At 44.7% G+C, this 72,089-nt stretch overlaps 1 protein-coding gene across 2 annotated transcripts; it reads right to left on the bottom strand.

Annotated features, from left to right (window-relative positions):
* Positions 1–18,719: 18,719 nt before the first annotated feature.
* On the bottom strand, positions 18,720–52,465 carry LOC122940583 (oocyte zinc finger protein XlCOF8.4-like). 2 transcript variants are annotated; one of them, XM_044297219.1, is made up of 8 exons: positions 52,362–52,465; positions 46,411–46,523; positions 38,582–38,731; positions 35,328–35,507; positions 35,117–35,240; positions 34,919–35,016; positions 30,828–30,936; positions 18,720–19,952 (listed from the first exon to the last, which is right to left on the bottom strand). In XM_044297219.1, the coding sequence occupies exons 3-8, from the start codon at positions 38,645–38,647 to the stop codon at positions 19,561–19,563; spliced, it is 969 nt and encodes a 322-aa protein (XP_044153154.1). In that variant the 5' UTR covers positions 38,648–38,731; positions 46,411–46,523; positions 52,362–52,465; the 3' UTR covers positions 18,720–19,560. The 2 variants fall into 2 exon arrangements, with proteins under 2 accessions (XP_044153154.1, XP_044153155.1); XM_044297220.1 differs by lacking the exon at positions 52,362–52,465 and having other exon boundaries at positions 46,411–46,553.
* Between the last annotated feature and the right edge of the window lie 19,624 nt (positions 52,466–72,089).

Below are 72,089 nucleotides of genomic sequence, written 5' to 3'. Positions count from 1 at the left end.
TTCTTTGTTTTATAACAACACTTAGTGCCCCAATCAGTAATATGTAGTCAGATCTGCTAAAATGTGAAGTTGCATGTATTGTGCAAAAATACGTGCATCATTAATTGCAGATTTATATATTGGAGCACTCTATCTGCATATACAGCTATTGTGATGTTCTTCCGTGGCAACCATTTTCTCCAGTCTCGGGAAACGTCTAGCAGCTTGAAAAATGTAGCAACAGTGACCCACGCTTGTATTGCGCGCGCAATACGTGCATATTACATTGCTGATTTTCTCAATCAAGAAAATAGTCGCAAATTCGCAAATATATGACGAATATTCGCAAAATATGGCAAATTCGAATATTGCCCCTGTCGCTCATCACTAGTCTGTAACTGGGGTGAAATTTACAGTATAGTATCAAGTAAAAATAATAATGATAATAAGTTCCCCCCAATGGTCTTTTCGGACCTTTCTGGCCTATTGTATAACATTAAAAAAAATGTGTAAAAAAAAAAAAAGTATTAAAAGATAACCGCCCCCTTCCCCCCCAAAAAAAGAAACAAAAAAACAAAACAAAAACCTTTCTCTTTGCTAATAGCTGTCTTAACGCTATCAAAAACTCAATTACCTGAAATTGGGTATCAAAATTTACACTAAAAATCTGTTTTGGGGCAATACTATATTATTACCAGAAAGAAATACCAAAAATGTGAAAAAGCATATTTTTTTTCCTTTTTTAACTAAATCCAGGGGCTGGGTGATTTATCAAATTATTTTGGTAAATTTGCAATTTAAATTAGGCATGGATTGGCCATGACTGGAGATAATTCTGATCCTGGCCTTTAAACTCCCTAGAAGCCGTGGTCCATAGCAACTATGGTATCTAGGTGTTGCCATGGCAATTGGGAACCTGACAAAGGCCCTCAGGCCTGCCATGACTGTATATGCGTATTAAGCTGTGTCCCAAACCTGTCAATCTAAGGGGCTGTTCACATCACGTTCTTCCCTATGTTTAACATATACGTTAGGGGGAAAAAAGATACAAAAGTGTAGTATACAATGCTTCTCTATGCTGCCGAGTCCAGCATAAAAAATATACGTTAATCTATGTTTGTTTGGTTTTCTATAGTGACTGATTCCACTGTATGGCATCCGACAGGGGCATCCTTTTAAAGTAAAACAAAAACGTGATGTGAACCCCAGTTGTATCTTGTGGATAGTGGACCCCTTCAAGTCAATGGGTCAGCATCTCAGAACTCAGTTCACATGGCCAGTGGCCGTGTTTTGTGGACTGCTATTTGCAGTCTACAACACGGGCACAGAGGCCATACGTTCATCTGAATGAGCTCTTACAGAAAGGTTACATGCACACGACCGTATGTGTTTTGCAGTCCTCAAATTGCGGATCTGCAAAAAAAAGGATGACGTTCCGTATGGCATCCGTTTTTTTTTGAGGATCCATTGTAATAATGCCTTGTCCGCAAACTAGAAAAATTTAGGACATGCACAATTTTTTTTGCGGAGCAACGGAACGGACATACTGATGCGGACAGCACACGGTGTGCTGTCCGCGTTTTTGGCGGACCCATTGAAATGAATGGGTCCGCATCCTATCCGCAAAAAAAACCAGTACGGACACGGAAACAAAATACGGTCATGTGTATGAGGCATAATGCGTAGGCTGTAATGCATTAGTATGCAAGGAATTCCAGTGCATTACAGAAGTGAGCAGACAACACTATAAAACTATGCATGTTTGGTAATGACCCATAGAATAAAAAGTATGCTAGTTATGCATGCATCATATTTGTAGAAAATGAACAAAAGCTCTAAATCTGTTTAGGCTTTAGAAGCACTCCAATATCAATTAGGCAAAAAGGGCCCCAGAGGGGGGAGTGTCAGTGTATGAAAACATAACTTTTAATGTTATCTTACAAATAAAAAAAATCTATTCCTGGGCTGGTGGGAGGAGACCCTGGTTTTTGGGGACAGGGACCCGGACGAACTGTCTAGAATTTGGCTGTGGGTGCGATATATCGATGATATATTCATCATATGGAATGGTAACCCTGCTCAGTTTGAGTCCTTTGTATCACATCTGAACCAAAATGAGATATGGATGAGGTTCACCTGTGAGACAAATTCCAACTTGTCTGCCATTCTTGGATATCAAGATTACCAAGAATGAGAGAGGCAAACTAGACACTTCCATCCATAGAAAACAGAATGCCACGAACTTCCTTCTGAGATGGGAGAGCAGCCACCCTCTCCCACTCAGAAGAGGGATACCTAAGGGTCAATATCTCCGCCTTAGGAGAAACTGTTCTAATAAAAAAGATTTTGTGGCCCAAGCAACCGACCTGAGGGCACAATTTTTACAAAGGGGTTACCCCAATCATGTCCTTAGATCCGCTTACAAGACAAGCTCTGACTCGACAAAGATCTACTTTACTTACCCCTAACCAGCCCAGTAATACTGCTGCAAAGGCGCTACGTAGCATCACTACATTTGACAGAGGATGTAAACAAGTCAAAATTATTCTGCAACGCCATTGGGGGATCCTGAAAATGGACCCCGACCTAGAGGATGTATTGGGGGAGTATCCACAGATTACATACAGACGTGGTCGCAACCTACGTGATAAGTTGGTCCACAGCCATTTTTCCTCCACTGTGACACACTCAACATGGCTGTGGTCTAACTTAGTAGGTAGTCATAAATGCGGCAACTGTGTAGCATGTAAGCACATCATGACCACAAACTCTTTCACCAGTTCAGTCACGGGCAGGATGTACCCCATCCCACATTTCATTAACTGTAAATCCAGGGGAGTTATATATCGCATCCTCCGTGAATGTGGGTTAGAGTACATTGGCAAAACCATACGTGAATTCCAGAGGAGAATCGGTGAGCATCTGGGGGACATTGTACACAAAAGAGAAACCCCGGTAGCCAAACATGTGCACACTGAGCACAATGGCAGAGCCGATTTAAACCCTTGACGACCCAGGACGAGAATGCTCATCCTCAAATGCCGGCACTTAGCGCTCGAGGACGAGCGCTCTCGTTCCTATCCCCGCGTGTGGTCCCTGCTGCATCCACCAGCATCGGCGATAACGCAGATGCCGGTGGATTAACCCCTCATATGCTGCGGTCAGCGCTAACCGCGTCATATGGGAGATTTGCGCTCCCTCACCTCATGCATAGAGTCCCCGCGGTCCTGTGGCGGGGACTTGATGGTTGCCATGGCAGCCCCAAGCCATCCCAGGTTGGGTCTCCTAGGCAACTGTTAGCGTCTTACAGCGTAAGACACTAACAGTTGAATACAGCACAATACAGATGTATTGTGCTGTATTGAAACAAGGCTCAGACCCTTTCCCATAGTGGGACAAAAAAAGAAAGTTTTACCCCAAAAATTTTATGTTTCAAGTAAAAAAAAATTAAAAAAGCGTCCTTTTCCAAAAATAAAGTAAAAAAATTTGTAAAAGAAATAGGGAAAATACATATAGACATATTAGGTATCGTCGCATCCGTATTGACCAGCTCTATAAACATATCACATGACCTAACACCCAAAAAGAAAATGTGCTAAATAAACATTTTTTTGGTCACCTTACATAACAAAAAGTACAACAGAAAGCGATCAAAAAGGCGTACGCCCACCAAAATAGTACCAATCTAACCGTCACCTCATCCCGCAAAAAAATGAGCCTCTACCTGAGACAATCGCCCAAAAAAATAAATAAAAATATGGCTCAGAATATGGAGACACTAAAACATCATTTTTTTTGTTTTAAAAAAGCTGTTATTGTGTAAAACTTACATAAATAAAAATTATACATTAGGTAGGGTTAACGTTTGTAAAATCAGTTTTGAATACCGTATTTTTTGCCCTATAAGACGCATCGGCCCATAAGACGCACCTAGGTTTTTGGGGAGGAAAATGAGAAAAAAAATATTTTTAACCAAAAGGTGTGCTGTGTGTTTGGAACTAATGGTGGTCTGTGGATGGCACTATTACTGGGGATCTGTGGATGACGGACACTGTTATGGGGGATCTGTGGATGACGGACACTGTTATGGGGGGATCTGTGGATGACGGACACTGTTATGGGGGGATCTGTGGATGACGGACACTGTTATAGGGGGGATCTGTGGATGACGGACACTGTTATGGGGGGATTTGTGGATGACGGACACTGTTATGGGGGGATCTGTGGATGACTGACACTGTTATGGGGGGATCTGTGGATGACTGACACTGTTATGGGGGGGATCTGTGGCTTGCACTGTTACAGGGGGGGGGGGGTCTGTGGCTGACACTGTTACAGGGGGGATCTGTGGATGGCACTGTTACAGGGGGGATCTGTGGATGGCACTGTTATGGGCTGGGGGGGATCTGTGGGTGGCACTGTTATATATGTGCCACCCACAGACCCCCCAGCCCATAACAGGGCCATGCACAGACCCCCCCAGCCCATAACAGTGCCATTCACAGATCCCCCCCCCCTGTAACAGTGCCATCCACAGATCGCAATCCGAACACCCCCACCCACAGCCGCCGCCGCCGCCATACAAATATAAGTTGTCATATTGAATTAATAGTTATTAAACATGCCCCCCAACTCCTATTACTACCTTAAATCCTAATCGCTGCTGTAGAATTCAGGCAGGCCTGGTGTCTCACTGACGTCACTTGCCTGCGCCGCCTACTTCATTCATAAGGTAGGCGGCGTAGGCACGTGACACGAGTTACGCTGCCGCCCACCCGGCCTGCCTGAATTCTACAGCAGCGATTAGGATGTAAGGTTGTAATAGCAGTTGGGGGGCATGTTTAATAACTATTACTTGAATATGAGATCTTATATTAGTATACCGGAGCGGCGGGGCGGTGCTATACTACACTGACTGCACCGCCCCGCCGCTATTGCCGGCCCCCAGCTCCTCCCAGTCCCTCCCCGAGTCCCCGCTCTGCTCATACATCGCAGCTTGCGATGTAAAAGTGGCAGCATTCGCCCCATAAGACGCAGGGGCATTTCTCCCCCATTTTGGGGGAAGAAAAAGTGCGTCTTATGGGGCGAAAAACCCCTTGAGGGGTGTAGTTTCTTTAGATGGGGTCACTTTTATGGAGTTTCTACTCTAGGGGTGCATCAGGGGGGCTTCAAATGGGACATGGTGTCCAAAAAAAGTCTAGCAAAATCTGCCTTCCAAAAACCGTATGGCATTCCTTCCCTTCTGCGCCCTCCCGTGTGCCCGTACAGCAGTTTACGACCACATAGGGGTGTTTCTGTAAACTACAGGATCAGGGCCATAAATATTGAGTTTTTTTTGGCTGTTAACCCTTGCTTTGTAACTGGAAAAAAAATTATTAAAATGGAAAATCTGCCAAAAAAGTGAAATTTTGAAATTGTATCTCTATTTTCCATTAATTCTTGTGGAACACCTAATGGGTTAACAACGTTTGTAAAATCAGTTTTGAATACCTTGAGGGGTGTTGTTTCTAGAATGGGATCATTTTCGGGTGGTTTCTATCATGTAAGCTTCACAAAGTGACTTCAGACCTGAACTAGTCCTTAAAAAGTTGTTTTTTTTGAAAATTTCTGAGAAATTTCAAGATTTACTTTTAAACTTCTAAGCCTTGTAACGTCCCCCAAAAATAAAATGTCATTCTCAAAATGATCCTAACATGAAGAAGACATATGGGAAATGTAAAGTAATAACTAGTTTTGTAGGTATTAATATGTATTATAGAAGTAGAGAAATTGAAACTTGGAAATTTGCAAATTTTTCCAAATTTTTGGCAAATTTGGTATTTTTTTATAAATAAAAATGATATTATTTTTTTTACTCCATTTTACCAGTGTCATGAAGTACAATATGTGACAAAAAAACATTCTCAGAATGGCCTGGATAAGTCAAAGTGTTTTAAAGTTATCACCACGTAAAGTGACACTGGTCAGATTTGCAAAAAATGGCCTGGTCCTGAAGGTGAAAATGAGCCCGGTCCTTAAGGGGTTGAGGTTTATGGGCATTAACCTTGTCAAACCTCCTCCCAGAGGGGGAGATTGGGATAGGAATCTCCTCCAGTGTGAATCACGATGGATCTTTCATCTAAAAACATCAGCCCCGTATGGCATGAATGAAAGACTTAACTATACCTGTTTTATCTAATATTGCTTATTGTTCTCATTTGAGATGCATCAATACCGTCCTTTTGTCTTCTTCCCTGCACTAAATGCCATTGGCCTGTTCTGGCCATATTGTATAGGTTACTATGGACGCACATACTGTGTGTCCCACGTGACTGCATGCTTACCCGTGTAGCTAGGCAACCACCTGTACCGCCTCTCCATATCCAGCGTAGTACTGCCCCTCCCACGCGATCCCATCATTGGCCTCTGACGTCATACGCAGCGCCCGCGTCGGATCTCATGCGCGACTCCGTGCCTGGGTGACGCCCAGCACTCCTACCTGACGTCACACGCCGAGGTCCATGGTGGGTGGGGGGCGTGTTTCTGGTGAGTCGCTTCTATTTAAAGTCCACTGGTTATATGCATCACTGCGGCTGGTAGATTTTGTTGTTATTTTCCCCAATCATAGGAGATCTATTACACATAGGATTATTACATCCTCCTGACCGTACAGCATAGGACTACCCCTCCTTTGCACCCCATAATCTAGGGGAAGCAGATGCAAGCTTAAGTGCTTGATCCAGTGTTTTAGCCACAGGCTACACACCTGCGGTTTTACGCCATCTTTTTCAATTTTTGTACCTACGCCCCTGAAGAGTCGACACGGACAGAAAAGTGCCACGTCGGGAGGTCATCAGAATTTCTTTCACTGGCCATTTCATAAGACTTGGGGATCAGGTCCAAGGTAGGGACAGGTATCCGGACGGGGTCGCCCCTTTCGGGGCAGGTGCTCTGTATAGATGGGCAGTTGTAAAATAGCCCCCTCCCCAATTGGTAGGGTTATACAGGGCCCAGATCTGCATCTACCATACAGATACCAAGTAAAATTGCGACTTCCCGTGCGGTTTCTCATTCAGTGTGTTTTGGATATCCTTCCTGGCTGATCCCACTGTCTACAAGGGTCTGGTAAGACTGCTCACACCTTTCACTAGGTGGAGCAGGTTTGTTTATTCTACCAGCATTTAGGGTACCATTCCTTTTTATTTGTAAGATAACATTAAAAGTTATGTTTTAATACAATGACACTCCCCATCATATTTGTAGCCCAACAAATAAAACATTTATAGCCAGTAAACCGAGCGCGTGAAAAAACGGCTAATGCTGTGTTCACATCACGTTTTTGTCCCGTGTTTAACGTAAGATGAAAAAAGATTAAGATTCCTCGGTGGTTGATACCTTTTAATGGCTAACTGAAAAGATGATGACAAAATTGCAAGCTTTCAAAGCTACTTGGGCCTCTTCATCAGGCATCTCATAAGACAAAGTCTGAAGATTCACATATTCACACTATTATACACCAAAGTACATAGGAATAATGAGGTAGATGAGACAAGTGATGTAAAGCAGACCAATATAAGTGGAGGAGGAAACAAACAGTTGTAGCAGTAAATTAGTGGCACAGTTATACACGAGGGTTAGAGATAAGATTTGTGAAAGTTTTATTGTCTTCTAATTGATGTTCTGTCCATGAATGTTATGAACTCAAGAAGTCTGAGAGCCACATTCCTTAAGAGATGAAGACGGACATAAATTCATGAGACACATTCATTCCTGATCTGAGTGTGCCAGAAGTTTCATGAACTTGTATTTCCAGATTCTCCTGTCCCTCTGTGATTTGAAATTCCCCTTTAATATCAATACTTTCATGTCTGTGATGTTTTGGTCATTGCTGCAAACATGTTTAGGTACAGGTATAATGACCCAGAGTGGGCATTACCATCTCCTTTGTACCCCCACTATCTTGGTTGGTGCATCCTGTGTCATCTCTGATATTTGATGTAATTTCCTGCAATGTGTATATGAATTTCATTGCAAATGTGATATTAAAGTATAATGTGCCTGGTTCAGCTGCAGGTGGCAGCAACATTGGCAGTGTTAGCTTCCCTGGAGAGGAACCTCCTAGTTGCATTCCAGCCCTCTCTAGAGAGGGAGGAGTTTGTTAGTTAGTGTTCAGTCTAGCCTACCCCCTCCTGGGGAAAGGTTGTGTGTTGGCCAGCAGAGCGCTGCCTGCTCTGCTGTGCCCAGACACCCTGTTTCTGAAGTCTACATGGTTGATTGTGCTGTCCTGGGCTTGCATTGCCTAAATCCAAGTTGAAGCTAGAGCTTGAGGTACTCAAAGCCAGGACAAGAAGTTCCTAGGATTAAAGTAAGAGACAGACAACAGACAGCTAAACTAAGTTCCAGCAGAAGAGGAAGAGTTCCTATTTACTCCAGCTAGTATAGCAGGGCTGAGATTGTTGCAGAGAAGTGTTTGCCTGCCATTTAAGCCAATACCTGCTGATGACTAAGATAATGTTTGGAAACTGTTTGGATTACCGTTTATGCCAAATAAAGCTGTGTTCAACGTTACTACAAGTCTGGACTCCATTTATTCTACTTATTCATCATCCAAGTTCAACTACCCTTTTTGCACTGCTTCGGACTACATCACGTCTGGGATCCAATGATAACCAGGTAGGAGCACTGTGACACGTGTATACAAAATCTACAGAGATTGTAGGCCACTCTACACCACTCTGGCAATCCTACCCTGGGTACCAACATTACCATCTACAAAGGGGACTCCGTGTCCTTGTTACCTAACTGCAACTGGTATAACGTTTACTTGCTCTATAAGAGGGACATATTTCGTACAAACCTCCTAAGGGGCAAGGGATCTCCCAGACACTCTTCACAGTAGACCCATTGCACAGGCAAATCTTTCCTTTCTTCTTTTATTGTGTTGCAATGAGAGTTCATTCTTGTTCTGAGTTTTTGGCCAGTTTCACTGACATAGAGACCTCCAGTAGGACATGTGACAAAACCAACCTCGCCACGGTGTTTTGGAGGGGGCTGGTTGCTAGCCTCTTGCCTCAGGATTATGGCCCATACTAACTTTAAAGAAAACAGGCCGGCCGCACAGCTTAAATCTGTCTTTGGAATTGTGTTTTATGTTATTATGCGTTCGGTTAAATTGTATGTTATGTGAGGGCACCCAGATAGCTAATATTATTGTATTCGTGTATTCTGAGTGCCATTCACCTAATGATATGCACTCAGACTTGAGCTATCTGGGGATATGTTAAATGTCTTTGTTTGCTGTGGGGGTGTGCCATTGTGTGTTTGGGTGGTGATTCCTGTCCTGTTGTCTCCACGTGTGTATTGGTGTTTTCCCTTTGTCCTGAGACATAATTGGATTGCTCCTCGGGTGTCGCCAGGCAGAGAGGAGGAAACCATGATGCATTGTGGGGATGTGTTGTGTCTGTGTATCCTGAATTTCTGCATATCTGTCCTGTGTCGCAGTCTCCATTCTGGTCCCCTAAGGGCGTGGCCACCAGATGGGGACCTGCATAAATACGGGCGGGTAGCCCTCAATAAAGTGTTCCCGTTTTATCCTTCATCATGCTGAGACTGGTGTTTGGATAACTGATCAAAACTGGGGGATTGCTATACGCTGAAGATTTGCTATACTCCCCTGGCATAACTACTAGCTCTTGTAAGAGCTGTTCCTGCTCTCTGGCTGTAGGAGAGGTTCACCCACTGGAGCCTGGAGCCTTGTCGTAGGTCCAGCGTGGGTGGAGGACGGTGAGACCCCAACCAAGCTGCGGCGGTTCGTGGGGTCTGCAGGGCGTACGGTGTCAAGTGGAGTGCTTGGAGTCCTCGGAAAGCACTAGGAGCATCTATCAACGGAGGTACCCGGTCGGGGTGCTAGGAGATCCGTTACAGGACATTTGGTACACGCAATCAAATAGACCACATTTGACATGTACCTGGGATCTTGTAGTCCTGATCTGTATTGGAGACCTGCACCTTGTCAGCGGTCATTATCTATGGACAGGTCTTACATTTGGTCTGTTTGCAGGAGAATGTAAAGACTTACATTTATACACCAAAGTACATAGGACTAATGAGATTGATGAGACAAGTGATGTAAAGCAGATCAGTATGAGTGGAGGAGTAAACAAACAAAATGTTTAACGTATACACTTGACATATATATTAAAAAGTTGCCTCAGACGAATGCCATATAGCGTCATTCGTCTCCATAGGGTTTTATTTAGAATTTACAAATGGCGACAAGACCCGCCGCCACAGCTCTGCAGTTGAATACAGCACCGGAGATGATAGTTCTCTGCCCCGCCGCCGATGTTCTTCTCAGCAGCGCAGTGGAGAAGGAGTCTCTCCCTCCCCCTGTGTTGCACACCTCAGGAGTGGCATCCGCCATCTGTATTTGTATTAACAGGTCAGTTATCTTCATTGGTGGCGCAGGGTAATCGCGCGGCTCCGATTGGTTATGTGCACAAAGCCCAGGGCAGCAGGGAGAGTGCAAGGTCCTATTCACCCTGATAGAGCTCTATAAGGGTGAATAGGACAAGGGTTCCAGCCCCTAAGGGGGCTAATAGTAAGTAAAAAAAAAATACACAAACACTAAAATATTAAGTTTAAATCCCCCCTTTCCCAATTTTACATATAAAATATATAAACAATAAATAAATAAACATATTACATAGCGCTGCGTCCAAAAAGTCCAAACTAGCTGCGGACTCCAGGAAAATAATTTTAAGGTTTTGTCTAGGTGGTACAGGACTCCGGCCCTGTTACATTCCTTCCTCCCCGCATGCCCCAGCACTTGTTGGAGATGTGGTAGTGAGGAGGGCAATATGTCCCATATTTGGTGGTTCTGTAGCAGAATCACACCGTTCTGGGAAGCTATTAATGATCTTTATGATTTGGTATGTGGCAGCTCTTCTAGGTGGACACCGGAGGGTGCTTTACTCTCCATGTTCCCTGGTTCTACTCCCACCTTGAAAAAAGGTCTCTTAAGATTCTTTGTCCAAGCCGCTCGCCTGGTTATACCTAGATTTTGGAAGTCCGCATCTGCCCCTCCTTAGGGACTGGCTCATCACCTTTGAGAAAATCTACAGAATGGAGGAGCTCTGGGCGGAGGACACGGGTAACTCCACCAAATTCTTAAAAATCTGGACTCCTTGGATTTTGTTTAAGGGTTCTAGCTAATATGTCAATTGGTTGAACAGAGATGTTGCCAGTCCCTAGGGAGATAGCAGCACCCTTATTCGATTTTCATTCTCTCATGCCTGGATGTTTACCCCATTTGAACTAAGAAGTATTTATAGATCGGCTCATACAATCTGGAATTCATTATATCTGATTATTGTTCATCTACGTCTCTTGTCAAGTATTCCTTTTCCCTTCCCCCCCTCTTCTGTTTGTGTATCTGTCTTTGTCATTTGTTCCTTGGTGTGTGTATACGTCAGGGCTCTTACTCCTATGCACCTGCGAATAAGATTTGGATTTGCCGTTTAACTGATAGGAATGATCACTGGTTATGCTCCTCTTTACATTTTCTCGTCAATTTACTTATTCATTGTATTTATGACCATCTGATTGTATACATTTATTTGTACACAGCCACGACTTGTAATTGGGCTGTTTTTGCCTCTTTGATGTATTGTTCTTTTCTTGGTTCTCTTGAATAAAAGAATTTAAACAACAAAAAGTCCAAACTATTAAATTATGACAAAATATCGCCGTAACAGAAATAAAAACCATGCGATTCGCCATTTTTTTGTCACCTTGTCACCCCCAGAAATAGGATCAGACTGTTCTATTATGGGCCGAAGGTTTCGTAAAATGCGGAATGCACGCTGCTTTTTTTTTTCCACGTGGTATTGACTATCGCAATACCTTTTTATGGTGTCGAAAGCGAATCAAAATTTTGGTATCAAAACAACCCTACGCCGATCTGATCGGCGTAGCGTTGTCACAATATCAAAATTTTGATTCGGTTTCGATTTGGCAACTAAACATTTTATTTGGCTCCTAAATTTTTCAGTTCAGGAGCCAATGGCTACTATTCTTTTTTTAGTCTGGAGCACTGAACAAATATATATACACAGTACAGACCAAAAGTTTAGACACACCTTCTCATTCAAAGAGTTTTCTTTATTTTCATGACTATGAAAATTGTAGATTTACACTGAAGGCATCAAAACTATGAATTAACACATGTGGAATTATATACATAACAAAAAAGTGTGAAACAACTGAAAATATGTCATATTCTAGGTTCTTCAAAGTAGCCACCTTTTTCTTTGATTACTGCTTTGCACACTCTTGGCATTCTCTTGATGAGCTTCGGGAGGTAGTCACCTGAAATGGTCTTCCAACAGTCTTGAAGGAGTTCCCAGAGATGCTTAGCACTTGTTGGCCCTTTTGCCTTCACTCTGCGGTCCAGCTAACCCCAAACCATCTCGATTGGGTTCAGGTCCGGTGACTGTGGAGGCCAGGTCATCTGGCGCAGCACCCCATCACTCTCCTTCATGGTCAAATAGCCCTTACACAGCCTGGAGGTGTGTTTGGGGTCATTGTCCTGTTGAAAAATAAATGATGGTCCAACTAAACGCAAACCGGATGGAATAGCATGCTGCTGCAAGATGCTGTGGTAGCCAAGCTGGTTCAGTACGCCTTCAATTTTGAATAAATCCCCAACAGTGTCACCAGCAAAGCACCATCACACCTCCTCCTCCATGCTTCACGGTGGGAACCAGGCATGTAGAGTCCATCCGTTCACCTTTTCGGCGTCGCACAAAGACACGGTGGTTGGAACCAAAGATCTCAAATTTGAACTCATCAGACCAAAGCACAAATTTCCACTGGTCTAATGTCCATTCCTTGTGTTCTTTAGACCAAACAAGTCTCTTCTGCTTGTTGCCTGTCCTTAGCAGTGGTTTCCTAGCAGATATTCTACCATGAAGGCCTGATTCACACAGTCTCCTTTTAACAGTTGTTCTAGAGATGTGTCTGCTGCTAGAACTCTGTGTGGCATTGACCTGGTCTCTAATCTGAGCTGCTGTTAACCTGCGATTTCTGAGGCTGGTGACTCGGATGAACTTATCCTCCGCAGCAGTGGTGACTCTTGTTCTTCCTTTTCTGGGGTGGTCCGCATGTGAGCCAGTTTCTTTGTAGCGCTTGATGGTTTTTGTGACTGCACTTGGGGACACTTTCCTAGTTTTCCCAATTTTTCGGACTGACTGACCTTCATTTCTTAAAGTAATGATGGCCACTCGTTTTTCTTTACTTAGCTGCTTTTTTCTTGCCATAATACAAATTCTAACAGTCTATTCAGTAGGACTATCAGCTGTGTATCCACCTGACTTCTCCACAACGCAACTGATGGTCCCAATCCCATTTATAAGGCAAGAAATCCCACTTATTAAACCTGACAGGGCACACCTGTGAAGTGAAAACCATTTCAGGTGACTACCTCTTGAAGCTCATCAAGAGAATGCCAAGAGTGTGCAAAGCAGTAATCAAAGCAAAAGGTGGCTACTTTGAAGAACCTAGAATATGACATATTTTCAGTTGTTTCACACTTTTTTGTTATGTATATAATTCTACATGTGTTAATTCATAATTTTGATGCCTTCAGTGTGAATCTACAATTTTCATAGTCATGAAAATAAAGAAAACTCTTTGAATGAGAAGGTCTGTCCAAACTTTTGGTCTTTACTGTATATGTATCGCATATACTTTTTATGCTGGGCTCTGCAGTATGGAAAGGCATAGTGTACTATGCTTTTTTGTGCAACCTTTTTTCCTCCAATGTATATGTTAAATGTGTGACAAAAACATGATGTAAACAGCCCCTAAAATGTTTCTGCTTCTGAAGACCAAAATGACCCCGGTCCTAAAGCAGTAATTATTTGGTTCCCATCATTGGATCCATGTGGCAAGTGGTGAAATCACCCACATCTAATATCTGAACATCAGCCGCCATCTTTCCCCACAAGTATTTTATTTATGTACATGTCTCTAATTGTAAATTATAAAGTTCCTTATTCACAGATTTCGCCCCCAAAAATTATCATTTGTGAATATATGCGATGAGATAAATCGTCATGTATCTCTGTGTCATTCTTGAAATATCGCAATAGTTGCAGAAGTCTGCCTTCTCTCTCAGATGAGCTATAACAGACTGAGGATAACTGACTTTTTTATTTTTTAAATTCAAACCCAGCAGTCCTATTGGCTGTTTGTAATATAGTTACCATGGTGACAGGAGTACCTGCACATTTAAAGGGACATGATACTGCTCATTTGACTTTAATAGCTATATTATATACGTTAGTCTTCTCTTCGCTCACTACATTGAAGACCGATCACTGAATAGATGGTTAGAATGAAGTGAATTAGAGGAGGCAGCCAAAACACTCAACATCAATAAAAGTAAAATAAAAAATCCTTCCTTTAGTCTCTACCATACAAAGCGTTGCTGGATCGTTGCAAAATAGGTCCTTCTGCACTTAACCCTTTCACAACTGTTTTGTTTTTTACTCTCAACCTTCCCAAAGCCATAACTTTTGTAATTTTCCATTCACATAGCTGTATGAGAGCTTATTTTTTGTGGGACAAGTTTTCTTTCTAAAGGCACCATTTATAGTAGCATACAATATATTGGGAAGTGGGAAAAATGTTTTCTTTTTGTTTTTACAGAGTTTTGTATTCTGTAAAACTGACCATTACTTTGATTTTCTGGGTTAGTAAGATTACAATGATACTACATATGTATAGTTTTTTTTTGCATTTTAATACTGAAAAAAAAAAAAAAAGTTTTTCTTTGCATTGCCATATTTTGACCACCATAATTGTTTTTTGCGGGGCGATCTGTACTTTTCACTGATACCATTTTGAGGTGTGTGTATGACTTTTATCACTTTTTGAAGCTCCAAAAAACAGAAAAATGGCCATTTTGACTTTTTTTCCATTTCGCTGTATGGGATAAATATTTTATATTTTAATAGTACAGGCTTTTTCACATTGTGTCTGGAACGTGAATTCAAAACTTTTAAGAATGAATAAGCTTACACAGGCTAAGTGAATAAATATATTTACTAGGTGTTTAAATATAAGATAACACAGACAAATCGCAAAACGGAATAATAAAAAGTAAATAAACATCACTAGCCTATATATTCAATATGGGGTAGGACTCTGGTAGGCCATGCTATAACACATGGCTATCTACCACGTTATAACACATGACTGATACCCCAGGGTGTACAAGAGATGGGGCAAATCCATACTTACATTCTACCTAGGATGAACTTCCAAGTGGCGCCCCCCCTAATTGTGGGTGCAGACCACAGTTATGCCCATCAGCCCCTCCTACAGTGTGCACCATGCATGTGTCTGAGATCACTCAAGAATGTAGCCTTATCAGCACAATGTGGGATGGGTACTACATTACAAGGAATATCATTACACAGAATAATAAAAGTAATATAAAAGAGACAAAATGAAATAGAACAGAATTAAAGGGGACAGAACCAATGAGTACTTAAAAATACCCTTACAATATAGCGGTGATGCCCATGATGTTTATTTTTTATTATTTATGTATTTTTATTTTGGCGAAAGGGGGGTTATTTGAATTTTTATATATTTTTTAAATATTTTGAAAAGTGTTCTTTTTTTAATAGTTTCCCTATTATGAAGTCTAGTTTATTTAATTGCGGCAATAGTTGTTTTTTGTCACCCCCCCCTTCCCCCCCCCCTTTTTTTCTATCTCTGTCAGGACTTCTATTACAGGTATATGGAACCATATTTATGTGGGGTCATCTATAGGTCAGCTGTACAAGGAGTACGAGTCAGTTCCCTAATCTGTTAGTTCCCTAATGATTGGTTGTTTTAGTCAAAGGCAGGAATAATTATCAGCTGTGATTCGCCTTTGGGATGAACGGCGGGAAAGCTACCCCATTATAAAGCCTGGTCCAGAGGACCTTAGTGGCAGTCTGTGAACCAAGGCAGGTTTTTATTAGGGGGACGAGGTTGCTGTTTATGTTTCATAGGTGCTAAGGTGTTTAGTGTAGCCTCTATACAATCATTAAAAGCTGTTAGCTTTACTTTTGTGGATTCTATGGAGCGGAATAAATCTATATTCAGATTCTCATTAAAGCTATTGCCAAATTCCTCCAAATTAAGAATTTTCTAATTTCTTTTTTGGGTGAGAGTCTTATCTCTCACTGGAAAATGGGGAGCTTTTTTTAAAGGGGGGATAGTTTGAGTAAAAAGTATATTTTTTGATCAGTCCACACCAGATCATGTATGGATTGGACCTGTATCTCCACCCCAGATGTCAGAATCCAGTCCAGGATGTGGCCGCCCCTGTGAGTCGGGGAGGTCACCTCTTGCATGAAGCCAATGGTCTCAAGGGATGTTAATAATTGCTGGGTTTGGATGTTGGACACATCATCGGGCCAGCAATTTATGTCGCCCACAATGATGTTCTTCTGACTATCTAGGAAGGCCGATGTGGCCAATTCCAGCAGTTCATCATCAAATCCTGTTTTTAAATCTGGGGGGTGGTAGAAAATATAGATTGAGAAGGCCTCTTCTGCCATTTGGGTCCGCATCCATTCTGCAATATCAGGAACGGGGGTGGACCCATTCATTCTCAATGGGGCAGAACGGGATGTGGAGAGCACACTATGTGCTCTCCACATCTACATTTCCTGAGCGTGGCCCCGCAAAAAAATAGAACATGTCCTATTCTTGTCCGCAATTGCGGACAAGAATAGGCAGTTCTATGGGGGGTGCCGGCCGGGTGTATTGCGGTTCCGCAATACATCACGGACGTGTGAATGGACCCTAAGGTGATTATTTCTCAAATCACTACTAGGGATAACTGACTCTTGTATAGGATGGTTCCCCAGATCATCACACCAACTGTTGGGGCAGGATTGAAACGCTCAACACCAGGCCTCCATACTTGTACCTGACTGTTGTTAGATTCCATACAGAACCTGGATATGTTGCCAAAGACGATACAGTTCCAGTCCGTTGCAGTCCCAGTTTCTCGTTCACAATACCACTGCATACAAAGATGACGGTAGGAGGATGGCAATAGCATGACATGTTATGGGTGCTGTTACACCAAACTTCCTTCTACGAAGTGCCTGAAAATGTTTGAGGCAGAGAAAGACATGTGTAAGGAAAGTACCGTGTCTGGAGGTTGGACAACAAAACTATGGAAGCTACTCTGGCTTGTTGATGGATTAAACAATCATCTCTACTGGAAGTCTGTCTAGGCCATCCGGCTCCTGTTTACTTTGTGAGCATGCCCTCACGTAACCACTTCTTCAAGCATCTCCTAGAAGCTAGGTCACAACGGTGTAGATGGTGGGCAATTTGTTGAAATGACCATCCTCCTTCTCTCAGTCCAATGATTTGCTCCTTCTCAAAGTCTGTCAATTGGGTATAATGTCTTTACAGTGTGTTAGAGGCAAGTGTAGCAGTCAATCTCTTACCAAGAGGTACGCTACCAAAAAGTAGTCTCCAGAAGCTTTTTTACAGAACAGTGGGGGAAGCAATTTTACGTCCTCATGTGGCAAGACCTGGTGTCTAATCAGACCACACCCGTAATCGTTTACAGATTGAAGCAATTTGACATGTCTATCTGGGTGCATTATATAGCAATCTTCTCTTCACTTGCTCTATAATATACCGCTAACAGATTACAATGCACTTTCAGGGTTATAAGTTCCCTTTAATATTAATACACAATTTACTTTATCTTTATTCTTTGTATGTCCTTTAATATTTAATCAGTTAATACTAAAAAAAGAATAAAAATTAGAAATAAATTATATATATATATATATATATATATACATACACATACACAGTATATATATGTATACAAACACACACACAAAAACTTTACACATATGAAGAATTTTTTTCATTTTAGATTGTTACACAGCATGTTCTCTTAAGAGAAGCTATAACATATCTCTGGAGCTTGTACTGGAGATGCAGGAACACTTCTGTTCCCTAAAATCTTTTTAGGACACAGTGAGGGACATTTATTAAAGAGTTTACGATACAATTGTTGCGTAAAAACTTGCAACTGTATTGCAATGTATTGTGCAACTATCTTTTTGAACACAGCAAGTCTGCCATTTCTATTTCAGTTTTGAGTTTTCAGCATTATCTATGCAATGCTATGAGAATGTTATGTTAGGCTCCCAGCTGCCATAGCAACTATTAGCACTTCCACAATCACTTCACGGAGGAGGCAATGGGGTGACAGAGGCACCCCTTTCCTGCTGTGGTATCTAAGTGGTCAAATAACTGGGATGGAAGCTAGTTTCAATCCTGGCTATGCAGCAGGGTGTCAAAGACATAACTTGTTTGAGCTCCTTGAAAAAACAATGTGAACTACAGAAAACTTTAGGATGACGGAGCCCATTTTTACACAAAACTGTAAACTAGGTAATTGTTATTATTCTTGCGTATGTGTGAATTCTCTGGTGTCTAACTAAAACTGATTTCTGGGTAAAACTTTTTCCACATTCCAGACATGTAAATGGCTTCTCTCCAGTGTGAATTCTCTGATGTGTCTCAAGCTGAGATTTACGTGTAAAGTTTTTCCCACATGCTAAACATGAGAGCAGATTCTCCCCTGTGTGAATTCTCTGGTGCTCAACTAGAACTGATTTATGACTAAAACATTTTTCACAATTCAAGCAAGAAAATGGCTTCTCTCCTTTGTGAGTTCTCTGATGCATTTCAAGTTGACTTTTACGTGCAAAACATTTCCCACATTGTAAACATGAAAACAGATTATCTCCTGTGTGAATTTTCTGATGTTCCACAACACCAGACCTCTGAGTAAAAGATTTCCCACATTCTGAACATGAAAAAGGTTTCTCTCCTGTGTGAGTCCTCTGATGCATTTCAAGTTGACTTTTACGTGCAAAACATTTCCCACACTCTAAACATGAAAACAGATTATCCCTTGTGTGACTTTTCAGATGTTCCACAAGATCAGACCTCTGGGTAAAAGATTTCCCACATTCTGAACATGAAAACTGCTTCTCCTGTGTGTGAATTCTCTGATGCAACTCAAGGTGAATTTTCTGTGCATAACATTTTCCACATCCAGCACATAAAAAAGGTCTCTCTCCTGTGTGAATCCCTTTATTTTGAGGTTTTTCAGGATTCGCTTTATGGCCGAAACAGGTTCTAACTTTAGAGCATGTGAGCAGCTTTTTTTCTGTGTGAATTCTTTGATGCATTTCAAAGCGAGCTTTCTGTGAATAACATTTTCCACATTCTGAACATAAAAACGTCTTCTTTTTTGTGTGAATTCTCTGATGTCGAACAAGATCTGACTTTTGAATAAAATATTTTCCACATTCCTGACATGTAAACAGCTCTCCAGTGTGAATTTTCTGATGTATCTCAAGCTGACTCTTACATGAATTAAATTTCCCACATTCTGAACATGGAAATGGCTTCTCGCCTTTGTGGATTCTCTGATGTTCAATAAGAAGTGATTTATTGCAAAAACATTTCCCACATTCTGAACATGCGAATGGCTCATTCCCTAGGTGAATCCTCTGATGTTTTACGAGATATGCTTTGTGGGTAAAGCATTTTCCACATTCTGGACACATAAACGGCTTCTCTCCCACGTGAGTTCTTTGATCTTTGACCTTTGACCATTGGCTCCTTAGTAAAGTATTTTCCACATTCAGAGCTTGGCAACACTGTAATATCTGCATGATCTGTACTTTGTGTAGAAGTGTTTGAGTTATCAGGAGAAAGTTCCCCATGATTAGATAGAAATGATAAAAGGTAGGTGTTTTCAGGTCCTGAGGGTATATTTAGGATACAAGAGTTTTCTCCTGAAAAATCGTGCTTGATATTATCATTCGTTTTACAATCTGCAGATAACGGGACATGTCTGTCTGTGTTCTTGATTAGGCCATCTGTTGTAGAAAAAAAATACTACTTTTTTTTAATAGACTAAAACATATTATGTAAAGCTTTCTATACTACTATAATGCATAACAAAACAAAAAAAACACGACATGTACCTAATATTACAAATTCGCCATAATAGATAATACAGTGGTGGGCGTTTATCAGGACTAGCGTTTTACACACTGGTCTTACTCTCTTCACTGAACCAATGACAAGGGCCGAAAATAAAATTTAAAGGGGTATTGAGGGCAGCATAAATTAGTGACAGAAATGCTGATTTCAGCAGTGTGTCACTCATGAGCTATAAGTCAATGGTTGCTGAGAACCAGCATCAGGCCTTGAAAATAGTCAAATCTACCTAAGAAGAGTCATGGTTATTCTGTCATGGTCTTACCTTCTTGCTGCTCTCCTTCGTTTGACATGTGCTGGCGGCCATCTTGGTTTCTGGGTTTCTTGTAGCCTTCCACCCTGCGGCTCCTCCTTCCCACTGGGAGGAGCTGGATGCCCAGCTCATATATATAGGAGGTCTGTGGCTTCAGTTCCTTGCTTGGTCCTCCTGTGTTCACATGCTTCTAAGACTGCTGCTGCTTCTGGTTCCTGATCCTGGCTTCGTCTGACTACCCTGCTGGTTCCGGATCCAGGCTTCGTCTGACTACCCTGCTGGTTCCTGATCCAGGCTTCGTCTGACTACCCTTCTGGTTCCTGACCTCTGGCTTCGCAAGACCCTGCTTCGGTTTAGCCATCCGTTTGGACTTTTGCCTTACAGCTTGATTTTCAATAAAGCCTTCTTATTTCCACTTATCTCCTGTTGTACATCTGGTTCATGGTTCCATGACATTAGGACCAAGCCATGAATTCTGACGGTACAGGGCCATCCTCGCTACCTACGCTGGTTGCCAGACTTGATCAGCAGGATCACCTGTTGGGTCGGTTCGCTGTGGCGTTGCAAACCCTGCTTGAACGCACGGCTCATTTAGCTTCCGTTGCCGATGGGTCGGTTGTCGCTCCTGGGCCCGCTCCTACTGCCGCTCCGGTTGTTGCGCCTGAGTCTACCCCGACACCTGTTGCTGCGCCTGCGGTGTTTCGGGGTATGACCGGTTCTGCCCCCCTTCCACAGCGCTTTGGGGGAGAGCCAACTCAGTGCCGAGGTTTCCTTAACCAGGTGGGCATTTATTTCGAGTTGCTGCCACATGCCTTTCCTACTGAGAGATCAAAGGTGGGCTTCTTGATCTCGCTGCTCTCGGACAAGGCCTTGGCCTGGGCCAGCCCTTTATGGGAGAACAACAATCCGGTGGTTGCCGAGTTTTCCGGTTTTGTTGCTTCTCTTCGGAAGGTATTCGATGTGCCGGCTCGTGTTGCCTCTGCTGCGAAGCTCCTTATGTCCATCAGACAGGGTTCACGATCCGTAGCTGAATACGCCATTGAGTTTCGTACCCTGGCAGCAGAGGTGGGCTGGAATAATGAGGCTCTGGTCGCTGCTTTCTCTCATGGTCTCTCGGATGCCTTGAAGGATGAGGTTGCAGCTAAGGACCTAGCAGTGGAGCTCGAGTCTCTTATTTCTTTCCTGATTTTGATTGACACCAGACTCAGGGAGAGACCTTCCTTTAAGGAGAGCCTGCGGAGGTCTCCTAACAGATTGGCGCCTACGTTTGCTGTCCCACCCGTGCCTCCCTCTCCTCCCACGCCTCCTGGGGATGACTTGTCTGGGGGTGAACCCATGCAGCTGGGGTTTGCTCGCCTGTCCGAGGGGGAGAGGGTACTCCGGAGACGCGAGGGCCGATGCTTGTACTGTGGTCTCGCTGGGCATTTTCGGTTGGCATGCCCGAACCGTCCGGGAAACGCTCGCACCTGAGATCCTGTCGGGGGCAGATCTTGGGTGGAGTCTCCTCGTCCCCGGTTTCCCGTGTTGACAAACCACTGATTACTGTTGTCCTCTCCTGGGTCGGGGGCTCGGTGACGACCCAGGCGTTGGTGGACTCTGGTGCTGGTGGTTTGTTCATTGATAGTGTGTTCGCTGCCGCCAATTCCATTCCTCTGCAGCCTCGAGGTTCCCCACTGGCTCTTGAGGCGATAGACGGCAGACCCCTTCTGCCGCCACACGTGACTCATGAGACCCTTCCAGTGGGGATGGCCATTGGTGCCGTTCACAGAGAGTCGGTCTGTCTCCAGGTTATTTCGTCTCCACACTACTCGGTGGTCTTGGGGTACCCCTGGCTCCAGAAGCATAATCCGACTTTCGATTGGAGATCGGCCGAGATCCTCTCGTGGTCACCGCAGTGTGGGGCTAGTTGCATCCATGGGTCTGTCAAGTTGCTGTGTACTTCCTCGGACTCTCTGTTGCCTCCTGAATACGAGGAGTACCGGGATGTATTCGATAAGGTGCGTGCGGTTGCCCTACCTCCGCACCGCCCATACGATTGTGCCATAGAGTTACAATCTGGTGCCGTTCCTCCTCGTGGCAAAGTCTATCCACTGTCGGTAGCGGAGAATGAGGCCATGGAGGAGTACGTGAGGGAGGCGCTTTCACGCGGACACATTCGCAAATCCTCGTCCCCGGCAGGGGCTGGATTTTTCTTTGTGAAAAAGAAGGGCGGTGAGTTGAGGCCTTGCATCGATTACAGGGGTCTCAATCGCATCACGATCAAGAACGCTTACCCGATACCCTTGATTTCCGAGCTGTTCGATCGCCTCAAAGGGGCCACGGTCTTTACCAAACTCGACCTGAGGGCGGCATATAACCTGGTAAGGATCAAGGCAGGGCGATGAGTGGAAGACCGCGTTTAACACCAGGACCGGTCATTATGAATCCTTGGTTATGCCCTTTGGGTTGTGCAATGCGCCCGCAGTCTTCCAGGAATTCATCAACGATGTTTTCCGTGACCTGTTGCAGCAGTGTGTGGTGGTCTATTTGGATGACATCTTGGTATATTCTGAATCCATGGAGGCCCACATTCTGGATGTCAGACGAGTGTTGCAACGGTTACGAGAGAACAAGCTGTTCGGTAAGCTTGAGAAATGCGAATTTCACCGATCCCAGGTAACCTTCTTAGGTTACATCATTTCCGCTGAGGGGTTCTCCATGGATCCTGAGATGGTTTCGGCTGTCTTACAGTGGCCCCAGCCCAGTGGTCTTCGTGCCCTGCAGCGCTTTTTGGGCTTCGCCAATTATTATCGGAAGTTCATCAGGGACTTTTCCAGGCTAGCCAAGCCTCTCACGGATCTGACCAGGAAGGGCAGTAATCCCCAGGTCTGGCCGCTCGAGGCCATCCGAGCTTTTGAGGCTCTAAAGTCCGCCTTTGTGTCGGCTCCGATTCTGTCGCATCCCAACCCTGGGTTGCCTTTTGTCCTCGAGGTGGACGCGTCTGAGACGGGAGTAGGCGCCCTTCTGTCTCAGCGTAGAACACCAGAGGGTCCTCTGCTTCCTTGTGGGTTTTACTCCCGGAAACTGTCTTCCGCGGAGTGCAACTATCAGATTGGTGACAGGGAGTTATTGGCCATCGTGCAGGCCCTTAAAGAATGGAGGCACTTGCTCGAGGGCTCGGTGGTTCCGGTTCTCATCCTGACGGACCACAAGAATCTGACCTACCTCTCTGAGGCCAAGAGATTGACACCACGTCAGGCCAGATGGGCTCTGTTCTTGTCACGTTTTAATTACGTGGTCTCCTACCTACCCGGTTCCAAGAACATCAGAGCGGATGCCTTATCACGGCAGTACTCCGAGCTGTCCGGGGAGGAGTCGATTCCGACTTCGGTCATACCTCCGAATCAGATCCTGGCCGCCATTCGCACCAGCCTGACCTCTCCCCTGGGTGAGCAGATTTTGGCGGCTCAATCTGGTGCTCCCTCTGGGAGACCCAACGGCAGATGTTTTGTGCCTGAGGAGTTGCGCACTCGGTTGTTGCGAACCTACCATAACTCCAAGGCCGCGGGGCATCCTGGAAAGAATCAGCTGTCCTGGGCTGTTTCACGTCTGTTCTGGTGGCCTTCTCTACGTTCCGACATCGCCGCATATGTAGCGGCATGCTCCGTTTGTGCCCAGAGTAAGTCCCCTCGGCACCGTCCGTTGGGCCTTTTGCAACCCATAGCCACCGGGGAGCGTCCATGGTCACACCTGGGGATGGATTTCATTGTGGACCTCCCTGCATCCCGAGGCCATACGGTCATTCTCATGATTGTGGATCGGTTTTCCAAGATGTGCCACTGTGTTCCTCTCAAGAAGTTACCCTCTGCACAAGAGTTGGCCACGATTTTTGCCAGGGAGGTCTTCCGGTTGCACGGTTTGCCCAAGGAGATTGTGTCGGATCGGGGGAGTCAGTTTGTTTCCAGGTTCTGGCGCTCCTTTTGCTCCCAGTTGGGGATTCATCTCTCTTTCTCCTCGGCCTACCACCCTCAGTCCAATGGGGCCGCAGAACGATCCAATCAGGCCTTGGAGCAATTCCTTCGTTGCTATGTCTCCGATCACCAAGACAATTGGGTTGACCTCCTGCCTTGGGCTGAGTTTGCCAGGAACACGGCGGTGAACTCTTCCTCTGGGACGTCTCCCTTCATGGCCAATTATGGGTTCCAACCTGCCGTGTTACCGGAGGTATTCTCTCCCCAGGATATTCCGGCTGTGGAGGATCACCTTTCCGTCCTACGTGCTTCTTGGGTACAGATCCAGAGGTCCCTTGAGGTCTCTGCGCAGCGCCAGAGACTCCAGGCTGATCGCAGACGAGCGCCCGCTCCTTCCTACCAGGTCGGAGACCGCGTATGGTTGTCCACCCGCAACCTCAACCTTCGAGTGCCCACTCCCAAGCTGGCGCCTCGCTTTGTTGGTCCCTTCCGAGTGCTTCGCAGGGTAAACCCGGTAGCCTATGCCCTTGCGCTTCCTCCTGGCATGCGGATCTCCAACGTGTTTCATGTCTCCCTGTTGAAGCCACTGGTGTGTAATCGTTTCACTTCCTCGGTTCCTCGGCCTCGTCCGGTCCAAGTGGGCAATCGTGAGGAGTATGAGGTGAGCAATATCCTGGACTCACGCCTGGTCCGCGGTCGGGTGCAGTTTTTGGTCCATTGGCGTGGTTATGGTCCAGAGGAGCGTTCCTGGGTTCCCTCCGCAGATGTCCATGCTCCTGCCTTGCTCCGAGCCTTCCACGCACGCTTCCCTCAGAAACCGTTCTTTACTCCGCGGAGGAGGGGCCCTTGAGGGGGAGGTACTGTCATGGTCTTACCTTCTTGCTGCTCTCCTTCGTTTGACATGTGCTGGCGGCCATCTTGGTTTCTGGGTTTCTTGTAGCCTTCCACCCTGCGGCTCATCCTTCCCACTGGGAGGAGCTGGATGCCCAGCTCATATATATAGGAGGTCTGTGGCTTCAGTTCCTTGCTTGGTCCTCCTGTGTTCACATGCTTCTAAGACTGCTGCTGCTTCTGGTTCCTGATCCTGGCTTCGTCTGACTACCCTGCTGGTTCCGGATCTAGGCTTCGTCTGACTACCCTGCTGGTTCCTGATCCAGGCTTCTTCTGACTACCCTTCTGGTTCCTGACCTCTGGCTTCGCAAGACCCTGCTTCGGTTTAGCCATCCGTTTGGACTTTTGCCTTACAGCTTGATTTTCAATAAAGCCTTCTTATTTCCACTTATCTCTTGTTGTACGTCTGGTTCATGGTTCCATGACATATTCTTAATCTCCTCCTCTCCCAGTCCATTTGCCGATGATTGGCAGTTCTCGCCTAGAGAAAAAAGGGAGAAAACTTGGTAGAAGCCTGTCAATCAACAGCAGGCGGGCAGGGAGTGCAGGAATTTATGAATAACTATGACTCTTCTCAGGTGGTCGTGAATCTTTTCCAGGCCCAGTCTGCAATGATTGTGATGTTGGTTCTCGACAACCACTTATTTTTAACTTATAAATGACAGACCACTGAAATCAACTCACCAGTCTCTACTTTATTTTGCTGTTAGTATGGGCTGCATAAAGTTGATGACAGGTTCCCTTTAACAATTGAAATATTGTACTTATTGCATATTGTACATAGCGTATATACCATTAATGTCTACTTACAGTTCCTGGACTCCCATTTAATGGGAGAATACATGAAAAATAAATTTGAGCAGCCACAAGACATAGATATACATGTCTGTTACCAGATGGTTGGGGCCGCACAAAATGGTATCAAGGGCCGCATGTGGCCCCTGGGCCGCAGGTTGTGCGCCCCTGGATTAGAGCATGTATAATCTTATAAATGTACAATATATCACTACTGTATTTGAACTAGTTTTTTGTAAAATTTATTCTTGAAAATAATTAAATTAATTAAAAATGGCGGTGGCAACCACTTCCTCTGGCTGCTCCTGGGGAGCTTCAATTCTGCACAGGAGCTCAACAGCAGAATCCTCTGTATCATACACTGGCGATTTTGCAAGTTTTCCCACCTACAAAGAATGGAGAGGTCTGTAATTTTTATCGTAGGTACACTTAAACTGTCAGAGACAGAATCTAAAAAAAAATCCTGAAAATCACATTTGATGATTTTTAAATAATTAATTTGCATTTTATTGCATGCAATAAGTATTTGATACAATAGAAAAACAGAACGTAATATTTGGTACGGAAACCTTTTTTTTGCAATTACAGCGTTTCCTGTAGTTCTTGACCAAGTTTGCACACACTGCACCAGGGATTTTGGCCCACTCCTCCTTACAGATCTTCTCCAGATCTTTCAGGTTTCGGGGCTGTCGCTGGGCTACATTGAGTTTCAGTTCCCTCCAAGGATTTTCGATTGGGTTCAGGTCTGGAGACTGTCTAGGCCACTCCAGGACCTTGAAATGCTTCTTACGAAGCCACTCCTTAGTTGCCCTAGCTGTGTTTTTCAAATCATTGTCATGTTGGAAGACCCAGCCATGACCCATCTTCAATGCTCTTACTGAGGGAAGGAGGTTGTTGGCCAAAATCTCGCTATACATGGCCCCATCCATCCTCCCTTAAATACGGTGCAGCTGTCCTGTCCCCTTTACAGAAAAGCACCCCAAAGTATGCTTTTTCTATCCCCGTGCTTTGCGGTTGGGACAGAGTTCTTGAGGTTGTACTCATCCTTCTTCTTCCTCCAAATATAGCGAGTGGAGTTGATGCCAACAAGTTCTATTTGGTCTCGTCTGACCACATGACCTTCTCCCATGTCTCCTCTGGGTCATCCAGATGGCCATTGGCGAACTTCAAACAGGCCTGGACATGTGCTGGTGTGGGCAGGGGGACCCTGCGTGGCCTTCAGGATTTTATGACGCCGTAGTGTGTTACCAACGGTAATCTTTGAGACTGTGGTCCAAACTCTCTTCAGGTCTTTGACCATGTTCTCCCATGTAGTTCTGGGCCGATTCCTGTCTGTTCTCAGAATCATCCTTACCCCACGAGACAACATCTTGCATAGAGCCCCAGACCGAGGAAAATTGACAGTCATCTTGTGTTTCTTCCATTTTCTAATAATTGCGCCAGAAGTTTTTAACGCCTGCTAACCAAGCTGCCTGTCTATCGCACTGTAGCCCATCCCAGCCTTGTGCAGTTCTACAATTCTGTCCCTGGTGTCCTTAGACAGCTCTTTGGTCTTGGCCATGGTGGAGAGGTTGGAGTGTCATTGAGTGTGTGGACAGGTGTCTTTTATAAAGGTAACACAGGAGTGCAGAGTTGGTGGGCTTCTTAAAGGAAAACTAACAGGTCTGTGAGAGACAGAATTCTTGCTGGTTGGTAGGTGATTTAATTATAAAAAAATCATACAATGTGATTTTCTGGATTTCATTTTTAGATTCTGTCTCACAGTTGAAGTGTACCTACGATAAAAATTACAGACCTCTCCGATCTTTGTAGGTGAGAAAACTTGCAAAATCGCCAGTGTATCAAATACTTATTTTCCCCTACTGTATGCATGCGGTCAATGTGTCCATTCACCATTCAGCACCTCTGCAGTATAGAAGCTACCCAGGAGCAGCCGAAGTCGCCACCATCTTGCAGCCCATGGACTTAGAGTATGACAGTTGAGTAAATTTACTTTGCTGACAACAGGGCAGTCTCCATAGGATAGTTTAACATACAGATTTAGTTCAAACTGCAATTTGAAGCTTTCGGCTCTAAAAGATGTGCTATGTATTTCTGGAGTTGATCGAATTTGTTGATTTTAATAAATTTATGTTTAAAAATAAAAACTGGAAACTGGAGTCTAGAAATGACTCATCCAGTCACATTTAGCAAATGTTTTAAGACAATATTGTGGTGTAAAAAAAATAAATCGAAAATTATAGCCCATGTAATAATTTTGACAAGTTTACGACTTTTCACTTCTTTTGCCACATTTCATTTACTATCATTTATGTCAAAAACTGGTGTAAGTGATAATTGGGGGTGGACTGGCCATAGTCCCTACAGTGCATTTTCCTGGTGGGTTAACCGAGCACTCATTACTGTCGCCTGCCAGGTACATACTAGTGGGGGCTAGAGTTGTTGCGACACCAAATTTTTGATTTGGTTTCGAGACCATGAAAAAGTATTGCGATACTCGATACCACGCGAAAAAAATCAACCAAAAAAGACACGTGCATTTCGCATTTTAAAAAATGGCGAATCACTCAGTTTTTATTTATTTTTTCTGTTCCGGCGTTCACCATATAGATTTTTTTTATATTTTAATAGTTTGGACTTTTCTGACGTGGCGATATGTAATATGTTTATTATTTATACATTTTATATGTGAAATTGGGAAAAGGGGGTGATTCATACTTAATATTTTGGTGTTTTTCTTTTTACTTTATTTATTTTTTACACTTTTTATTAAATAACTATTTCCCCCCTTAGGGCCAGAACCTGGGATTTTTTTCATCCCTTGTCCTATTCACCCTGATAGAGCTCTATCAGGGTGAATAGGACTTTACACTGTCCCTGCTGCTCTGTGCACACAGCATCAGGGATGTTACCATGGCAGCCAGGGCTTCAGTAGCGTCCTGGCTGCCATGGTAACCAATCGGAGCCCCAGGATTACGCAGCTGGGGCTCCGATCAGAAGCTGCCACTGCACTACCAATGAGGGGGAGGGGACCCTGTGGCCACTGCCACCAATGATTTTAATACTGGGGGGGTTGAGAGGGGCCGGCGCACTGTGCCTCCAATGATTTTAATGGGGTGGGGGGTTGAGGGGGTCGGGGTGCACTGCGCCACCAATGATAATTACCCCTTAATACAGGAGGCGGGTACTGGCAGATCAGCGGCAGTTAACTGCTGCTGATCGCAGCTCCCTGTCAGGGGCAGGGTGCCGGCAATGCGATTCTGCTGCCGACACCCGCCACCTGTATTATGTGTTAAAGTCTGGTCCTGGGTCCAGACTTTAAGTATTAGGCTACACAGAGCGACGCCCAGAGATGTGCCAGCACTTACTACTAGTCCTGGGCGCCGTTCCGTTCGCCCGCTGTGCCCCATTACTGTCTCCTCTCCTGCTCCACATGCTAATTATTATCAGAGCGATGGGGAGGAGACATCAGCTTCTCTAGTGGGCGTTCCTTCTCTCTGGCTGTGGTGCTGTCCAATCGCAGTGCAGGGAGAAGGAATGCCCACTAGTGAAGCTGATGTCTCCTCCCCATCGCTCCGATAGTAATTAGCTTATGGAGCAGGAGACAGTAATGGGGCACAGCGGGCGAACGGAGCTGCGCCCAGGAATAATGGGGAGTGCAGGGACATCGCTGGGCGCCGCTCTGTGTAGGGAAAGTCGTATCATTGGTGGCGCAGTGCGCCCGCCCCTCTCTTCTCATTGGTGGCAGCAGCAGCACAGGGGGAGGGAGAGACTGCTTCCTTCTCCCCTGTGCTGCTGAGAGAACATGAGCGCACTGACAGCAGCGCGCTCATGTTCAGAGATACTAGACTGCGCAGAAGCGCAGCCCAGTATCGAAAAAATGGAAATCCCGGTAGCGTATCGATACCGGGACAAAAGTATCGATTGAGTATTGAAATTTCGATACCTGCAACAACCCTAGTGGGGGCACTGATAAAGGTAGGACTGGCTTGGTGCTGTGGCCCACATGTCACCTTCTAAGCCCCCTGCTCTATATCTTAATTGGAGACAAATGAAAGAGGACAGAACTTGGCAATTATTGATGGCCAACACAGAGGGAGAACTTCAGGGGAGGTTTTTGTGCTGCACTGTGATATTTGGTTATTTGGGATGGTAACTTTTGCTGCACTATAGTATTGCTAACCCTGCCAATTTGTATTGGCCCCATATTCTATCAATTTGGATCCACCAACAACATTGGGGCCACTTCTATGTTTTTATAGGGACACTTTAAGTTCCCAATCCACACCTGCTGATAATTCAAACCAATTTGAACTTCTGGCGCACAGACTGGTGTAGATTTGAACTTCTGGCGCACAGACTGGTGTAGATTTGAACTTCTGCCACACAGACTGCCAGTATATGCGCCAAATGTATTAAGAGGCCTCTGCCTCATAATAAATGTAGTGCATTTTGCCTTGTCAAACTTTATACTAAGACAATTATTTGTAACACCAGTCTTAGTATATTCGCCCCACTGACTTTAATGGAAGAGTGTTGTGAATATGTTGGTGACCTGTACAGAGCAGTGAGAAGGGAGGTGGAGCAGGCAAGTTAGAACTATCACCATGATATGATCCTGTCTTACTTACATATAGGTGTTACCTACATTGTAATTCTGATTGTGATAATGAAATGACTGCTATGTGTCTACCTGCTGTGATACTCAGTATGAAAACTGCAAGAGTTCAGGATTTTTTATTTTATTTGAGATTGACATGGAAAGTCAATAAAAAATACCAAAAATGTTTAAAACATTTAACATAAAAAACGAATTTAAACAATATCATGTTCCGACATTTTATTCAGTGCTTGCTACTCACCTGGACTGATATCTACAGGAAGTTCCTCCTTGCACTGCTGATAGCCCATCTCATGTGCCTCTTCTTCTCTTTCTATAATTTCAACTTTAATATCAATAAGATCTTCACCCTGATTTAAAATGTGGAACAAAACAATAATAAAGAAAACACTACCTACAGGTTGTCCAATGTACATATCGAATAAAAATAACAAATAATCAGGGCTCCAGATGGCGACCAAAATGGGTTAGTACCACCGATTAAATCATCCAAAGGATGAGATTATGTGTGCCAAAGAGTTATAACACAACCAATTAAAACAAAAGACACACATGTACAATTATAAGGCTGCTTTCACACTAGCGTTCGCTGGTCCGCTCGTGAGCTCCGTTTGAAGGAGCTCACGAGCGGACCCGAACGCAGCCGTCCAGCCCTGATGCAGTCTGAATGGAGGCGGATCCGCTCAGACTGCATCAGTCTGGCGGCGTTCAGCCTCCGCTCCGCTCGCCTCCGCACGGACAGGCGGACAGCTGAACGCTGCTTGCAGCGTTCGGGTGTCCGCCTGGCCGTGCGGAGGCGTGCGGATCCGTCCAGACTTTCAATGTAAGTCAATGGGGACGGATCCGTTTGAAGATGCCACAATGTGGCTCAATCTTCAAGCGGATTCGTCCCCCATTGACTTTACATTGAAAGTCTGGACGGATCCGTACTAGGCTATTTTCACACTAGCTGTTCTATGCTAAAAATAATGCAGACGGATCCGTTCTGAACGGAGCCTCCGTCTGCATTATTATGAGCGGATCCGTTCAGAACGGATCCGCCCGAACGCTAGTGTGAAAGTAGCCTTACACAAATATTTTATTAAATAATAAATATAACAACAGACCATAGACAATGATAAAATGAGTAGCAGCAGTGCAGACAAGCGCTGCGATAAGCAGCTCAGCCGCCTGACTCTGGGTAAATGAATCCAAAAATCCAAGAGAAGAATAGGGAAACAGTGTATGCTGCACCGAGCAGGCAATATAAACCCTACCCCCAATACACGTACAAGCCTCCAACCCCCACAGATAAACATACAACAACTGCAAAAATAGGAGCCAGAAAAAAGGGTGAAATAACAGCACCTATAGCTAGCCCATAAGCAGTATGGAGGGACAACAATAGTAGTAATAGACGTTGACTAAGAATAAAATATACTATAACATATTACCTAGAGTTGATAGGAGGCACAGATGGAATAAACCCAGGTCTGGTAGAGAGCGCACCCCGACGCACGTTTCGCTCCTCCGCTTTTCCCTGAGAATTTGCGTGATAGCAAGTTTATATAGTTTTTATTATATTTAACTTTTTTTCAGGGAGCAAGGTGACCAAAAATGTATTTTTCACTCACTATTCATAATTCTGCTTACTGCAATTATCAGGCAGGATGCTTTTATGTATTAGTTTGGACATTTTCAGACAAAGCGATACCAATAAAAAAAAAAATCATATTGTTTATTTTTCATATGTCAGGTCCATAAATATTGGGACATCGACACAATTCTAAAATGTTTGGCTCTATACACCACCACAATGGATTTGAAAAGAAACAAACAAGTGTGCTATTTGCATTTGGAATCTGTTGCTGTCAACTTTCAAGATGAGAGCCAAAGCGCTGTCACTATCAGTGAAGCAAGCCATCATTAGGCGGAAAAAACAAAACAAACCCATCAGAGAGATAGTAAAAACATTAGGCGTGGCCAAAACAACTGTTTGGAACATTCTTTAAAAGAAGGAACGCACCAGTGAGCTCAGCAACACCAAAAGACCTGGAAGACCACGGATAACATTTGTGGTGGATGACCAAAGAATTATTTCCCTGGTGAAGAAAACACCCTTCACAACAGTTGGCCAGATCAAGAACACTCTCGAGGAGGTGGGTGTATGTGTGTCAACAATCAAGAGAAGACTTCACCAAAGTGAATACAGAGGGTTCACCACAAGATGTAAACCATTGGCGAGCCTCAAAAACAGAAATTAGATTAGAGTTTACCAAACAACATCTAAAAAAGCGTTCGCAGTTCTGGAACAACATCCTATGGACAGATGAGACCAAGATTAACTTGATCCTAAGCATACCACCTCATTAGTGAAGCATGCTGGTGGTAGTGTCATGGCGTGGGCATGTATGGCTGCCAATGGAACTGGTTCTCTTGTATTTATTGATAATGTGATTGCTGACAAAAGCAGCAGGATGAATTCTGAAGTGTTTCGGGCAATATTATCTGCTCATATTCAGCCAAATGTTTCAGAACTCATTGGACGGCACTTCACAGTGCAGATGGACAATGACCCAAAGCATACTGCAAAAGCAACCAAAGAGTTTTTTTAAGGAAAAGAAGTGGAATGTTATGCAATGGCCAAGTCAATCACCTGACCTGAATCCGATTGAGCATGCATTTCACATGTTGAAGACAAAACTGAAGGGAAAATGCCCCAAGAACAAGCAGGGACTGAAGACAGTTGCAGTAGAGGCCTAGCAGAGCATCACCAGGGATGAAACCCAGCATCTGGTGATGTCTATGTGTTCCAGACTTCAGGCTGTGATTGACTGCAAAGGATTTGCAACCAAGTATTAAAAAGTGAAAGTTTGATTTATGATTATTACCACATTTTTCGCCCCATAAGATGCACTTTTTCCTCCCTAAAAATGGGAGGAAAATGCCACTGTGCCTTATGGGGCGAATGCTGACATGTTTAACATCGCTGGCTGCGATGTGCAAGCGGAGGAGGGACTGGGAGGAGGAGCTGGGGCCGGCAATTGCGGCAGGGCGGTGCAGTCACTGTACTACAGCCCCGCCCTGCCGCTCCAGTGCTACACAAATATAAAATGTATTATTCAATTAAAAATTATTAAACATGCCCCCCTCACTCATAATAGTACCGTATATGGGCTGGGGGGGGGGGGGGTCTGTGGATGGCACTGTTATGGGCTGGGGGGGTCTGTGGATGGCACTGTTATGGGGTGGGGGGTCTGTGGATGGCACATATATAACAGTGCCATCCACAGATCCCCCCTGTAACAGTGCCAGCCACAGATCCCTCCCCTGTAACAGTGTCCCTCATCCACAGATCCCCCCATAACAGTGTCCGTCATCCACAGATCCCCCCATAACAGTGTCCGTCATCCACAGATCCCCCCATAACAGTGTCCCTCATCCACAGATCCCCCCATAACAGTGTCCCTCATCCACAGATCCCCCCATAACAGTGTCCGTCATCCACAGATCCCCCCATAACAGTGTCCGTCATCCACAGATCCCCCCATAACAGTGTCCGTCATCCACAGATCCCCCCAATAACAGTGTCCGTCATCCACAGACCACCATTAGTTCCAAACCCACCAAAAGCACACCTTTTGGTTAAACAATTTTTTTTCTTATTTTCCTCACCAAAAACCTAGGTGCGTCTTATGGGCCGGTGCGTCTTATAGGGCGAAAAATACGGTATGTGCCATTACTTTTGGTCCTGTAACAAGTGGTAGGCACACATGCAAACTGTTGTAATTCCTACACTGTTCACCTGATTTGGATGTAAATACCCTCAAATTAAAGCTGACAGTCTGCAGTTAAAGCACATCTTGTTCGTTTCATTTCAAATCCATTGTGGTGGTGTATAGAGCCAAAAATGTTAGAATTGTGTTGATGTCCCAATATTTATGAACCTTATTGTAAATTATATTTTTAGTCCCCCCTAGGAGACTTGAACATGTCATTGTTTGATCACTGATACCATAGGCTACAATAGTTTACTACAGTCTATGTGTATTCTTTGTACTCCCTAATAAGCCCTGCCAATTTAGAATGGCAGGTCAGGGAGCCCTGTGCATAGAAATTTATGGTCATCCTGCAATTCTACTGGTAGAAGGGAGGGGGTTGAGCGGGTTTAGATCACTATAACTATAGTGATCATCCGTTACATACTCACATACAAGCACTTAAAGCAATTCCCCGTGCACTAGTGAAAATTATGTTAGTTGTGCAATATTGAAAACATGATCTTTTTTTACTTACCTGAGTGGAGTTATACAAAAACAAATCTAAACTATATGATGACACAGCTTCACCTACCTGATGAACCTCTGAGACACTGTGATTTTCTCCTGGACAATGCTGTAAATACAGAGGACTGGGACATCTCTCTAGAACATTTCTCTTACTGCATCCATCTGTAGAAAAACACAGTGACTGAATAACATTTTATATGTGATGATCAGATGATTGTGGTATCTAGGTGACCCTTTACATTCATTGAAAGTCTTCTCTTACCAGGTGTTGTGAGAGGCGGCTTGCTTCCCATCATGACATCCTTGTACAGATCCTTGTGGCCTTCTAAATACTCCCACTCCTTCATGGAGAAATGGACAGTGACATCCTGACACCTTACAGGAACCTTACACACACAATGATACAGTCATCATCCAGACTTCCTTTCTCTTGGTATTACTTTATTTTTCCCAGCATTCCCAGCAGCGCTCACCTCTCCAGTCAGCAGCTCAGTGATCTTGCTGGTGATTTTCAGGATCTTTAGTGTGCTGTCATGTATCAGTGAAGGAGGTAGAAGTTTAGGGGTGGGGTTCTGGGTCTTGCTCCATCCTCCTGACACAAAAAGACAGCTCCTGGGGCTCACACAGTCAACCGTTTTCACTACTGTATAATCCTGTATATTGAAACATTAAGAAATATCACTACATATTTGTTTCTAGAATTCCTTACCTCATCAGTCATGCCCTTGCTATGTCTTGTTACAGTGGAGGAAATAATTATTTGACCCCTCACTGATTTTGTAAGTTTGTCCAATGACAAAGAAATGAAAAGTCTCAGAACAGTATCATTTCAATGGTAGGTTTATTGTAACAGTGGCAGATAGCACATCAAAAGGAAAATCGAAAAAATAACTTTAAATAAAAGATAGCAACTGATTTGCATTTCATTGAGTGAAATAAGTATTTGAACCCCTACCAACCATTAAGAGTTCTGGCTCCCACAGAGTGGTTAGACACTTCTACTCAATTAGTCACCCTCATTAAGGACACCTGTCTTAACTAGTCACCTGTATAAAAGACACCTGTCCACAGAATCAATCAATCAAGCAGACTCCAAACTCTCCAACATGGGAAAGACCAAAGAGCTGTCCAAGGATGTCAGAGACAAAATTGTAGACCTGCACAAGGCTGGAATGGGCTACAAAACCATTAGCAAGAAGCTGGGAGAGAAGGTGACAACTGTTGGTGCGATTGTTCGAAAATGGAAGGAGCACAAAATGACCATCAATCGACCTCGCTCTGGGGCTCCACGCAAGATCTCACCTCGTGGGGTGTCAATGGTTCTGAGAAAGGTGAAAAAGCATCCTAGAACTACACGGGAGGAGTTAGTTAATGACCTCAAATTAGCAGGGACCACAGTCACCAAGAAAACCATTGGAAACACATTACACCGCAATGGATTAAAATCCTGCAGGGCTCGCAAGGTCCCCCTGCTCAGGAAGGCACATGTGCAGGCCCGTCTGAAGTTTGCCAATGAACACCTGAATGATTCAGAGAGTGACTGGGAGAAGGTGCTGTGGTCTGATGAGACCAAAATAGAGCTCTTTGGCATTAACTCAACTCGCTGTGTTTGGAGGAAGAAAAATGCTGCCTATGACCCCCAAAACACCGTCCCCACCGTCAAGCATGGGGGTGGAAACATTTTGCTTTGGGGGTGTTTTTCTGCTAAGGGCACAGGACAACTTATTCGCATAAACGGGAAAATGGACGGAGCCATGTATCGTGAAATCCTGAGCGACAACCTCCTTCCCTCTGCCAGGAAACTGAAAATGGGTCGTGGATGGGTGTTCCAGCACGACAATGACCCAAAACATACAGCAAAGGCAACAAAGGAGTGGCTCAAGAAGAAGCACATTAAGGTCATGGAGTGGCCTAGTCAGTCTCCGGACCTTAATCCAATCGAAAACCTATGGAGGGAGCTCAAGCTCAGAGTTGCACAGAGACAGCCTCGAAACCTTAGGGATTTAGAGATGATCTGCAAAGAGGAGTGGACCAACATTCCTCCTAAAATGTGCGCAAACTTGGTCATCAATTACAAGAAACGTTTGACCTCTGTGCTTGCAAACAAGGGTTTTTCCACCAAGTATTAAGTCTTTTTTTGTTAGAGGGTTCAAATACTTATTTCACTCAATGAAATGCAAATCAGTTGCTATCTTTTATTTAAAGTTATTTTTTCGATTTTCCTTTTGATGTGCTATCTGCCACTGTTACAATAAACTAGGGCTGCAGCTAACGATTATTTGAATAATCGATTAGTTGCCGATTAATTTCTACGATTAATCGATTAATCGGGAAAAACGACAAAATTACAAAACAGAGAGGTTTATATGATCTTACTTGAAAAATTATGTTCAAAGGCCATATTAAAACAAATTGTGGACGACACTATTATGGGGGATCTGTGGACGACACTATTATGGGGGATCTGTGGACGACACTATTATGGGGGATCTGTGGACGACACTATTATGGGGGATCTGTGGACGACACTATTATGGGGGATCTGTGGACGACACTATTATGGGGGATCTGTGGACGACACTATTATGGGGGATCTGTGGACGACACTATTATGGGGGATCTGTGGACGACACTATTATGGGGGATCTGTGGACGACACTATTATGGGGGATCTGTGGACGACACTTATGGGGGATCTGTGGACGACACTTATGGGGGATCTGTGGACGACACTTATGGGGGATCTGTGGACGACACTTATGGGGGATCTGTGGACGACACTTATGGGGGATCTGTGGACGACACTTATGGGGGATCTGTGGACGACACTTATGGGGGATCTGTGGACGACACTTATGGGGGATCTGTGGACGACACTATTATGGGGGATCTGTGGACGGCGTAGTTATGGAGAGGGGGATCTGTGGACGGCGTAGTTATGGAGAGGGGGATATGTGGACGGCGTAGTTATGGAGAGGGGGATCTGTGGACGGCGTAGTTATGGAGAGGGGGATATGTGCACTGTTATGGGCATAACAGTGCACAGATCCCTTTCCTCATAACAGTGCACAGATCCCCCTTCCCATAGCAGTGCCATACACAGACCCCCCCTCCTCCCCATAGCAGTGCTATACACAGACCCCCCTCCCCATAGCAGTGCCATAGACAGATCCTCCCCCCTCCCCATAGCAGTGCCATAGACAGATCCCCCCTCCCACTTCCCCCTAACAGCCCCGGCCCCGATGCTTGCATCTTTATTTTACCTTTTTACAATGACGCTCCCGCTCCTGTAACAGCCAGGCAGAGCGGACGGCGGCGTAACGTCACTCAATCACGTGACGCGCCTGCTCCGCCCACTTCATGAATGAAGGAGGCGGAGCAGGCGTGTCACGTGAGTGAGTGACGTTACGCCGCCGTCCGCTCTGCCTGGCTGTTACAGGAGCGGGAGCGTCATTGTAAAAAGGTAAAATAAAGATGCAGCGACCGCCCGCCCGCCCGAATAGCAACGAATCGGCGATTATTCGATAACTGGATTCGTCGACAACGAATCCAGTTATCGAATATAATCGATTACATCGATTAATCGTTGCAGCCCTACAATAAACCTACCATTGAAATGATACTGTTCTGAGACTTTTCATTTCTTTGTCATTGGACAAACTTACAAAATCAGTGAGGGGTCAAATAATTATTTCCTCCACTGTACATAATCTCCAGAATCCCTCACCTCTCCGGTTAGCAGGTACATGATTTCTAGGGTGAGGCTTAATAGCTCCTCAGTCATCTCCTCCATGTATTTTTTCAGCCTTGGTGGGCCAGTCAGGGAGAGGAACACTGTCTCATGGAGAAGACACGGATGATTATTAACTGCAGGAACCTAAATCAGGAAAGGAAAGACAGAATTGTTTTTGAAACAATAATTATTACTCTATATTCATTTTGTGAAGATAAAAATGGACTGAAGAACCGCACTTCAGGCACTGTCATCAGTGGAGATAGGTAGGTATAATATAAAAGTATCTCTTTATTGCTTATCTACGCATTTCAAGGGCAGACAGCCCTCTTTGTCAGGACAGATACAGACACAGCTTTCTCAGGGCTTTTTCATCTGTCACATGGCCTCGGCACAGCTCAGCCCCGTAGAAGTGAATGGGGTTGAGCTGCGATACCAAGCACAGCCACTAAATAACGTACAACACTGTGCTTAGCTTAGAGAAGGCCTTTTCAAACTGTTGATCAGCGCGGGGTCCAGAGTGTCGTAGCTCCACCAATAAGATACTGATGACCGATGCAGAGGATAGGTCATGGAAAACCCTTTTAAGTGTGGTTCCAAACTTTCTCTGACATCAGCATAAGAATTGTGCCTCAGTGGCTTCAGAAATGGGTTACCATCATCAAGCCAGTAACAGCGATTGAAAGCATGCCACCACTAGGCTGAAGTGATGAACCAGTTGTATCTAGAGGTCTGAACCACAAATCTAGGCTCGACAGATACTCAGAGAATATCTGTCAAGAGAATGTGACTTTCTGAATCTGAACTGGCTACTGTAAAAGTTGGTGACAGACAAATAATAGTATGGGGCTGATTTTCAGTGTGTGGGCTAAGGGAACTTTCACACTTGCGTTAAAGTTTTCCCGTATTGCGTTCCGTCCTAGCGGCTCAATACCGGAAAAAAACTGAACAGTTTTATCCTAATACATTCTGAATGGAGAGAATTCCGCTCAGTATACTTTAGGGCTGTTTCACACGAGCGGATGCCGTGCGTGACATCCGCTCCGTGACTGACAGCCAAGACCCGATGCAGACTGCAGAAGCACGGAGCATTAACATGACTGATAATGCTCCGTGCCTCTCTGTGACCTCTTTACTACGAAATCACACTGACAACTTTATCTCACCGTGATTTCGTAGTAAAGAGATCACAGAGAGGCACGGAGCATTATCAATCATGTTACTGCTCCGTGCTTCTGCAGTTCGCATCGGGTCTTGGCTGTCATTTACGGAGCTGATGTCACACACGGCATCCGCTCGTGTGAAACAGCCCTTAGGATGTCTTCAGTTCAGTCACTCTTACGGTATTTGGCCAGAGAAAATACCGCAGCATGCTGCCATATTTTCTCCGTCCAAAATTCCGGAACACATGCCGGATCCGGCATTATTTTCAATTGAAATGCATTAATGCTGGATTCGGCACCAAGTGTTCCGGCAAAACGGATCCGGTTTTCCGGTCTGCGCATGCGCAGACCTTTAAAAATGAAAAAATATAAATACCGGATCCGTTTTTCCGGATGACACCGGAGAGATGGATCCGGTCTTTTAATGCATTGGTTAGAAGGATCCGGATCCATCTACAAATGCTATCCGTTTGCACATGGATTTCCGGATCCGGCAGGCAGTTCCGGCGATCTTCACAACGTAAGTGTGAAAGAACCCTAAGGCCTCTTTCACACGGGCGTTGCGGGAAAATGTGCGGGTGCGTTGCGGGAACACGCACAATTTTTCCGCGTGAGTGCAAAACATTGTAATGCTTTTGCACTCGTGTGATAAAAACGCGCATGTTTGTAGATTGGATTATTTTCCCTTATAACATGGTTATAAGGGAAAATAATAGCATTCTGAATACAGAATGCATAGTACAATAGGGCTGGAGGGGTTAAAAAAAATAAGAAAATATTTTAACTCACCTTAATCCACTTGATCGCGAAGCCCGGCATCTCCTTCTGTCTTGATCTTAGCTGTGTGCAGCAACAGGACCTGTGGTGACGTCACTCCCGTCATCACATGATCCATCACATGATCTTTTTTTACCATGGTGATGGATCATGTGATGACCGAAGTTACGTCACCACAAACAATTTTACTATGCATTCTGTATTCAGAATGCTATTATTTTCTCTTATAACCATGTTATAAGGGAAAATAATAATGATCGGGTCTCCATCCCGATCGTCTTCTAGCAACCGTGCATGAAAATCGCACTGCATCCGCACTTGCTTGCGGATGCTTGCGATTTCCACGCAACCCTATTCATTTGTATGGGGACTGCGTTACGTGAAAAACGCTGACTATAGAGCATGCTGCTATTTTCACGCAACGCACAAGTGATGCGTGAAAATCACTGCTCATGTGAACAGCCCCATAGAAATGAATAGGTCGGTTCAACTCACGCATCGCATCCGCGCGGTATACTCGCCCGTGTGAAAGGGGCCTAAGACTTTCATTTCTAGGAAATGGTCATGTCAATGCTACAAAATGCAAATACATTTTCTACAACTTTGTGGCAATAGTTTGGGGAAGGCCCTCCCCTGTTCTAGCATGACTGTTCACCTTTGCAGGAAGCAATATCCAGAATGGCATGATCTGATAAGTTTGAGAATGTTGTAGAGAAACTCAGGTGGCCTGACCTCAATCATGCTAAACACTTGAGCGATAAATGGGAACACTGATTGAAAGCCTGATCTTCTCATCCAACATCAGTGCCTGCAGTGCAGTTTCTAGGTAAAATTTCTCTCAGGGCGAGTGTCAAAAAAACTCCCCCCCCCCCCATCAAAACTGCTCGATGAAATCATATCAGAAGAGTACTTGCAACCGTCTCACCATATATTTTTTTTTTTAGAGCACACAAGATTTATTTAGAACAAAAGAAAATAATAAATTACTGCTTAAACTGCTAAAAGTCCTAGGCAGAGTGATAGAGAAGAACAGTAGTCATGAAATACAATCATCAATAATGTGCAAAACCAAAAAACTGTCACTGTTAGCATTTAATAACTAACTAAAACCCAATCACAGCAGGTCTCAACTAATACACGCAAGTAAATGTACAAAAACCAAGTAACATATAAAACCAGTTTCAAAGCATAGATGGCAAGGCTCATATGGAAGAATGCAGGGAATGCTTCAAAACCGACTGAATTTTGAGAAACCAATGATGCACACCTCTTGCCTGATAAAGTGCTTTGTGATACAGGAGAATGGCATTAACCAACCAGACCAACCAGATGGAAAAAGTTTTATGAAAAATCCTCCTTTCTAGACTTTGCAGCTGCAAAAGCATCTATAGCTGCTGAATAGTCTAGCTTTTCAGCTAGTTCACTTTCAATGGAAAGAATTGCAAGTGATGATAACCTTTCATCCGTCATTGTGGTACGTAGATATGTTTTTATCAATTTAAGTTTGCTGAAGCTCCTTTCACTACTTGCAACGGTAATGGGAATAGTCAGCAAAATCCTCATTGCAATCCATATATTTCTGTAAAGATCATGTGAGTGTGTGTGATTTATGAGTTCCAAAACTTCCAAAGGTGTAATTGAAGATTGGGAAATCATTGGCTGAATTTGTTTCAGCTCTTCAAACAATTGTTGCCCATCGATGTCACTCTGTTTCCCTTCAAGGTCTACCCCTGTAGGCTGGGTTAAAATGTCTTCTAATGTCTTGCACATATTTTGTAGTGTTTCTTTTTCTGGCAAACTCATAATGTTGTACAAAAAGCCCCACAGTTGATTGTGTTTAGATAGCTGGGAGAAACACCTTTCCAATGAAACAGTCATGTTGTCTATCAAGGGATAAAAAACGGATATTTTGAAATGCTCTTCTGCATCAGTAATAGTTTCATCTTGACTCTCATAGGTAAACAATCTTTTTTTCTTGCTAGGTCTTTTTCTTGTCATAAATTGTGCTTCAATGCCCAAGGCCAAGGCTATTTCTATGGCAGCAATCTTTGCAGATTCGTATCCAGAATCCCAAAATTTCTTGACAAATGCAGTACAATTTTGTAACAAATTATTAAAACGAGTTATTTCCATGTCTCTGGACTGCATGGATTTACTCACAATGTGTACCTGAAAGAGAAGATCATACCATATGATAAGAGTGACAATGAAGCTGAAGTCCTCCATCATTGCAGAAAGAGATCTTGCTTCTGAAGCAAGAGTGTGATCATCAAGATTTTCTTCTAAGTCTAAAAGAGCATCATGAATTTCGACATATTGATATCTTACTGCTTTTAAGCTCTCGACTCGACATTTCCAACGTGTAGCACACACTTTCTTCAGGGTGAGATGCTTGACATGATCACTAATAATACACCACCGTTTAGAAGATGAGGCAAACAGTGTGTAAAGTCTCTGCAAAACACCAAACAGATTGACAGATTTCACTGATGACTTTGAAGCATCACCAGTAACTAAATTTAAACTATGACAACCGCATGGGTTGAAAAATGCCCGAGGGTACTGTTGTAAGATTCTTGACTGTACTCCTTTGTTCATGCCAACCATGTTGGCACCGTTGTCGTATCCTTGTCCTCGGCAATTGTTCATATCCAGGCTGCATTTAGAAATTTCCTCTAAAAGGAGGCTAGCAAGACCTTTACCAGATGTGTCACTAGCAGGGCGATAGCCAATAAAGTGCTCCCTTATTATAACATGTTCACTATCAATGTCAACAAACCGTAAGGTGTACGATAGTTGCTCTGTATGACTCGCATCATGTGTGCAGTCGAACATCACAGAACTTAGCTTTTTTGGCTTTTTCTAAAAAACAGTTTTTCACCTGAGAGGCCATTAAGTTGATTATTTTGTTTTGGATTATATTTCCACAGTAATGTGCATGGACTTCTTTTGAGGTAACTCGTTTTAAGTGATCTCGCATTACTGGTTCAAACTTGCCAAGAAGCTGGATAAGCCCAAGAAAAAGTCCATTATTTGGTGTATACAATTTATTTGATGAGCCCCGAAAAGCTAAATTATTAGTTGCCAAATATACAGTTACTGCTATAATTCTTTCCAACACTTCTCTCCAGCGATTACGTTCTTGTGTAATCTGGGCTTGCAAATCTGTATCGATGCCTGCATTTTTTTTAAGGCTGTTCTCTGCATCAATCCACAAATGACGTGCTTTTATATGTGCACTAGATAATTCATGAGATGAAATGTAATCACCAACATGTTTCCAGTTGTTAATGCCTTCAGTTCCAAGTTTAGATTTTGGATTAGGATCAAACAATTTACAGCAAAAGCAGTAAACTCTGTCTGCGGAAACAGAGTACTGAAGCCATCGCCTAAGTACCTGCTCCTTGTTGGGTAGCACAACGTAACCATAGAATGATGAAAAATTACGGTTGTCCCTGTCTTGGGGTACACAAAATTTGAAGCAGGTAAGGGCTATGGTCCTTGCAAGACAATGTGGTCTCGCATACGACTGTTCATTGATTTTGGCCATAATGAAACATCTTGTTTGGGGAAAGCTGTCTTATTTTGTGAACTTTGTGGGAGTTCAGGTGCTTTTACAGAATCCCTTTCTTCAACACTACTTTCTGGTTGAGGACAGGACAATGCATCTATGTTTTCTGGTTCAGATTGCTCAGTTTCTGATGGAAATTCTGGGCCACATATTTCAGGTTCAGGTGTAGAGAGCACACTACTTGAAGTCTGCTGCACATGTCCAGATAAAGTACCATGTTCTTGAAGTGACAAAGTGGTCTGACCTTCAGAATCTTTTGGTGCAGTTTCAGTAGAAAGATTCTGTTGATTTTGATTAGCTGCTGGACTTTCCTTCTGCAAGAACATAGCCATGAATTTAGCACCTTTCTCATCTTCACTCTTCTCTTTCTGTTTCCTTTTAATTGTGCGCCTGAAGGCTTAGGCAGTGGCAAATTGTATAAAAGAATTAGGTACTTAGGTAAAGTTCTAATGTAGTTGCTACTTACATACTAAGAATGTAGTATGCCTGGTAGGACTACCGAGATTCGCCAGCTTTCCTTGTCCAGATGGAAAGCCTTTCGAAGTCTATTTAAATCTGTATTGCCACCTGGGTAGCTGCTGAAAAAATGTAATTTTCTTAGTGAAGTGATGGTCAGAAGCATACATTACAGGATAAGGGAAGTTGTGAACCATCCAATGTAAGTGTCCCATGAAGATCCATACAGAAGCCTAACAAGAACTCCAGATTTCTCCATTGTAGTGAAAACATTACTTATTTTCCATCTTGTACCAACTTCTGCACTTGGGTAGGTTTCACACAAACTGTGCGTAATCGCATACTTCGTGACACGTTTTTGATTCTGCATTTTTTACCTATGTTTGCATTTTTAGGTTACTGAATGAAGAGAAACTGCCTCATCATTGAATTACATTTTGGCCGTGGAGAAAACAGGAATTTCAAAAAAAATAAAAAAATAAATGAATGCAAAAAGCCCATAGACATGCATTTTGTGAATGCCTGTTACAGGGTTGCGTCTTATGTTTGTCTTCATCTGCAGTGTTATTGTCAAGAATATAATCCCAATTTGGAGATCCAGTCATGTTTGTTTATTGTTGCTTGCAAAATTATAAAGAAAAGAAGACGCTTCCATGTACAAAATGTTCTTTCGTGATCACAGAGTCCTTAAAGAAATCGGATCTTAGTCATGGAGCCACGCTGTCATTGGAAGTCTTCGGCCCACAATGCATCAATAGTCGTACTGAGACACCAGGGTACTTCATTAAAAATAGATCAAATATAATATAGTAAACAAAATAGCTAAACTCGCCAAGAAGTGAGTACTCAGCATACGTCGCATCTGCTTTTATAATGACAACGCGGGGACCCGAGCAGTGACTATACTACCACATGGGGCCCCACTCACTTAGTATAATCTTGATGACTTGCCTAATGTGTAACACAGTACACTAACTAGGCGCTAGGCATAATAAAAAAAATAATCTTTCATCCAGCCCTGGGCAGCTGGGCCCTGTAGGCTTACCTCCTTATTTATTACTTTACTTTAGGCTAGCATTTATAGCAGCCACACAGACTGCCAACAGTCAAGTCCCACGTGAGGTAGGAGGGAGAAGGCAGGCAGGCCTGGAGAACGGGCTCAGCGTGACTACTATGTAACATGCCCGCGCCGCCTGCTTCATTCATAAAGTCGGCGGCGTGCGTGTGACCTAGTGACTCACGCTGCGCTCGCCCGTCCTCCCTCCTGCCTGCGGCGCCTCCTCCCTGAGCTCCCTATCCAGCCGGTCCCTACAGCAGTGAGCAGCGGCAACTCTAGGAGCAATATTTAGGGGGGGGGGGGGGGCACAGAAGATACACAGTCAAAAATGGGGGGGCACTAATAATTTTCACCAGTTAATCATACTGAAAAAAACTAAATAAGTATATATAAATAAGATAAAATACGAGAGTATTGCGATATGCAGAGATACCTTTTTATTCATTTATTTATTTTATTGATACACCATGCTGTACAGTATATACAGGATGTACAGGATTATAATATATGCCGTACAGCATGGTGTATGAACTATGCTGTATATTGGCATGGTGTATGGATATGTACATTGTTTCGCATGGTGTATGAATTATACTGTATATTGTATGGCATAGTGCAAGGATTACTGTATACTGTACATAAAATGTATAGAGGTTACACCATGCCGAACAATATAACCTCTGTGCCATGCTGTACAATAAACAGTATAACCCCTACACAATGTAGCGGTATACTGTATATTGTGTGGCACGGTGTATGCTATATGTGTATAACAAACATACTCCACCTGAAAACTTACAGTTACTTGGCTTGGACCTTGGGGATCTCGGACACCACTTCGGCTGGGGGGCAACGTCTAAGAACATGCCGTCCACTGGGCAGTATGTTTTTTTGGTTCTTCCTCTTCAGACTCTGTACATGAGGTAACAAGGGGTAATATAACTAAGGGGTATCAGGGTACATTATTATACAGGGCAGGGTAATATAACTCAGGACTAGGCCTATCAGACATCATACAGTTATAATGACACTAGGGCTGCAGCTAACGATTATTTGAATAATCGATTCGTTGTCGATAATTTCATCGATTAATCAGGAAAAAAACTAAAAATGACAAAAAAGGGGTTTATATAATCTTACTTGAAAAATTATTAAAACAAATTGTGAATGCCACTGTTATGGAGGATCTGTGGATGGCACTATTATGGGGAGATCTGTGGATGGCACTGTTATGGGGAGGGGGATCTGTGGATGGCACTGTTATGGGGAGGGGGATCTGTGGATGGCACTGTTATGGGGAGGGGGATCTGTGGATGGCACTGTTATGGGGAGATCTGTGGATGGCACTGTTATGGGGAGGGGGACCTGTGGATGACAATGTTATGGGGAGGGGGACCTGTGGATGACTATGCTATGGGGGGGATCTATGGATGACACTATATAGCATCTTATGCTATATGTGTCATCCACAGATCCCCCTCCCCATAACATTGTCATCCACAGGTCCCCCTCCCCATAACATTGTCATCCACAGATCTCCCCATAACAGTGCCATCCACAGATCCCCCTCCCCATAACAGTGCCATCCACAGATCCCCCATAACAGTGCCATCCACAGATCCCCCTCCCCATAACAGTGCCATGCACAGATCCCCCTTCCCATAACAGCCCTGGCCCCGCCGCTCACAGCAGTATTCCTTAACCGGCAGTAACTTTTACTTTACTTTACTTCTGCTTTTACCTTACAATAAAGCTCCAGTAACAGGCAGAGCAGGCGGCGGCGTAACGTCACTTACTCACGTGACGCGCCTGCTCCACCTACTTTATGAATGAAGCAGGCGAGCATGCGCGTCACGTAAGTGGCGTTATGCCGCCGCCCGATCTGCCTTTTACTAAAGCTTAATTGTAAGGTAATAAAGATGCAGTGATCTAAAGTTCAAGGACCCGCAGGCATAGCGCCTGACCGCCCGCTCCCGCCCGCATAGCAACGAATCGGCCGATTATTCGATAACGGGATTCGTTGACAACGAATCCCGTTATTGAATATTATCTATAACGTTGATTAATCGTTGCAGCCCTAAATGACACCCACAGCAGCCTCCATTCTAAATAATGTCCATAGTGATCCTTATTAAAAATAATGTCCCCCACAGTGGCCCCCATTTTCATGACCCCGCATCGGCCCCCGCACGGACGACCCAAATTGCACGGACGGTCACAGTGACCCACTGTCCCACAGATTCAGGCTCTCACTCACAGCAGGCTTCTTTCTCAGCACTGCTCCGGGCGGGCGGTAACAGACAGGCAGGCAGTGCGGGCGGCGGTGCTCACCTCACTCACTGTATGTCACGTGGCGCGTGACGTACAGTGAGTGAGCACCACCGCCCGCAGAGCCTGCCTGTGAGGGACATTATTTTTAATAAGGATCACTATGGACATTATTTAGAATGGAGGCTGCTGTGGGAACTGTATAATGTCTGATAGGCCTAGACTAGTCCTGAGTTATATTACCCTGTCCTGTATAATAATGCACCCTGATACCCCGTAGTTATATTACCCCAGAGGGGTAATATAACTAAGGGGACAGGGTATCAGGGATAGGTACATTATTATACAGGGCATGGGCAGGGTAATATAACTCAGCTCAGGACTAGGCCTATCAGACATTATACAGTAATGACACCCACAGCAGCCTCCATTCTAATGTCCATAGTGATCCTACCTTATTAAACTTAATGTCCCCCACAGTGGCCCCCATTTTCAGAAATCAGATATCTCCCACAGTGGCCAGCGCCCCCCATTGTAATTAATGCCCACCCACCCACAGACCACAGTGTCCCCATACCGTCCCCATTATAGAATTTGTGTTGTAACCTAACCACATTGAACACCTCTGAAGTCTGGACTGTCACTCTCCAGTCTCTCACAGCAGTGCTTCTTTTCAGCACTGTTCAGGGGCGGGCGGTAAGGCAGTGCGGCGCCGGCGCTCACTCACTTACTGTACGTCCCGCGCCGCCTAGTGGGAGGAGCAGGCGCATGATGTCAGAAGTGAGCGCCGTCCGCACGTACTGGAGGAGGTACGTACGGACACTGTAAGAGACTCGGCAGGAGAGATATCAGAGGGGGGGCCCAGGGCGCACGAGACGAGACTAGTAAATGTAATAATAACAGAAGAACGACAACAAGAGGGCGCCCCTGCTGGCGCCCCCCTTCTGACAGCGCCCCGGGCGGCCGCCCGGCCCGCCCGGTCCTAGAAACGGCCCTGAGTGCCTGAACTCATAAAATCCTTTTCAACTGAATCATTTAAAAGTTCACACAAACTCCAAAATCCTGTGCAAAGCCTTGGAGGCTGAACTACATATCAATGTACATAGTTTTGGAATGGGATGTCTAACAAGCTGATATAGGTGTGATGGTGAGAAGTCCACACATTTCTAGCTATATAGTGTATGCGCAAGGTGGGTGGACAGTATATACTGTATTGATACAGCTGAGAGGAGAGGTGGACAGTATATAGTCTATAAGGCAGTGGAGATGTGGACAGTATATAGTGTATGAGGCAGTGGAGAGGTGTACAGTATATAGTGTATGAGGCAGTGGAGAGGTGTACAGTATATACTGTATGAAGCAGTGGAGATGTGGACAGTATATAGTGTATGAGGCAGTGGAGATGTGGACAGTATATACTGTATGAGGCAGTGGAGATGTGGACAGTATATACTGTATGAGGCAGTGGAGATGTGGACGGTATATACTTTATGAGGCAGTGGAGAGGTGGACGGTATATAGTGTATGAGGCAGTGGAGAGGTGGACGGTATATAGTGTATGAGGCAGTGGAGAGGTGTACAGTATATACTGTATGAGGCAGTGGAGATGTGGACAGTATATAGTGTATGAGGCAGTGGAGAGGTGGACAGTATATACTGTATGAGGCAGTGGAGAGGTGGACAGTATATACTGTATGAGGCAGTGGAGAGGTGGACAGTATATACTGTATAATGCAGTGGAGATGTGGACAGTATATACTGTATGAGGCAGTGGAGAGGTGGACAGTATATACTGTATGAGGCAGTGGAGATGTGGACAGTATATAGTGTATGAGGCAGTGGAGAGGTGGACAGTATATAGTGTATGAGGCAGTGGAGAGGTGGACAGTATATAGTGTATGAGGCAGTGGAGAGGTGGACAGTATATAGTGTATGAGGCAGTGGAGAGGTGGACAGTATATAGTGTATGAGGCAGTGGAGATGTGGACAGTATATACTGTATGAGGCAGCGGAGATGTGGACAGTATATACTATATGAGGCAGCGGAGAGGTGGACAGTATATACTGTATGAGGCAGTGGAGAGGTGGACAGTATATACTGTATGAGGCAGTGGAGATGTGGACAGTATATAGCTGTATGAGGCAGTGGAGATGTGGACAGTATATACTGTATGAGGCAGTGGAGAGGTGGACAGTATATACTGTATGAGGCAGTGGAGAGGTGGACAGTATATACTGTATAATGCAGTGGAGATGTGGACAGTATATACTGTATGAGGCAGTGGAGAGGTGGACAGTATATACTGTATAATGCAGTGGAGATGTAGACAGTATATACTGTATGAGGCAGTGGAGAGGTGGACAGTATATACTGTATGAGGCAGTGGAGATGACATGTGGACAGTATATAGTGTATGAGGCAGTGGAGAGGTGGACAGTATATACTGTATGAGGCAGTGGAGAGGTGGACAGTATATACTGTATGAGGCAGTGGAGAGGTGGACAGTATATACTGTATGAGGCAGTGGAGAGGTGGACAGTATATACTGTATAATGCAGTGGAGATGTGGACAGTATATACTGTATGAGGCAGTGGAGATGCTCTGGATACAGCAGGCGAGGCAGAAGGTTTATTGCACACGATGAAGGTGCCCCCTGTAGACAGTAATATACGGGGGAGGACTGGGGGAAGTGAACACATAATTTACACAGCAGATACATATGAGGATATGATATGCAGCCCCGCAGCACACTCGCACTCACAGAGCCGTCTCTATGAAGTCTAAACGCAGTTTCTCCTCGAAGAGATGATGTCACCGGAAGGGCGGGGCTTGCCTAGAAGGGGCGGGGCCTCCTGAGATGAGCGAGTAGTGCAGTATGCTAGTGAAGGGAAGAGTAGATGTTCTCTGTGGGGAGTAATGGTTTTACATGGGACTGTATGGTGAGGGGCGCTGAAGGAAGGGTATCCATATGTTTGACATGGAACTGTTTGTTGGAAGAGATTGAAGAGAGGGGAGTCATGTGTTTTACATCGAATCATACATTGCATGGGTATATTTTAAATGAGACTGTATGTTGCAGGGGACTGATGTTTTTACATGGGACTGTATGTTGGAGGAAGGGGAGTGATGTGTTTTACATGGCACTCTATGTTGGGGGCTCAAGGAAGGGTTTTTCGTTTTTGTTTTATTATTCCCAGAGCCATAACTTTTTTACTTTTCAGTTCACATAGTGATATGAGTAGGGGAGAGCGAACTTGTGTTTTCAGGTTTATCTAATAATTCTGTAATGGATTCCGCTACAAGTTATGGTCCGTGGTAGTGGAATCCATAACGGAATTATTAGATAACCTGAACTTGAAAACACAAGTTCACTCAACACTACTTTCTGCCACCGTTTAATATTACAATCAGTGAAGAGCTGGAAAAAAATAATCAAATTGTGTAAAATTGTGGGGAAAAACACGATTCCACCACAGTTTTATGGGTTTTGTTTTTACAGCGTTACCGATGCGTTTCGTTCTCCAGGTCAGTACGACTACAGTGATATCACATACTCTACTCACAAAAAGAAAGATTAATGGCAAATCGCTCACTCCTCTACACATTTGGAATGGGTGCTCTAGTCTCAGCTGATTCCCTCTATCAAACAAAGTATTCACCATACAGTATGAGGCTGGCACTCCCACGTGTCAATAATGGCAAATGTAATACACAATATTTATTTGATGACACAAGATAGGTTCTGATTTTTTGTATATTTAAGATCAGTTTTATGTGGTGGCTGCAGCCCGTATCCTTGATAAAATGACTGGAGGAAAAACATAATGTATAACATAAAAATTTGATAAAGTCCAATGGTAATATCTAAGGTAAAAATGGTGATATAATCCACGTGCAAAAGGTGGTGAAACACAGTTCTGGGCAGATCAACCCAATATACAATACAGCATATAAAATCCGTGCATCTCTTATGCCTGTCCCAGTCTCTTGACTGTATGTTCGGACTGGTTCGCTTGGTATAATATGGCTGTGAGGAGAAAAATCCGGTTTTACTCACGGTATGTTTTCTCAGTCTCTGGCTTGATTTCTCGGCGTCTCACCTTACTCGTGCGCTGCCGCTGGCTCTCTATCGATGTGCTGAGATCTCAAGTCTGTCACGTGACCTTAGGTGGTGCTCACGAGAGGTGGACTTGCGATTCCCGAGTTAGGGTAGCCGGTATTGCGGTCTTTTTATATTATACATTATGTTTTTCCTCCAGTTATTTTATCAAGGATACTGGCTGCAGCCACCACATAGGTTCTGATTTTTAGTATATCTACTCACAAAAAGTTAGGGATATTTGTCATGACAACAACGTCTCATGCCGCGGCGTGATGACGTGAGGGACACGTCTCGCTCTCCCTCTGCGCTAGCCTCCTCCCTCCATGTCTCTGAGCCGAAACAGCTGATGCCCTGACGCTGAGTCCTGGCGCGGCTTACCCTCCTTTCCTGCTCTGCTGGTTTGTCTGCCGACGGCTCGTCTGCTGCTGGCTGAAGGTGGTTCTCCCGGTCTGTGGTTTCGGCTGGTCCTGGGGGTCCCCTGGTCTTCTCCTCCGGCGGCTTCTGGTTCTCAGCCCTGGTGTACGGTGGCTGCCGGCGCTTGCCCGAGTCGACTGTTTTTTTTTCCTACAAGTTCGTTGCCTGCCCTCTGCTGGTGGTTCCTGGAACTTCATCCTCGTTCCTCCCTGCTACTTTCTTTTTGCCTGGTCCGGGTCTCTGCCTTGCTGCTGGAGCCAAGTACTTCGCGGTTCGCGGATTTTCTGGCCCATCTGTTATCCGGGCGACCAGCATCTATTACCCGGTGACCTGTAAAGACTCCTCGTTTCCTCTCTTCTGGCTGGCCCTGGATTTCCTGCTTGATCCGTGGCGCACACTGGGACTTCGAGCGTACTGGTCACGTGAGAAATATTGCTATCCGCTAATTGTGACTTTATTTTTTGTTCTTTGTTTTTTTTTGTGAACCTTCCTGCTAAACGGGCGCATATTTTTTTTTTTTTTTTTTTTTTTTTTGATCTTGTCCCTTTAAGGAAAGAGAAAAAGAGGGAGGGAAGGAGGGAAAGGGGAGAAGGGAAAGAAAGAGAGAAAAAAAAAAAAAAAGAAGAAAAAAGGGAAGAAAAAATGCCCCCAAAACGACGGTCGGTGGATTCCTCTGTAGCGAAGATGGCGTCTAAGACTCCCGAGAATAAAATCGATAAATTTTTGAAATCACCTTTCCCAAATGAAAAGAATATAGCTAAGACAAAATTGTCTGCTAATTTGAAGAAACCCGTGAAAATCCCCCAAACTGATGAATCCTCTGATGGGGAATCAGTGGAGGCAGGTCAGGTGCCAGACGAGGAGAGTCTCTCTGCACAAACGCAAGCTGCACAAACGCGAACTGAACATGACCCTTTAGTTTTGAATAAAATTTTGGGCGCCGTAGAAAATAATGGCACATTAGTGCAAGGGATGTCTATTCAGCTGGGTTCGGTGCAGAGCGATATTTCCTTAATAAGAGAAGACCTAGTAAATATCCGGGATCGAGTCCAGAATGTGGAAAAAATTGTGGACTCATTGCAAACTGATATAGATATTTTAAAATCCAAAACCGCTTTGTTAGTTTCAGAAAATCAATCACTACAAAATAAGCTGGAGGATCTAGAAAACAGGGCAAGGCGAAACAATGTTCGTATAATTGGTTTTCCAGAAGGAGCTGAAGGCCGACAGCTAGAGGAACAACTTAAAGATGTAGTTTTGAACAATCTGGGTAGTGATTATTTCTCCTCCATGTTTCAAATAGAAAGAGCCCACCGAATACCAGGAGGGAAACCTATCCCAGGGAGGCCGCCGCGAGCAATTTTAATGAAATTATTATTATCTGCCGACAGAGACATGATATTGAGAAGAGCAAGAGAATGCACACCTATCGAATATCAGGGCACCAAACTGCTTTTTTTTCCAGACTTTGCTCGGCAGACCCAGGAAAAAAGAAGAAACTTTATAGAGATAAAGAAACGCTTGGCGTCTAAAGATATTAAATATTCTCTACAATATCCAGCAAAATTAAGAGTGATTTATAACGGGACTTCCCAATTTTTTGAAAAACCACAACAAGCGTTAGACTGGATGGAGCAAACGGGCATATGAAATTGTGTAACACTATCATGGAGGGGAGGTGGGGTTAGGGCAAGGGAGAATGGCCGGAGGTTAGAGGTTTGCTGATTAGATCGGGCGGACCAACGGAGAGGGGAGGGGGGGGGGAGGGGCCAACCCACCTTGCAGGTATGGAAATTTTTTATTTTTTTTTTTATTTTATTTTATTTTATTTTTTTTTTTTTTATTTTTTTTTTCTCTCTCTGCTGTAGTGAAGGATGTCTACTAGAATCGTAACTTGGAATGTTAGAGGGCTTGGGGAAAGGGTTAAAAGACAAGCTATTATGGATGCATTAAAACGATACCTTCCAGCAATTGTTTGCATGGTAGAAACTCATCTTACTAAAGAAACCGTGTTCCGCTTGACAACGGGATGGTATTCTCAATCTTATCATTCCACTTTTAGTAGTTCCTCCAGGGGCGTCTCAGTTCTGATTCATAACTCTGTGGATTTCACCCTTATAGAATCCCATATTGATGACCAAGGCAGGTTTATCTTTCTGTATGGTAAGCTGTATGGTTGTAGCTATATTCTTGCTTTTTTTATATACCCCCGCCCTTCTCTATGTACCCACTGATCCAGTTTACACGTTTTTCTGAAGGGAGATCAGAATGCCGGCTAGTTTTGATGGGGGACTTTAATGCAGTTATGGACCCCAATAAAGATAGATTCACACTAGATGCAGAACAGGTGAGGAATGCATGCAATTCACCGTTGCCACAGTTCTGCTTGGAGGTGGGACTGGTGGATATATGGGAACATCTTGGTGGGGGAAAGAGAGTATACTCTTGTGTTAGCAGGGGTGGCAGAGCAATGTCCAGGATTGATTTAGCATTTACTAATGAGAGCAATCTGAGCAATATCCGGAAGATACGATATGGGGTAAGAACAGTTTCGGACCACTCACCCGTACTGGTTGAGGTCTGCACGGGGAGGAATAAGGATAATCGGGGGTTAGGATTTAGGCTGAATCCATACTGGCTTACTATTATGGATAACCTTCAGTCCATTAAATCTCTGATGTCCTCCTTTTGGGAGGTTAACCTTCCCTCTGCGAACATCAATGTAGTATGGGATTCCATGAAAGCATATCTGAGGGGGGTCTTCATAAGCGAGATTGTTGCAGCAAAGAGAACATTTAAAAAAAAAGAGGAGGAACTGGCCAAGGCGGCTGCGGACACAACTGAGCGATTTATCAGCCAACCTACTGAGTATAACAGGGAAGAGATGCAGGAGGCCAGCTGCTCCTTGGAAAAATATCTAATAGAGAAAGCAAATCATAGAGTATTTTTTAAGGGTTTAAAATATTTCACGGAGTCTGGACGTCCTGGTAGGCTGCTAGCTAGGATAATCACACAACAAGATAAGAAAAATCAATCTATTATCTCTATTCGCAATACAGCGGGGGAAATTATCACGGACGCAGAAGGAATTAGGGACACCTTTTTACAATACTTTACTCAGATATATAGCTCCTCTTTTGGCGTGTCACCCGAGCTGGCGACGCGGTTCCTGGAGGGGATTCCACTTTCTACTTTAAATGAAGCTCAGATAGAATATCTGGAAGAGGAGCTATCTCTTTTGGAGCTCCAGGAGGTTTTGGGATCGGTCTCTGGGAACTCGTCGCCAGGGACGGATGGCCTTCCATATGAGGTCTACCGTAAGTATAGTGATGTGATTCTTCCTCAGTTGCTTGAGGTTCTCTCCCAGGCGGTGCAGGGAGGGAGCCTACCATGTTCTATGATGGAGGCCCTTATTGTTCTAATTCCCAAAAAGGATAAAGACCCGATAGAAATGAGTTCTTACAGGCCAATTTCATTATTAAATACAGACGCTAAGTTATTATCAAAAGTCTTGGCAAGGAGGCTTTCACGGGTGATATCCTCTATTATCCACCCAGACCAAAATGGCTTTATGCCTAAAAGGGGTACCCATTATAACCTGCATAGACTATTTATGAATATTCAGTCCCCGGGAGGCGGTACCCGCTCCATCCTGTCGTTGGATGCCACTAAAGCATTCGACAGGGTGGAGTGGACCTTTCTCTGGGAGGTAATGAAAAAAATGGGCTTTGGCCCTAGATTTATGGCGATGGTTCAGCTATTATATTGCTCCCCAGTTGCTAGGATTAGGATTAATGATACGTTCACTCAGAGCTTTACCCTAGGAAGAGGTACCCGCCAAGGTTGCCCTCTTTCCCCTCTTTTGTTCAATATTTATATCGAACCCTTAGCAGCCAGTATAAGGCAGGATCCGCAAGTGGCCGGTTTTGGTATAATGGGGAAACACGACCGTGTATCTCTTTATGCAGATGATATCTTGGTTTTTGCTCATCAAACAGAAACCACTCTCCCTCGTATAATGGATCTGGTTGGCTCTTTCTCTGCACCGTCTGGTTTGGAAATCAATTGGGAGAAGACGGTTCTTCTCCCTATAGACGAGCTGCGAGGCGACTGGGATAACCAACTAACAGTCGCTGATTCAATAAAGTACCTGGGGATTTCAGTTTCTGCCAAACCTCAGGAATATTTACAACTCAATCTGATTCCTCTGCTGGTAAAACTGAGGGCCAAAATTAAGATATGGGAAAAAATTGTAAAGGCAAGAGCGGACAGAATCTCTTTAATAAAAATGGTAGTACTGCCCCAGGTCCTCTATGTCCTGCGCAACTCGCCTGTATGGATCGCAGACAAATACTTTAGATTGATAGAGCGGATGCTTAATGATCTATTATGGGGGAGGAAGCGTGTGAGATTGAAGACACTCTATTTCTCCATGCCTTACAATCAGGGAGGCCTTAATCTGCCCTACTTTAGGGGATACTTTGTGGCCTCTCAACTTTGTTTTTTTAACGACTGGGAAAATAGCCAGTTCTGCAATAGGGTAGTGAAAGACTCAGGTTTTACGGACTTCTTTACTGTATTGGAGTCCGACTATTTACTAAATATACAGACTGAGTATACACTTTTTTGCAGAATGGCTATAAAGACCTGGCGGACTATTAGGAGTTGGTGTGGAATTAAGGCATCACTTATTTGCACTCCATTATGGCATAACTCAAAGCTTTTGAATGTAAGGGACTTGAATTGCTGCCAGTACTGGAGGACTAAGAATGTTCAGTACCTACATCAGGTGGTTAGTGGCGGACAAATTTTGCCCCCGATGGAGTTAGGGCAAAGGGTAAATTTGGCCGAGGTGGCTTGGTATGCATATTTTCAATTGAGGTCAGCACTTTTTAGCACCTTGAATAGTCACCTTCTGTTTATAGATACTCCTGAATTTTTACACGATTTAATTATTAAGAAAACTGTCACGAAAATTAAAATATCACATTGTTATAGACACTTAATGAAAAAATTTTTTGAGGGTCTTCTCTCTCCAGGACAGAAATCCTGGTCACTGACACTCTCAGAGGTGGGTCCCGTAGACTGGGAGAACATAGGGGAAAGCTTAAAACTTGTTTCACAGAATTTCAATCACACAGTTGTACAATTTAATATTTTGCACAAAATATACGTGACACCCATGTGGTTATATAGGAGAGGACTCAGAGTCTCCTCTGACTGCCCACGCTGTGGCGACTCCGAGGCAGACCATCTACATCTGTTTTGGGACTGCCCGATGGTGGGTAGCTATTGGAGATCGGTCCAAAATACCTTGGCTCGTAAATTTAACATTGTTGTTCCTTTGTCCCCCATGATATGGGTCCTGGGAGACCTATCGGAGGTTGACTACCAGCCCATAAAACGCCAACTACTGATTAAGGTTATGTTCTTGGCCAGGCTTCTGGTCTCTAGATTATGGTTTTGCTCCTCTGCTCCAGATTGCAGTAACTGGTTGGCCCTGGTCGAGAAAGTGAAGATTTATGAGAGGATTTTGTATAAACAAAGAGGATCCTATCTAAAGTGGTGCAAATTGTGGGAAGATTGGGACACGGGTAATTAATTAATTTGGAATTGTTTTTTTTCTTCTTTTTTTTTTTTTTTTTTTTTCCCTGCAAGGTGGGGGGGGGGTGGGGGGTGGGGGGTGGTTGGGAATGATCTTATTAGTCCGGTTTTTCTTTATGTAGTGCAATTGGGAAAGGATGTGAAATCGCATCTGAATATTGGAATATCTCTAGGAATGCTGGAGGACGGCGGGACTCTCAGGCACTGTATAATGGATAAAGTTCTCGTTAAAACAAGGCACTCTGCGTTTACGGGCGGGGACCCGGGGTTTGGGACTATCGGGTTTTTATTCCGACCGGGTGCGCCCTGAAATGCGGCTCTTTCTTTTCGATATGTGGTTGGACTGTAGGCAGCGATACGATACATGCGGTATGGGTGCAATTAGGGGACAGAGCCGGCTTTTGGTGGTGTTTCTGCCCACATTTCTTGCCGGTGAGTGATACTTGATTTGAGTCCCCTTGCACCTGAGATACTGGTGTGACTGTATGTGAGGCATGGATGAGCTGGGCACAAATTTTCAATTTTAACTATATATGGGGAAGAGGCAGTAAAATATGCTGTGGCTTTTTGTTTCTTTTTTCTTTCTCCACTGTGACAGAAGACTGCTGGACCCCCCCAGGTTGCTTTAAGAAATGTCTGCGATTAAAGATCGCTATAAGCCCGCTATGTATGGTTAATGTGAGTATCAGGTGAATGGATTTAAGATTGTTAATCCTGCCGCTCTCTGTACCCATATTCGGGAAAGGACGCGTGGAGCGCGTGCTCGCTCCCCGATGGCTGCCCGGACCGTGGGTCCCCGACCTTTGCCCTTTTTTGGATATCAACATGTTAAGTTAGATGCGTTGTGTGGCTGCGAGTCCCGCTCCCCTCTTAGCAAGTGAGATCTCCATTTGATTTGTTTTATCTCCATAAGTATGGTTATTTGTATGTAATTGGTACTAATTGCGCTTGCAAATTAGAAATTTACGGACTTTAGGATTTAAAAAAAAAAATAAAAAAATAGTCCTGTGCAAAAAATTTATACTAGTTTGGAGCTGAATACTATATTAGTCTCTTTAACATCAGTAGTATTGGTTTATACTATATGTTCCTGTATCTTAAATGTTTTTCTTCTTCCTATTATGGTATGGATATCGATCTCGCCCTGCATGGGGAGGCTTATATCTAAATGTATGTTCTTATTGAGTGGCTGCATCCACCTTAATGTATCTTTTATATATTATGCCATATTATTTTTTCCTACTTTCTATCACTAATGTTATTTTCTTGAAAATCTTAATAAAAAACATTTGATTTAAAAAAAAAAACAACGTCTCATGCCGTTCACAAGTTGACTTGTCTGCTGAGGCATGGCATCCCACTCTTCTTGAAGGGCGGCCCGCAGGTCATTGAGGTTCTGGGGAAAATAGTTATGAGCCTCTACACGGCTACTTAGCTGATCCCATAGGTTTTCAATGGGATTCAGGTCTGGAGAAAATGCAGGCCACTCCATTTGTGGTTGTCGTCTTGGTCCCAAAATGTGAACAGCATGATGATGAGGAGGACTGTTTAAATACCAATTCTAATTGAACCAGGAAACGTATCAGGTGATTCATGGATCCAAGACCTGTTCTGAATTTTGCCGATAAGCTCCTTGTTAGAGAACAGCAAGTTGTGCAAAAAGTACTGAAACGTTGAACAGCTGGACATGTGCATTCCAATACAAAAAAAAGCCCCCCCCCCGATACGCCGGGCCCCCCACGCTGAATATACTTTACCCCACTCCCCGTGCCGCCACTGCTGCTTCTCGTGTACGGATGAAAACATTGGGGGGGGGGGGGGGGGGAAGCAGCCAATGGCAGACATGGACGAGCCTCCCTAGCATTGTGTGTGACACTAGGGAGGCTCGTCGCTGACACTTCCCCTCGACACCGGATGTTTTTATCTGTGCACGAGGAGAAGCAGCAGCTGGGGTGCGGGGACTAGGAGCCGCGCAGAGACCCAGGTAAGTATATTTAGTGTGGGGCGCCCAGCATATGGAGGGGCTTTTTTTTAGGATTAGATAACCCCTTTAAATTCACCTGTAAAGGTTAGAGTGCGTTTTAGGTTCATCCTCAAATTTCACTCACAAGCCAAATATCCCTAACTTTTTGTGAGTAGTGTATGTGTAGTTTTTCTTCTGTTTTAATACTGAGCAAAAAATAAATAAAAAATTTGAAAATATATATTCCCCCCCCCCCCCCTCAATGTCATATTCTGACCCCTTTAACTTTTTCGTAGTTATGTGTACTTAGTTGTGTGAGGGCTCATATTTTTGCGGGGCCATTTGTATGTAATTTTTTGTGTAAGGCCTCCTGCACATGAACGTTGCCGTATTGCGGACCTGCAATACACAGGTGCCGTTCCGTGGGCAATCTGCATCATGGATGCGGACCCATTCACTTCAGTCGGTTCGCAAATCCGGAGATGCGGAACGGAAGCACTATGGAGCGCTTCCGTGGGGTTTCGTCTCGTACTTCAGTTCTGCAAAAAGATAGAACATGTCCTATCTTTTTGCGGTACAGGCAGATCTGCTGCGGATGCCCCACGGACTGTGTGCATGCATTGCGGCCCACAGCACGACCACGGGGAGTTCGTGTGCAGGAGGCCTAACCATCACCAAAAAATTTAATTAAAAGTGATCAAAAAGTGTTATTTACCCCGTAATAAAAACGACGAGTTGTAGCCCTCATACAGGTCCGTAAAACCTATTAAAAAAAGGTTTTTATGGTGTAAAAAATGTAGCATAAAAATAGCCTATATGTATTTGGTATCTGTACTGACCCAGAGAAGTTATCATGCTATCCATGCCACATAATGAGCTATGCAAAATTTACAATGTAATAACTCAATGGGTCGTATTTGTTTTTTTCCATTACTCTCCAGAAAGAGTTAATAAAAGTTAGGCTTGTTTCACACTAGCGGCAGGGGACTCCGGCAGTCTGTACTGCAGGCAGTACTTTTATTCCGGCTGCCTCTCGCTGTGCGCTGCCGTGCCGCCGCCGGAACTCCGCCCCGCCTCTATCATAGTCAATGGGGACGGAGCGGCAGTCCGGGGGCACACGTGAACTAGCAGCAGGACGGATCCGACAGGCTGTTCACCCGCCGCAACAGCCTGCCGGAGTCCCCTGCCGCTAATGTGAAAGTACCCTTAGGCCTCATGCACACGGCCGTGTTCCGTGCCCGAGAGCGGACCGTGAAAACCCGGACGGGATTCCTGCTGACAGCATGAGCGCACGGCGTGATTGGTTATGCTGTCAGCAGGAATCTCGGCCGGGTTTCCACGGTCCGCTCTCGGCCACAGAACACGGCCGTGTGCATGAGGCCTTAAGCAGTTTTTTTCACTGATTGCTTTATGAGAAATGGAGGTTAAAAACAGTCCCCTTCAATTGGCTCCATGAAAATGGGTAAAATAGGACGTTATATTTTTTTATGTCTGTTATTCACTGGCAGTCAAAAAAACTGCTGTGTGAGTAACCCCATGGACTAGCATTGTTCTTAAAATGGCTGTGTGACGTCCATTTGTCACTGTGGTGTGAATGTCACCTTAATCAATGATTTTGTGTAGCCCAAAATGGTGCCAGTAAAACTACAACTCGTCCCGTAAAAAACAAGCCCTCATACTGCTCCCGGTCGATAGAAAAATAAAGTTATACCTCTTGGAATGTGAATCAAAAAGTGAAAATATTGATTGGTCACCTATCACCCCTCAGTAGTGTAAGGGTTGTATTACACAGATTGTCTGACAGATCTTCTGACCAGTCATTGGTCCAAATGGCCAATTACACACACAGATCTTGTGTTATATACACCAACTATTGATCTGATTGGACAGATATTGGTCAGATAATCTGCTGGTGTATTACAGCTCTAAGGCTGGTTCACATGTGACTGATTGGCTGCAGATTTTCCGTTGCAGATTTTTTGTGTGGCAAACTGCAGCGTGGTACGGTACCAGCAAAATAGTTGAGAATTTTAGAATTTTTATCCACACCCTGCATTAAAAAACACTGCAGAAAAGCCGCAGTTTTGTGGATTTGAAATCTGCAGTTTATACTGCGGAATAACCCTTTCCAATGCAAAGATTGACAATGTGTCTAATCTGCAGCTTTTCTGCAACAAAATCCGCAGCGTATGAACGCATCCTTTTTTTTTTTTTCCTGCTGCAGATTTTCTACTGAAAATCTGCAGCTAATCTGCACATGGTGCAGATTTGTGTGTAGAAAATCTGCACCAAAAATGTCATATAAATCTGCATTATTTATCACATTTTTGGTGCAGATTTGATGTTTCTGCAGATCTGATCCTTCCATTGAAAAGGGTGAAAACAGCTCAAGAAAATTACCACGCTGCAGATTTCTGAATCCGCACTCCAGATCAATTTCCGCACCTAAGAAAAAACAATACACACCAAATTATAAACTCGGACGTTAATAAATACATGGGCTGGAGGAAATAGAGTCCATGAGACAAACCCCACAAAGAATAAATTGCCTCCGTCAATTTTAGAAAAAATATACTTTATTCAATTCATATAATACATATAAAAACATGTAGGTAGAATAGCAGCAGGTGATACCCCCAAGAGAGGACAAAGGGGAAACTGCAGAGTCCGTCAGCCTCAGAATATGATCAAACAATTGGGTCACTATCACAGTACGCCCGATCAAACCATTACTAACACCCAGGGCACAATGGCCACATATGAGTCTTTTAAAGTACACAGTAAGGGCAGGATAGAGAATCAATACCATCTGTAGCACGCCGACTCTGCAGCAGCCTCTTCCCAACGCCGTTTCGCCACACAGGCTTCTTCCGGGGACAAAGTATCAATAGAACACCTCCTTTTATCATCATGTAACATCATCAAAAAGTACAAGGCCGTTACCAGTTTATAATGATTCAAGATGTCTGTGGCGTATCACATAATGGAGGCCAGGTCGGACGGCACCCAGCGCGCATGCGCCGAGCCATAACGACGAGGCCCATGACGCGCGCATCACGTGGTTCCTCAAACAGAAATGGTTGTGCACTCCACGCTGGAGCGCAACGCCGGCTAAGCTGGAATGCAAGTGCGCTCCAGCGTGGAGTGCAACCGACCACCACCAACACTGCAATGGCATGGAATAATGGACACATCGCATTAATAAAAACAGTCCACAATAACATATACAATTAATCGATACTATCCTGTAAATACAACTAAATCTCTAATCATGCATGTATCAAATTAATTCAACTATATCATTACCAAAAAGGGTGACGGTGCAATAACATGATTCTCCAGCTCTAATAGACATTTTAAACTAAAAATAATAATGCAAATATATATGTGAACGCCAATGATGCATGTGATAGTTCATATAGAATAACCAATCAACACTATATACATGCCCATTCCGTGTAGGAACGCGCTGTAAAACGCTCAGGTGTGAACCCAGCCTTAAAGGAAACATACTGGTGTGTCATGCTGTGCAACCCACTGTGATAAAGTGCCATAGAAGCTCATATGTTCCGGTATAAGAGTTCACTTCCAAAGAACATATATGCATAATTGATTACTAAATAAATACAAATACTTTTTTTTATCAATTCATCCGACTTTTATATGACGCCAAGAAAAGAAAGCAGTCCGAACATCGCTGTGCCAGTCTGTTCTCCAGTCAATCCTATCATATTCCAAACAGCCACTGATAGCAAAAATCACAACAGCATAAACTAAATAAAAACACAGAGTTAAAAAAAATTCAATTAAAAACAATCGTCAACAGATCAAGAGAGAAAAAAAAAATAGACACCACAGAAAGAAACATCAATACAGTATTAGGCCTCTTGCACAGGAAAGTGTGTGCCCCGTGGCCGCAATGCACAAACACCCACCGTGGGGCAGCCGCAGCGGATCGCAGACCAATTCACTTTAATGGGTCCGCGATTCGGACGTTCTGCAAAAAGATAGTACTTCCGTTCCGCATCTCCGGATTTGCGGACCCTATGAAGTGAATGGGTCCGCATCCGTGATGCGGAATGCACACGGAACGGTGCCCGTGTATTGCAGATCTGCAATACGGCCACGGAGCGCACACGTTCGTGTGAAAGAGGCCTTATAAATATAGTGAGAAAGATATTTCTTCATTTAAACCCCCAGGTACCACACAATCCAATTCATAGATCCATCTCACCTCTTTTTGGGCCAACAGTTTCCTCCAATGTCCCCCTAGCAAGGAGATGAACACCCGATCGATGCCGAGGCTGACAGACTTTGCAGTTTCCTCTCTTGGGGTTATCACCTGCTGCTATTCTACCTACATGTTTTTTTTATGTATTATAAAAGTATATTTTTTCTAAAATTGACGGACCTAAGAAAAAAAGCAGTCTACATGAGATTTCTCAAATATCATACACTTTGCTGGTACTGTATAAGGAGCGCGTCTGCGAAGCGTACGTCGGGTCTTGGCTCTCCTTACACTGGTTCGTATAGCTATGTTTTGACCTATTGCTTGCCCTGTATGGATTCAGGACGGCTGGATGTTTTTCAGTGGTAGATTGGGCCGACTATATGGTGTGTTCTTACACCATGTGTATCTCCCACTTGGGATTTATGATACTTCCATTATTGGAATGTCAGCTTCATATCTCCCATTGAACACATGATGATATATGATAACATCATGGTATTTATATACTGATTGCATATTAGCGGTGTGGCATATTGACTGCTGGCTGCTTAATATACTGTTTAGTTGGTGGATCGGGTGTTATTTTCTATGTACGGCTCATTCAGCCTGTTGGTATATACTGTATTTGGAACCCCGTGTTATTTAAAGTCAGCATATTTACGCTATTGACTCCAGTTTATGTGGGGAGGGCTTTCTTCCATTTCAAAGCACTTTTCGCAACGTTTTATCATTATTGCTTATGATTATGTATATGATGTTCCTTTTGGATGATTTAATAAAGATTTATTCTTGTATTGTCATTTGTGCGGCTCTAATTATTTAGGAGTTTTTTTTACTGTATAAGGCCTCATGCACACGGCCGTGGTTTGGTTCCGTATCCGAGACGCATTTTTTGCGGCTTGGGTGCGGACCCATTCACTTTAATGGAGCCGCAAAAGATGCGGACAGCACTCCGTGTGCTGTCCGAATCCGATGCTCGGCTCCGTGGACCGGCAAAAATTATAGATCATGTCCTAGTTCTGTCCGTTTGGCGGACAAGAATAGGCATTTTTATAATGGGCCGATTGTTCTGTTTCGCAAATTGCGGAAGGCACACGGCAGCATCCATGTTTTGCGGATCTGCAATTTGTGGACCGCAAAACACTGCACGTTCGTGAGCAAGAGGCCTTACTCTGCGGTTTTTCTGCATGAAAATAGCACAGAAAAACCACGTGTGATCGGCAGTGTGTGCAGCCACCCTTATGGTATGTCCACGGTCCGTGATTTTTGTTGTTTTATGTGGTCTCATCTAGGGGTGGGCGATATGGCCTAAAATCTATATTGCAATATAATTTTTTATTTAATAACTATTAGCCTCCTTAGGGGCTAGAACCCTTGTCCTATTCACCCTAATAGAGCTCTATCAGGATGAATAGGACTTCACACTCTCCCTGCTGCTCTGTGCATAGTGCACACAGCAGCAGGGAGCTGACTATGGCCGCCAGGGCTTCAGTAGTGTCCTGGCTGCCATGGTAACCGATCAGAGCCCTGCAATTACACTGCTGGGGCTCCGATCAGAAGCTGCCACCCTGGGGCCACTGCCACCAATGATTTAATCATGTGGGGGGGGGGGGGCGGAATAAATATACTTCGAAGAGGGGGAGTAGAAGGGAGGGGCTGTGGCCACTGCTCCACCAATGAATATAGTTAATATGCCTGAATACAAACATAGCCTGCATGTGCCTGCCATATCCCATACATGGCCTCTATTACTGTGTGCCGTGATCCGCCACAATTAACCCCTCAGGACCTGAGGAATTAATTGCGTCAGATCACGGGGCGCAGTAATAGAAGCCGGGTATGGGATATGGCCGGCATATACAGGCTACGTTCGTATTCAGTCCCTCCCCTCCTCCCTGTTCTCATTGGTGGCGCAGTGGCCACATTCCCTCCCCTCCTCTCTGTTCTCATTGGTGGCGCAGTGGCCACAGTCCCTCCCCTCCTCCTAGTCTGTTCTCATTGGTGGTCAGCAGCAGCCGCACACAGTGGGGAGGAAGGGACTGCCTCCTTCTCCACTGTGCCGGCTCAGGAGAACATGGTGAGTGCCGAGAGCGGCGCATGCCATGTTCTACTGCGATATGGAGATATAAATCTCTATCGTTGGCCAGATTTATATTGCATATCGTCTATTTCGCCCACCCCTAGTCTCATCTATGTAAGTGAAAGCACAAAAACATAAAGCTCTGATGCACACGGAGTTATCTATCCCTAAACACTTTCTGAAGAAGGCACGTAACCATCAGCCAGATGCATGTCCCCCATTGTAGAAGGAAGTGACAGACTGTGGCTTCTGAAGAAATATTGTGAAGATGGCTGTAGACTTCAGCCAAGGGGATTCAATACTGACTCTATAGCTTGTATTACACACGCCGATTGAGCAAGCGATTGTCGGGAGGGAATCGCCTGCTCGCTAGTGGAGGATTCCACTGCTATTACATGCAGCAATCTCCTCCGCAGCATGGGGAGGAGCGATCAGTATGCCATCACTCATCTCCATTCTGTATAGTAGTTTGCTGCCGGCAGATCCTAATTTGGGCAATCAGCGTTCATCAGGCTCGTTCATTGGGCAATAGGCGGCAGTATTGATGATCGCTAGCATGTATTCACACCAACTTTCTTTAGCGATCATCTGCCAAAAACTTGCACACGAGTTCCATCAGTTTTGTCTCGATTGCATCAGTTTTCATGCGTTTTTCACGAGAGTGAAATAAAACTGAAGAATAACAATCTACATCTCCTAGCCACCATCAGTAAAAAACGCATTACATCCAGATGCCTTCAGTTTTTCACGCAAGCCCCATTCACTTCTATGGAAACAGAACTGGGTGAAAAGCGCAGAATATAGACGCAGAACATGCTGCGATTTTTCCTGAATGCAGAAATGATGCGTGAAAAACAACGCTGATGTGCACAGACCCATTGAAATGAATGGATCAGAATTCAGTCCGGACGCTGTGCGTTTGCTTCACGCATCACACCCGGGCGGGAAAATTTGCTCGTGTGAAACCAGTCAGATTTTTTCGTGTGCTGCAGATGCTTTTCTTATTGCGTCCATTTGTAAACTGACCGCTGTGGATTTTGCATGTGGCAGCAAAGTGGATGAGATTTAAAAAAATGTCATCCACGTGCAGGAAAAAGAAAAGCTACTGCTCAGTGACCTGCATTGTGGATTTAGAATCAGAGCAGGTAAATGTACGCTGTGCATTGCACAGGGTGAAATCCACAAATCTGCAGGTAACTGATACAGATTTTGACATAGATTCAGCTGCTAATGCACCCCGTGTGGACCTGCCCTCTGGATAGGTCATCACCATCAGATCGGTGCTGGTCCAGCGTTCCGACTGTTCAGTGGTTCTGGCAACCGCTGAAAACTAAACAGTGGATGGAGCCAGAAGCAGAAGATTACATCTATTGTGTAGGGGCCATGCCGGCATATTGCAGCTCCCATTCAGGATAATAACAAAAAGCTGGAATACTACTTTAAAGGGCTTCTGTCACTCCACTAAACATTTTTTTTTTTTTTTTGTGTAGTTATAATCCCTATACTGCGATTTAGCCATACATAATGTGATTAATCATTTTGGTTCAGTAGATTTTGCTAAAAACGTATTTTTATAATATGTAAATTACCTGTCTACCAGCAAGTAGGGCGGCTACTTGCTGGTGGCAGCCGCATCCTCCTGTCATAATGACGCCCCCTCCACATGTTGATTGACAGGGCTAGGGAACGGGATCGTTCTCTGCTGGCCCTGTTTGCATTCAAAATCTCGCACCTGCGCCGTACCTGTCTTCAATCGGCGCAGGCGCACTGAGAGGTGGATGCTCGCTCAGCCGCTCCATCCTCAATGCGCCTGCGCCGATGATGTCACATCTACACCCGGTGCAGGCGCATTGAGGATGGAGCGGCCGAGCGAGCGTCTACCTCTCAGTGCGCCTGCGCCAATTGAAGACAGGTACGGCGCAGGCGCGAGATTTTGAGTGCAAACAGGGCCAGCAGAGAACGATCCCGTTCCCTGGCCCTGTCAATCAACATGTGGAGGGGGCGTCATTATGATAGGAGGATGCGGCTGCTACCAGCAAGTAGCCGCCCTACTTGCTGGTAGACAGGTAATTTACATATTATAAAAGTATGTTTTTAGCTAAATCTACTGAACCAAAATGATTAATCACATTATGTATGGATAAATCGCAGTATAAGGATTATAACTACACAAAAAAAATAAAAAAAATTGTGGGGTGACAGAAGCCCTTTAAGGTCCTTACGTTTAACGCTGAGAGAAGAGCATGATGATTCAATGGTATATATACTATGTAATGACACTGAACGTGCTGGGAACCTGATATGTGTATACACAGCTCTCTCCAGTATCTTTCCTTCTTTTTGTATTAGTGCCCTCATACACATTGCCCCTAGTTTTAGGGCAATATCACACATGGAGCGTATTCAGTCCGTGAAATATGCTCCATGTGAGAGCAGTACTTCCCAGGCCGAACACTGCTCCTGTGACAGGAACTCTGTCATTATAATCATCGGGCATTATAATGATTTGTAATGCTGTGGATTCCTGCCCAACATCGCTTTTACTGAACTGTACTCACATAATGTCATGAGTGCAGTTCAGTACAGCTGCGGTCAGACAGGAATTCACAGCATTATAATGCTTCCAGCTCTCAGAGGAGCAGTGTTCAGCATGGGAAATACTGCTCTCACATGGAGCGTATTGAATAAGGTTGTATGAAATAGCCCTTAGTGCCAGTTTTGTGGGCGGCAAGAAGCTTGTTCCTTTAACATCCTCACTGGGAGCTGCTGATGTAGAGTCTGCTTCCCAGAGGAATCATCACAGGAAATGTAGAAATGGAACAGCGGTCATTAAAACATCCCAGAAAATACAGCGACAATAGAAAGGACAGTACATGGATATGTTTGGGTGTTAGTAATCATGTTCAAAGAAGGTGAATGGGCACTCTTATATCTGGGCACAGAATCAATATGGCATCACTAAATTAATTTATTATGTGGATGCATGTATCAAAGGAATCAGGAGATATAGGCATATGTGACGAAACCAACCTCGCCACGGTGTTTTGGAGGGGGCTGGTTGCCAGCCTCTTGCCTCAGGATTATGGCGCATACTAACTTTAAAGAAAACAGGCCGGCCGCACAGCTTAAAATCTGTCTTTGGAATTGTGTTTTATGTTATTATGCGTTCAGTTAAATTGTATGTTATGTGAGGGTACCCAGATAGCTAATATTATTGTATTCGTGTATTCTGAGTGCCATTCACCTAATGATATGCACTCAGACTTGAGCTATCTGGGGATATGTTAAATGTCTGTGTTTGCTGTGGGGGTGTGCCATTGTGTATTTGGGTGGTGATTCCTGTCCTGTTGTTCCCACATGTGTATTGGTGTTTTCCCTTTGTCCTGAGACATAATTGGATTGCTCCTCGGGTGTCGCCAGGCAGAGAGGAGGAAACCATGATGCATTGTGGGGATGTGTTGTGTCTGTGTATCCTGAATTTCTGCATATCTGTACTGTGTCGCAGTCTCCATTCTGGTCCCCTAAGGGCGTGGCCACCAGATGGGGACCTGCATAAATACGGGCGGGTAGCCCTCAATAAAGTGTTCCTGTTTTATCCTTCATCATGCTGAGAGGTGCTAGGAAATCCGTTACATTGGTGGCAAGCAGTGGGATGGCGTCCTAGTGTGAGGAGAAGCAGCTCGGAGACACCGTTCGTGGAGTATATTGAGGGCAACGCTAGTATCCGTACAGCGCCCCTGGCTACAGCAGGATGGAATCGGCTAGTCTTCGAACAGCGTTCCACTATGAGGAGCATGATGACCCGGACTGGAGGGATGCAGCCCGGAAAGGCGTCTGGCACGAGGCCCTGGAAGATGTACAGCGTCGGCGGGGCGAGTGTCTCCCCAGTGAGGAGCAGCAGTTGCGGATGCGAGTGGCCCTGCGAATGCCCCTTCTGGGAGAGGAGCCCCTGAATGAGTGGGTGACAGAACTGGAGAGCCTGGTATGGAAGGAGCTTTGGCTAGATGACGCCTACCAGGCACTCTGGTGGTATGTGATTCGGCACTCTCCCTGGATGGCTGAGCACGACAGACCCGAGGGTGAGGATTATGATGGCCCTGGCCTGTTGTTTGAGGCCTTCGCAGAACCGGAGTTCGGAGATGCTGGAGGGTCCCGGTTCTGGGATATCTATGACTACAGAGAGGCTATGCATGATTGGGCTACAGCGAGAGAGGTGAGACAAGACCTGGCATCTCTAGTCACAAAGGAGTGGGAGCTGGAGCAGGACTACCAATACTTCTTCAGCTCAATTCGGTCCCAATATACACTGCCAGAGAGCTGGGTGGCAGTCCCAGACCTACAACCCTACAGCTGGGAAGACCCGACTGAAGTATCCCCTGCTTCAGTACCAGCTACAGAGGTAGGGGTCCTCATAGACTGGTCCTGTGAGGAACCACAACAGGCAGGTGGAGAAGGGACCGAGGGCTCTCCACCGGGATGCTGGGATGCTGGCCCAGACCCTCAGCGGCAGCCGGAGTTGCCAGGTGTGGACGCAGGTGATCCTGACTCGCAAATGTTGAGGGACCTCACAGACTGGTCCTGGGAGGACCCACAGATGGCAGGTGGAGATGGGACCGAGGTCTCTCTACTGGCCCTACAGGGATGCTGGGCCGCCTGCCCAGATCTCCAGCGGCAGTACATATCACAGGGAGAGGAGACAACCGGTCTCTCTCCCCAGCGGCAACCTGAGTTCCAGGGGGAGGAGATGCGGGGTCCCTCTGCCTTACAGCAACCAGAGTCCTGGGGAGGAGAGGCAACCGGCCTCACCTTCCACCAGCAGCCGGAGATACCGGGAAAAGGGGAACACAAGCCCCTCTGCATGGGCGCAGATGAGACCGCGGGCTCGGTGCCAGTCCTACAGGGATGCTGGACAGTCGGTCCAGATCCCCATCCATCTCCGCAGGGATACCAGGAGGAGGAGGTAAGCGAGCCCTCCCCTTCCCAGCTACTTCCCAACAGAGTTCTGGGGGCAGGGGATGAGCCTGTGCTACCCACTGATTTCTTCCCAGCGGAAGAGCTGGCATCAGGGCAGAGCGCCGTCGGCCTCTGCCCTCCTCTATCCTCTTCTCCAGAGCCGGACATCCCACAGGCTACCCCAGCGGAAGTGCTGGCATCTGGGCAGAGCGCAGTCAGCCTCTGCCCTCCCCTATCCTCTTCTTCAGAGCCGGACTCCCCACAAGCGACCCCAGCGGAAGAGCTGGCATCTGGGCAGAGCGCAGTCGGCCTCTGCCCACCAAGTACCTACAGCTCCAAGCTGGAGAACCACAAGGCAGCAAGGAGTCGCAGATGCCCGCTCAACAGCTGGGGACATACGGAACAGAGCCAGGCCCCAAAATTCAACAGGTCCAGTATGGGGTTGTGGTTGGACTGCCAGACTAACTCAGGTACTGACCGTGAGGTCAGGTATCTGGTTAGTCTTCCCTGGAAGGGGGAAATGTGTGACGAAACCAACCTCGCCACGGTGTTTTGGAGGGGGCTGGTTGCTAGCCTCTTGCCTCAGGATTATGGCCCATACTAACTTTAAAGAAAACAGGCCGGCCGCACAGCTTAAATCTGTCTTTGGAATTGTGTTTTATGTTATTATGCGTTCAGTTAAATTGTATGTTATGTGAGGGCACCCAGATAGCTAATATTATTGTATTCGTGTATTCTGAGTGCCATTCACCTAATGATATGCACTCAGACTTGAGCTATCTGGGGATATGTTAAATGTCTGTGTTTGCTGTGGGGGTGTGCCATTGTGTATTTGGGTGGTGATTCCTGTCCTGTTGTTCC

Source organism: Bufo gargarizans, chromosome 6, assembly GCF_014858855.1.
Source record: "Bufo gargarizans isolate SCDJY-AF-19 chromosome 6, ASM1485885v1, whole genome shotgun sequence".
Taxonomy (NCBI): Eukaryota; Metazoa; Chordata; class Amphibia; order Anura; family Bufonidae; genus Bufo; species Bufo gargarizans.
This window is presented reverse-complemented; position numbering and strand designations above follow the sequence as displayed.

Bases quoted from the DNA above. Each gene is read 5' to 3' on its own strand.
- LOC122940583 (XM_044297219.1), bottom strand. From the start codon at position 38,647: ATGGAGGAGATGACTGAGGAGCTATTAAGCCTCACCCTAGAAATCATG. The intron at 35,508-38,581 runs GTGAGGGATTCT...TTCAATATACAG, and splicing joins TGTACCTGCTAACCGGAGAG to GATTATACAGTAGTGAAAAC. The intron at 19,953-30,827 runs GTGAGTAGCAAG...TTTCTACAACAG, and splicing joins TCCTGTAGATATCAGTCCAG to ATGGCCTAATCAAGAACACA.